The sequence below is a fragment of the Cupressus sempervirens genome, chromosome 9, assembly GCF_028749045.1.
Source record: "Cupressus sempervirens isolate cs-2001-9-10 chromosome 9, ASM2874904v1, whole genome shotgun sequence".
Taxonomy (NCBI): Eukaryota; Viridiplantae; Streptophyta; class Pinopsida; order Cupressales; family Cupressaceae; genus Cupressus; species Cupressus sempervirens.
The window spans coordinates 52,076,347-52,148,435 of NC_143126.1; the positions used below are offsets into that span (position 1 = coordinate 52,076,347).

Sequence of the window (72,089 nt, forward strand, 5' to 3'; positions counted from 1 at the left end):
CAATAACACCCATACCACTTGAAAATATAAATTTTACTTTTTAACTCAACCGGAAGAGGGTTCAATGGACAATTTCAATCATGCATAACACTTATAAGCTCCTAGTTAATCTGATGAAGATTAGTTAGGCCCCAAGGTGGGTCCGACTAAAAAAATTTTGTTTCTAGAACAATGATCCTCAAACTAATCTATTAACCATTTGGCATTGATTAGAAACAAGTTTGATCATCGATTAATCAACTGGGAATCATTTTACCACTGATCTGCAAACTGCCAATTTAATGTCAGGAGGTCTGTTGACTGCCTTTAAAAACTAACCCAAACAACTGATCAAGCTCTGAAACTTAGGATCTTTGTTCTCTCTGACATGTTCAACAGGCCTGCCTGATCTTGTTGCATGACGATGTCAAGGTCTAAAGATATTGACCTCCAAAGTTGCCAACTTAAATCACCTGCAGAAAAACATGTCAAAAAACAACAAACTGGGTTTGGATTTGGCTTGAAAGACTGGGCAAATAAGCACTTGAGGTTCTAAAAACTGGGGCATTGGTTCTCTGTCATGAGGACAATGTACTTCTATGATTTGGTCTCATGACGAATCACAGGGCACAAATGGCGATCAGTCAAAGTGGGCTACTCAGAATTTTGCAGACTGGACATGTTGACAAAAAGCATTTTTTACGAATCGAATTGACTTAGAAAAGTGTGCAGTTGGATTCATCAAGTTCTAAAAATTGGGACACTTGTAGTATTTTTAGTGGAAAATATAGGGGAATGAACCATTCGATCTTATCTATCATGGATCAGGAGATATGACGTCCCAAACAGGGGTTCCAATCAATCTGCAATTACTGACACCAGTTAAAACTTATAAATTGCGTTTGGAATCACACTTGAAAACTGACCAAACAGTTTCGTCATAAGCTGAAACTTGGAACATGAAAAATCTCTGGCTTATATAATGCAACACAAAAGGAATTTTAGCATTAGGATCAATTGATCAAAAGTTACAGCACGTCAAACAGGGCTTCCCAGAATTAGGAATTAATTGCAAAAGTATGAAAACAGTAACTGACCAACTTTGAGGGACCCAAAACCTAGTCAAACGGACTCGAAACAACTCAAAATCTGAAACATAGGTTCTCAAGTATGGATACTAGACATTCCCAAAGTGGCAGGTGATGACACAATTCTAGGTGCGAGATATTTTTCTGCAAACATAGCCTTTTGTCGCTATTTGACACAGGTGAAAATGCAAAAATGACACCAACTCAAAACAAGACTTCGCCAAATGACTCGAAATGATGTTTTAACTTCATTGAATAGGTAGACAGGTTGAATGAAAGGTGTTAGAAACATTGAACACCTCTGGGGCCTTATAGGTACTATCGGGTACATATGCATTTATGAGGCTTTCATAGGCTTGACTTGATTCAAAAAATTTAAATGGTACTCAAAATTGACCTTGTGATTTTTAGTCCCAACAATTGCTACTCAATGGATTTAGGATATAATTCCCTTTGGAGCCTAAAAGAGAAACCTCCATGGGCTAAGGCTTGGTTACCTAGACTAACCTCTAAGATTAATACATTCTTCTAGTTGATGTTACAGGATAAAATTCTCACCTTAGATAATCTGGCAAAGAAAGGTCAGTATATCCCAAACAAATGTATTCTCAGTAAGCATCATTGGGAGTTGGTTAATCAGATTTTTATTCATTGCCCATGCTCCATGGAGGCTTGGGAATTACTTACAAAGAAATATGGGGTTAGTTGGTGCAAGCCAAATAATGTTTTGAAGTTCTTCTATCAATGTGATAGTATGTATAAAGGAACTAATTCGCATACTATAAGCTAGTGTACTTTTCCTCACTTCTACTAGGGAGTTTGGAAGGAGAGAAACAATCACATCTTTAGAGACAGGGAGGAACCTGCTTATGTGCTTGCACACAAAATCAAAAGCACTTTGAAGGAAAAATTCTAGATAAGAAAGGGGGATGATATTGAAGATGGAGATAGGAATAAGGAAAAGGAAAAGGACAGGAGGAAAAAAAGATAGGAGGTGAAGTGGAAATTCCCGCCCGAGGGTTGGCATAAAGCCAACTTTGATGGAGTGGCTAAAGGGAATCTTGGTCTTTCTAGATATGGAGGAATAATTAGAAACTGCCATGGTGGTGGAGTTGTTTCTCTCTCCTACCCCCTAGAAATCAAGCAAAATCATTATGTTGAAGCTAGTGTTTCTCTCCATGCTATTAAATTAGCCCTAGATGTGGGAGTTAAAAAATTATGGTTGAAGGGGGACTCAAATAATACTATTATATGTATTATAGGGAGTCTTCATCCTACTTGGACAATTGCAAATATAATCAAAGAAATCTGTATAACACTTAGAAAATTTGAATACATTTATGTTAGCCATGAGTATAGGGAGGCTAACTTGGTGGCTGATTGGTTTGCCAATAAAGCAATAAAGAAAGAAACAATGATGATAGGGAATATCAACAGGAATATTCCAATACAGGCAAAAAGCCTAATCGATCAAGAGAGGATCTAGAGAGGTACAAGTGTGTTCTAAGTTAATTACAAAAATTAATATAAGTATGGGTGAAAGTAACTAAAATTATGGTAAATATAGATGGAACAACTGGGTGACATTTACTGTGCCAAATCAACATGCTTTGTGGGTTTTCTATTTCCCTTACCACTTTTACGATATCAAAAGATAAAGTGATGAAAAATAAAGAGGTTTTAAGTAAAGTATCCAATGGATTGCAAAAGGGAAATAGAGGATGACATTTATGAGAACTATAAATGTTTAGGCTATAGAGATGGTGGGGAGAAGGAGTAGGAAAGAACCAGTAGGTAAGGCTGATAAATGGAAGCAAAGAATAAAAGTTTGTGAGAAGCTTGAAAAGGGTGGAATTGCAAATTATATCACCAATTTTCATGGATACAACCTAGCAATGACCAATCTTATGGTAAATTTGTGGAAGGATGGTAGGGTCAAAGTGGATGGGGTGTCGTATCAAATTACTATGGAAGTTATTGCTCATGTCACTGAAATTCTAGATGAGGGGTTAAATTTCTAAAGAGACAAAAATGTATATGCGAATGTGGTTAAAGACTTCACAAAGAATATAGAAGAGAAAAAGGAACTGGTGAAGATTGAGACCTACTATGAGATGGATTCAATTAAAAAACTCTGTAGGTATTGTTGGATACAATTGTCTAATTATGTGTTGTCTTTGATGTTACACAAATGTCATATTAGTTGGCAAACAATGCTTATAGAGCTTAGTTAGTCAGCAAAGCAATTTTTTGTGTCTACCAAGCATTCCTTGAAATTACTTTGTGTAAATAGTGTCTGTTGTCACTTAGGTTTGCACCCTTGTCCAAGGCCTAAGCGCGAGAACAACCTAGTGAAACATGGAAACAACCTCCAAGCTGTGGGACTTGAACTACGAGGTTGAGTCTCCGAAGAAGGTCGGCTTCCTCTTACTGTCAGGGCGCACCTATCTATTCTCAGAAGGGAAAGGTAGAAAGAGAGCATTAAAGAAAATCTACCTAGTCTAATCTAAGGCGGTGATGCACCAAAACAGAGTGTTCAAACTCATTCCTGCCCATATATGCACTACAAAACTAGGGTAATATACAAAAGTCATACACGTCCAGACTTATATCGATCAATAGTCACATACAGATCAGAAAACCAATTGAATGACACCAGGAAGAGGAGATTTCACTTGTATATTATCCAATAGGCCAAAGATAGATACAGTATGTGGACCACTAATCTCAATAATGCATCAATGAGAGGCAAAAGAAACACATGCACATTGACCACTGAAGAGAATTACACAGGATACTATGTAGCTCAGAGACATAGGGATTCTACACTGCAAGTTTGCAAGCAGTAGCAGAGAAAACCAGGAAGAGTCGACCCTAAGAATAGATCACAAAATTGCCTTTATAGCTCAGGCATAACTGAAGATTTCTGCATTACATTGACTTCTCACCTACTGGCATTAACTTCCACTCTGAGAATCCAATTGGAGATCTGATTAAATCCTGGCTTGCATACCAAGAAATCTCATATCTTTCTGAGAAAGAGCCTAGAGAAGACAGAAATGGTGCCGCAACATTCCCTGAAAAGGTAGATGGATCGACCGGATGGATGGAGTGTCATTCTGCGCTTAGCATTCATTCCAAGTTGGTGGCAATCAATCATACCATCGGATTTGTGGCAAAACTTCTGATTTTCCATCATTCATGATTCGTGCATCCATCAAATCGATCAGTCAACAAGCTCGACAAGCCAACTGGGCCATGCAGACCAATCAGACCTTCGATCTCACCACCCTGGCAGTCTCTTTACATCTGACTGGGCGTTACAACCCTTTCCATGCGACTGGGCACTATGTCACTATCGAAAAAGTCTTCGAAGGTCTCGATAGCGCCATAGCGCCTAAAGGTTTCAACTTGACTGCACCACCTTGGTGATCATCTAACCGCAACTGCTCGCTAACTGCCACGTCGAAAACTTGACCTGCAAGGACATGTGTCCTCCAAGTGCTAACTCGCCATTGTAAAATCCGCGCAGTTCCTCCATGGTGAGATAGCGCCCGCCGTTGATCTCTTTCCAATCTAACGGTCTCAGAATCTCCTTTCCGTGGCCCTCCTTCTCTAGTGATTCACTAGGCCTGCTGATACATGGCGTCTATTCGTTGGTTTTTCGGTCATCCAACTCTAACTGCATCTGGCGGCATGAAATGCGGCCCTGCTAGGACACGTGGCACACGGGCGCGATGTCGCCATGTTAAAACTCGTGCATCTCCGCCATAGTGAGATGGCACTGACCGTCGATGCAACCAAATCTGACAATTGTGAAGACTCGTCATACCTCGTGTTTCCGTCCTCCATGTCGGCACACCTGGCATCGCCTTGCAACATGACCCCACCTAACACGTGTCACCAGGGCACGATGTCGCTGTCATAACTCTCGCGCAACTCTGCCATAGCGCGATGGCACTTACCGTCGATCTAAGCCGATCTGACGATTGAGATCATAAACCTTGACTTTGTTAGCCATGCTAACAGAGACTCCGACCTAGTTACACGCGGCTACTTCTGATTTATCGCTGTGACGCTGGGCTGACAAACTATACATGTGGAGTACCGTCGGGACCCACCTGTCTGGGCATTCTTCGCCATGATGAACTTTCCATTTGGGTGCTATGTCGCCATCAAAAAATGCATTGGTTTTCCGTTGGTGCCATGACGCCTCGCCAGTCTTTGGAACTTTCGGCTCGTGAAAACTCGTTGCCCGCTGCCGAGAGTATTTTCATCGGGCGCTATGTCGCCATCGGAAATTTTCGGCTGATATGTAATAGCGACATGGTGCCCACTAACCTCAAGGAACTTTCTGACCTGCCGAACGTCGAACCCACCGAACACGCGTCAATTAGGTGCGATGTCGCTGATACTATCTCCCGTGCAACTTTCGATGACGAGATCGCGTCGACTGTCGATCCTTCTGAAATCTGACGGAAGAGAAACTTTGGCGGGTGAATGAATTATAACATTTCTCACGACTCACAGGGGGCATGAGCCTGCTCAATGCATAAGACCAATGCTTGCAGAAAACTCCATTGGGCTACAGGGTCGAGAAAAGGACCTGGAAGGCACGAAACTGAGAGCTACAAGAAACCCTAACCCGCCTGAGAGGAAACCAAAACATTGAAGACCTTGAAACTCTAGCTCTGTTTCTGTGACTAGAAACAAAGAACAGAACCTCCTCCGTGACCTGAGGCTGTCAAAACTTTGGAAATTGGCGATTCAAAAGAGAAACCCTGTGCACGTGCACTTATTGAAAAACAGGAACAGACAGAAGGAAACTAGATTAACTATGTACATAGATTCACAATCCTTTCAGAAACAGGGCTTCAGATGGATCCCATTGACTGGAATGGGTAGAGTTTCACGGTTAGGTCTGCTCAGTTGGAATGCATTTTCCTGTTTACAACTGGAGATCAAATAACGGCCACTCCATAATGGGTCAAATTTGGAGTGCCTTCCTAGTTTTGCTCTGTCTGAGTCCCACTTGAGAACTAAATCTCCCTCTCTGAAGATTCTGGCCCTTGCCTTCTTGTCAAAACTCTTCTTCATCTGTTGTTGGTGAATCTCTAGAGTTTTCATGGCTTTGTTTCTCTTTTCTTCCAACTCAATTAGTTCTGCTATTCTTACTGACATGGCATCATCTTCAACCAGTTCCAGCTGATGAGCCAACTCCAAGGATGGGAACTCCAATGAGATTGGGAGTCTAGCTTCCCTACCATATACTAGCACAAAAGGTGAATTCCCAATAGATCTCTTGGGTGTTATCCTATCAGCCCACAGAGCAGTCCTTAATTTCTTGTGCCAGGCCCTCTAATTGTCTTCTATTGTCCTCTTCATAATTCTAATCAGATTCTTGTTGGAAGATTCAGCCAAACCATTACCTTGAGGATAGTAGTTCGATGATGTGCTCAGGTAGATATTGTGACTCATTGCCCATGCACAAATCTGCGTTCCAACAAAAGATTTGGCATTATCTGAGATGATAGTAGAAGGAGCTCTAAACCTAGATACAATTCCATCAAGGAATTCAACAACTAATGGCTCTATAGCATCCTTCAAGGCAACTGCCCATGTCCACCTAGTGAAATAATCGGTAGCAGCTAAGATCCATTTATGACCTACACTAGATGGAGGATTAATGGGGCCTATGAAATCCAACCCCCACTAGGTGAAGGGCTGATCCACCTGAAAGGGATGAAGAGGAAGAGCTACCAGTCTCTATTTTCCTGAGAAGAAAGTGCACTTCTCACATTTTCTCACATACCTATGACAATCATGAAACAAGGATGGCCAGTAATAACCAGCCCTCATGATCTTCATGGCAGTTGTTCTTGCAGAGAAGTGGCCACCATCAGGGCCATCATGGAGTTCTTTAATCATCCTTTCAGCTTGATCCTCTTCAACACATCTCAACAAGGTCCCATTAAAATCCCTCCTGAATAGGATATCATCAATCACAACATAGGGAATGGATTGTAGTCTATATTGTCTTCTTTTAGCTCTGTCCAATCCCTGAGGGTATCTGTTCCCTGATAAAAATTTCTTCATGTCATCCATCCAGCTCTTTGGGCCATTAACATTTCCTTCCTCCTATTGCTCTGCAATTACCATAGCAACCTCCTCATCCAACTCCTGGTCTGATAACATCTCTTTGCATAATCCTCTCCCTCTTACCAATTTGGTAACCTAAATATCAACCTCATATTCCATTACTCTAGTGATCCATCCGGCCCTTTTTTCACTAATATCCTTGCTCAAAAGGAAGTCATTTACACTAGCATGGGGCACCAACAAATGGATCTTGTTGTGGGATAAAAGGTGTCTAAATTTCTTCAAGGCTCTAATGACTGCAAGGGCTTGTTTCTCAACAAAGTTGTATTTATCTTCATATTCTTTAAACCCTTCACTAAAGAAGGCTATGGGCTGCTCCTCATTCTTGTCATTTGTTTGAGTCAAGACAGCAGAAATACTTGACTCACCACCTAAAGTGTAGAGGATGAAATCTTTCTCAAAATTTGGGTTCATGAGAGTAGGGGACGATGCTATGGCTACCTTGATCTTTTCAAAACTCTCCTTCCCCTCCATGGTCCATGAGAAGACCATATCTTTCTTGAGCATGGCTGTAAGGGGTTTCACCATGGTAGCAAGATTAGGAATAAACCTTCTTACAAAATTTATCCTACCAAGGAAACTTTGCAGCCCTTTCTTGTGTTTAGGGAGAGGAAGGGCAAGTATTGCTTTTGTTCTTTCTGGATCAATGGTTAATCCATCTTTAGATACAATGTGTCCCAATAGTTTTCCTTGGTTTGTAGCAAAGACACATTTGGCTGGGTTGAGAGAAACCCCAAACTCTCTACATCTTAGAAATACCTGTCTCAAATGATCAAGATGATCTTCCACATTCTTGGAATACACAGTTATATCATCAAGGTATACTTAGACAAACTTGTTAATTAATCTTTTGAAAGCTACCTCCATTTCCTTTTGGAATGTGGCACCTGCATTTGTTAATCCAAATGGCATTTTGCAATAAGCATAGGTGCCCCATTTAGTAGTAAATGTTGTCTTGTATCTATCAGACTCTTTAACCAGCACTTGGTTATAACCAAAAAACCCATCAAGAAAAGAGAATCTCCTTGACCCACTGACCTTGGACAGAATTTGCTCCATAGAAGGAAGAGGATGGTGATCCTTAAGGGAAGCCTGATTGAGATCCCTAAAGTCCACACACAATCTGATTTCTCCATTCTTCTTCCTCACAGGGACAAGGTTAGCCACCCATGATGAGTGTTTAATAGTAAAAATTATGTTAGCTTCAATCAACTTGGATAGTTGTTTCCTCATCAAAGGTTTAATCTTTGGATTCACTGGCCTCTGCTTTTGTCTTGCTAGTTTGACCCTATCAACCAAATCTATGGTATGTTGAAACAAACTAGGGTCAAAACCTTTTAAGTCATCATACGTCCAAGAAAATACATCACTAAATTCTTGACATAGATGAATGAAATTTTCTTGCTCATCTTCAGAACATGCCTTCCCCATGTTAAGAGATTTTCCATCAGCAATAGTAACTGGGGCATGGTCATCCTTTTCTGCAGCTAGATTCATCCCTTTATCCCTTGACTGATCATCAGGATTAAAGACACTCTCCAAGGTAATGAGACCCTTGGGCAGCTTGTTGGAACTGAGATGAATTATCTGATCACCATATTGATCTTGTAGTCTTGACTGATTTCTCTCTAAAAATTCTGCTTCATTCTACAAGAAGCTCACAATTTGTTCATCAGACTCAAACACTTGCTAATGAGTATTATTATCAGGAACAGCATGCCTTACCACTATCCTTACTTGTTGTTTCTTTTCTTCCTCAAGATTCCTTGGCACATCATAAGATGCACCCATTGCTGCAAGTCTATCAGCATATTTATTTTCTTTCCTAGGAATACTTTGAATATTAAATTCTTGGAAACCCTCAAGAAAATCCTAGACTCTGTATTTATAAGACTTGAGCAGGCCATTTTTGGTGATATTCTGATTTCTCACTTGGTTCAGTACCAACTCACTATCCCCATATACTTTCAAGGCTTGAATTCCCCTCTTTTGGGCAAGTAGGAGACCTTGAATCAAGGATTCATACTTGGCCACATTATTGGTACAACTAAATTGGAACCTCAAAGAGAAGTAGTATCTTATTTGTGCAGGAGAGATCAACATAACACCAGCCCCTGATCCATGTCTATTCCTTGAGCCATCAAAGTACATACTCCATACTCCATTTATGTCATCATTAGTCCTAACAAGGTTAGGAACTTGAACCTCTTTCTCTATTATGCAATATGTACTAAGGCCTGTCTCAAGGGTTTCCGACATAGGCTCAAACTGACATGTATTTTCCCACTCATCTAAGAAGAAATTAGGAATCTTTGCTATGGAAGTGACATTTACTATGTTATTTTCGTCCATCTCTAGGATAGGGCAATTCATATTGATGAAGTTGGGAGTGTAGGGTTCAGTGTGATGAAGGGCTTGAGGTTCTGCTCTTATTGAAGCATTGGCCCCATATCTGGTCTTAAATGACATGTAAGACCAATCAGAAGATATGAATCCACCAATTTGAGCAGTGAAGTCTCTTGAAAGACAGATGGCAAAATAGGGCTTAACCTCAGTAACAGATATGTCTTGAATCGTAGTACAACCAGGGCCTGCATGTAGGGCCATTTCCACACTTCTAAGGATGCCTATGGTTTTGACAGTACTCCCATCTAGTTGTAACACATCCCTAATAATGGGCTCATATTTCATCCCTAAAGCATCAGCAACACACCTAGGCATTACTAAGCTACTAGCCCCTGAATCTATCATGCAATTATGGACTAATTTGCCCCCTATAATCAGAGAAAAATAAAATGGAGGAGGTCTAACCTTTTTATTTGCCTCCACATCTCCTGCTGGTTGTACTAAACTAGTGGCACTCTCCATGGTAGATGACTGATCCTTGGGTTCAATCCTTTCCAATTCTTGCTGTAGCATCTTCCTCTGCATTGGTATGGTAGCAACAACATCCCACATGGAAATTTTTACATTGGTCTTCTTCATTTTCTCTACCACACACAATGGTGCGTTGGGAATTTTGGTAGAAACTTTGGGAGCTGCACTTATGAGAGGTTGAGATGGAGTAACATAGGGATCACTTGCATTCTCCTCTCTTGGACCTTGCCTTTGCTGTTGTGAAGTGTTTGTTTGCTCATTCGTTGTCTATGTGTTAGGTATAACACTTGAAGTTGAGGCCTGCTTAGGAGAAGGAGGAGCAGCATGTTCCATAGCTCTCTTCTTGCTTCTTGTGTTATGAGCAACGGAATCCTGGTTTACATTACAATGCTCCTCCATCTGGTGATTCATAAAAGAGCAATCACCCTGCCTCTGAACATATGAGGCCTCCTTGGGATGATCTTCCTTGTGTGATTGCTTTACTGTGGACTCCTGGACAGTTAGGGCCAAATAAGATTCTGCTTTCTGACATAGGCAGTAGGTATAAGAATAGTTACATGAAGGAAAAAAATCTTGGTCTTGGGCCAAGTTATTTTGAGGGACTATAGCTTTGTTCTAATTTGAGCTTGAAGTAGAAGCATGACTATTCTGCCTATTCTGATCAAAAGAGCTATTCCACTGATTAGGAGGCCTACCACCACTTGGAGCTTGATATTGCAATTGGGGAGGCTTGCCACCTTGGGCCTGATGCCTTTCTAAGGCCACCACCTTGTTACTCATCTTTAGTATTAGAGAAAAACTATCCTCTAATCTCTTCCCTTGGTCCTTCAACTCCCTCCCCTGCTCTTGTAATTTTTTATCCAGGGTCTTCTCTCTTTTGTCTGTGCTCAGCACTAGACCTTGGAGCATTTCCTTGAGTTCATCTATTCCGTTTGAGGATGTGGAAGCTTGGGGGACTGGAGTAAGGGCTTGTGACGTAGGGGTTGTAGGAAGAGGGGCTATCGCTGGTTGGTGGTTGGGAACATCAGGAAAGAAAGGCATAGGAGGCCTTGGGGCCAACTTTCCACCATGTATTAGGATATTCTCAGCCTTTATAGCTATCTCATAAGAATTTGGTAATGTATCTCCTCCCATAGTTTGGATTGTGGTGGCAATGTCACTGTTGAAAGCTCTAAGGTAATGCAAGAAGGCATTGCCAAGGGTAGGTTTCACTATAGTAGGTATTCTATCCCATGTCTTTTGGAATCTTTAATTAAAATCAGTCATACATTCATGGGGGGCTCTTTTTATTGTAGTCAGCTGCACTAGTAGTGACAAATAGTCACTGTTATCCTCAAAATGTTTGCATAATCTTGCTCCTAGTCCATCCCAATCAGTTATGGAACCATGAGCTAAGCCTCTATACCACTGTAATGCTTTTCCTTTTAAAGATGAGGCTAGAAGTCTGACGGCAACATCATCTTCTGTAATACCATGAATATTGCAGACATTCGCTACCTCTTGGATATGCTCTAGGGGGGGAATAGAAGTTTCACCAGTAAAATCAGGTATGCTTTTTAGTGTAGCTACTGGTATATCATGTCTTTGGGCTAACAACAGAGGACTTCAACCATTAAAGGTGGCAAAAGCATGAACTCGAGGGTGTGCCATATAAGCAAGTGTTCTATTGATGAGTGCTGATGGCAATCTAGGCTGAGTTCGGACAGTAGGAGGAGTAGAGATAGATCTTACAAGTATATTAACTATTATTCCACCTCTAACTGGTGATAATGAAGCTCTAGTCCTCCTTCTTCTAGGACTTGAAAGTGAGAGTTCTTGATATTGAAAATTACCTCTAGAAGATGCCCTTGTTTCAGCTCTGGGCATGAATTTCTACAACTTTGGCCTGAAACCAGATTTGTTGATGTTCAGAGTCACCAAGTACTTGATGAATCAGCCTCTTGAAGGCTTGAATACTGAAGCCAGCACTACTTCTTCAGCATTAATCTCAGAAACTCTTTCTTCTTTTGACACCAGTAGACATGAAATCTTCTGATATGAGTCCCATTGGGCGTGCCAAAAACTGTTGTCACTTAGGTTTGCACCCTTGTCCAAGGCCTAAGCGCGAGAAAAACCTAGTGAAACATGGAAACAACCTCCAAGCTGTGGGACATGAACTACGAGGTTGAGTCTCTGGAGAAGGCTGACTTCCTCTTACTGTCAGGGCGCACCTATCTATTCTCAGAAGGGAAAGGGAGAAAGAGAGCATTAAAGAAAATCTACCTAGTCTAATCTAAGGTGGTGATGCACCAAAACAGAGTGTTCAGACTCATTCCTGCCCATATATGCACTACAAAACTAGGGTAATATACAAAAGTCATACACATCTAGACTTATATCGATCAGTAGTCACATACAGATCAGAAAACCAACTGAATGACACCAGGAAGAGGAGATTCCACTTGTATATTATCCAATAGGCCAAAGATAGATACAGTATGTGGACCACTAATCTCAATAATGCATCAATGAGAGGCAAAAGAAGCACATGCATATTGACCACTGAAGAGAATGACATAGGATACTATGTAGCTCAGAGACACAGGGATTCTACACTGCAAGTCTGCAAGCAGTAGTAGAGAAAATCAGGAAGAGTCGACCCCAAGAATAGATCACAAAATTGCCTTTATAGCTCAGGCATAACTGAAGATTTCTGCATTACATTCACTTCTCACCTACTAGCATTAACTTCCACTCTGAGAATCCAATCGGAGATCTAATTGAATCCTGGATTGCATACCAAGAAATCTCATATCTTTCTGAGAAAGAGCTTGGAGAAGACAGAAACGATGCCGCAACATTCCCTGACATGGTAGATGGATCGACCAGATGGATGGAGTGTCATTCTACGCTTAACATTCATTCCAAGTTGGTGGCAATCAATCATACCATCGGATTTGTGGCAAAACTTTTGATTTTCCATCATTCATGATTCGTGCATCCATCAAATCAATCAGTCAATAGGCTCGACGAGCCAACTGGGCCATGCAGACCAATCAGACCTTCGATCTCACCACCCTGGTAGTCTCTTTACATCTAACTGGGCGTTACCACCCTTTCCATGCGACTGGGCGCTATGTCACTATCGAAAAAGTCTTTGAAGGTCTCGATAGCGCCATAGCGCCTAATGGTTTCAACTTGACTGTGCCACCTTGGCGATCATCTAACCGCAACCGCTCGCTAACCGCCACGTCGAAAATCGGACCCGCGAGGACACGTGTCCTCCAAGCGCTAACTCGCCATTCTAAAATCTGAGCAGTTCCTCCATGGCGAGATAGCGCCCGCTGCTGATCTCTTTCCAATCTGATGGTCGCAGACTCTCCTTTTCGCGGCCCTCCTTCTCTCGTGATTCGTCGGGCTCGCTGATACATGGCATCTGTTTGTTGGTTTGTCGGTCATCCGACTCTAACTGCATCTGGCGACATGAAATGCGGCCCCGCCAGGACACGTGGCGCACGGTCGCTATGTCGCCATGTTAAAACCCGTGCATCTCTGCCATAGCGAGATGGTGCTGACCGTCGATGCAACCAAATCTAACGATCATGAAGACTCGTTGTACCTCATGTTTTTGTCCTCCATGTCAGCACACCTGGCATCGCCTTGCGACACGACCCCACCTAACACGTGTCACCAGGGCGCAATGTCGCTGTCATAACTCTCGCGTAACTCTGCCATAACGCGATGGCGCTTACCGTCGATCTAAGCCGATCCAACGGTGGAGATCATAAACCTTGACTGTGCTAGCCGTGCTAATAGAGACTCCGGCCCAGTTACACATGGCTACTTCTGATTTATCGCCGTGACGCCGGGCTGACAAACTATACATGCGGAGTACCGTCGGGACCCACCTGTCTGGTCATTCTTCGCCGTGATGAACTTTCCATTTGGGCGCTATGTCGCCATCAAAAAATGCATTGGTTTTCCATTGGCGCCATGGCGCCTCGCCGGTCTTTGGAACTTCTGGCCCGTGAAAACCCGTTGCTCATCGCCGAGAGTATTTCTGCCGGGTGCTAAGTCGCCATCGAAAATTTTTGGCCAATATGCAATAGCGACATGGCGCCCACTGACATCAAGGAACTTTCTGACCCATCAAATGCCGAAGCCACCAGACACATGTCAATTAGGCGCGATGTCGCTGATACTATCTCCCATGCAACTTTCGATGACAAGATCGCGCCGAACGTCGATCCTTCTGAAATTTGACGAAAGAGAAACTTTGGCGGGTGAATGAATGATAACAGTGTCTACTAAGCTCAATTAGGCATCGAAGGAAAATGTGACAAGAAGTAGTGTTAACCAAGCTCTCATGGTTAATGAAGGAAAGTTAATGTTCATCGATTTCACTCAATTGCCAAATGATTTTGTAGGGTTCACAGTATTAACCAAGCTTCTGTTGGTTAACACAAGAAATCATTTCAGGATCAGTGTTTACCTAGTAGGGTTGGCCAATGAAGGATTTTGTTAATTTTGGAAATGAAGTTTAATTATTTCAAGTATTGATTCTAGCTAATTGAGGTAATAATTATTGGTAATTGTAAGTTGAAATTGGGCCGGCTTGATAATTTGTAAGGTATAAATAAAAGGTCAAGTTGAGAATTCTAATTGTATGAGCAAGTATGCAAGTGTATTGATTGTTTGGAGAGGAAAGTGTGTACAAATTTGAAGGATGGTTAGATATCCTTGAGGAGTAGCAAAGTTTTATTTGATAAGGAAGGATCTAGTGTAAAGCAAAACATAGATCTGTAATCTACAATTTGGTTGCATCTCATTTAGGTCATTTCATTGTTACTTTCTTATCATTGTAGCAGTGATTTCAAAATCTCTTAGCAGATTTGGTCTAATTTCCATCTGTAAATCCTCTAACAAGGTGATGGTTCCATTGAATTGTTCTAAAGACCTCTTGCAAGGCAACTCAAAATAGGGTGATTAAATCCTCTAACAAGGTCACACCTAATAGTGTGTTTTGTAACCTTTAACTAGGTTGGCTCATAACAAGACTCACTTCAAAAGAGTGAAAATCAATAGCTAGTTACTTGGTGGTTTTTTCCATATTGGGTTTCCATGTTAAATCTAGTCTCTCATGTGTTGATGTTATTTCTTTTATGCCTGCATGTTAATCACTGTGAATGTTTCAGATCTATTAAAGTTAACATACACTGCATTTACTGAGTTATAGTATTTTAAGTATGTTTACCAAGTGATAGCTGTAAATAGTTTTATCATACATCTAAGGGATCTGTGGATTTTTTTTGCTGTAACTGATTCACCCCCTCCTCTTAGTTACTCCATCTGTATTTCCAACAATTGGTACCAGAGCTTTTGGTGCTTGCAGGAAAGGTTTCAAGGACCTAAGCTAAAGATCAGGATGTCTTACAAGAGAGAAATTCCAAGGCTTAATAGAGATAACTTTTTAGCATGGCAGGGTCTCATGAGACTTCATTTGGCTTCCATTGGCGATACAAGATTGAAATACCTTGATGAAGAATATACATATCCTTCTGGTACATTATCTATTAATGACATTGCTGAGAAGAAGACTCATAGCACCATGATGATAGACATTGCATCTGCTCTAAGCTATGAATAATTTGATGATATCAAGGACTGAAAAACTACCTTTGCTATGTGGAACAAGCTGAAGGATATCTATGGTGGTGATGAAAATGTGAGTAGAGCTAAAGCAGAAAGACTAAGAGGAAAATTTGATTAGATGAGAATGAGAGAGGATGAAAACATTGCCAAATATGTTGAAAGGATCAAAGCAAGTGTTAGTGCAATCAAAGCTTGTAGAGGAGAGATCAAGGAAGAAATAGTTGTAAGTAAAGTTCTTAGAACATTGCTTCCCATTTATGCAATTAGAGTATCTAAAATTCAAAAAAGAAGATGTGAGACAAATCATAAGATAACTTTAGATACTTTGGTAGGAAGATTGACAACTGTTGAGCTAGATAACTATGACAATTATGTTCTAGCTTCCAAGAATATTGAATATGCATTTGAAGCCAAGCTTTCACTTAAAGAAAAAGGTGAGAAAATAAAGGACTCTCATTCAGAAAGTGAAGAAGAATCAGAGGAAAGTTTTGACTATGATCTTGAGGTTGTTGAAGCTCTACTTGCAAGGAAATATTCTAAAGGCATAGGAAAATACAAAGGTAAAGTTCCCCTAATTTGTTTTTCATGTGAATAAATTGGTCATATTGCAGCCAGGTGCTCAAAAAAACAAAGCAAGGATGAGAAGAAAGGTCACAAGTGCAATGGGAAGAAAGATTTCAAATCACTCAAGGACAACGGTAAGCAAACATATTTTATGGCTAAGGATTCTGATAATAGTGAAGATGAAATAGTTTGCATTGCTATGAAAGATGATTCTGATGATGATGAAGAAGATAAGATGGCACTTATTTCTCATGTGAGAAAGAATGATACATGGATCATAGATAATGGATGTTCACATCATATGACTAGTGACAAAACAAAGTTTGAACACTTTGAAGACTATGATGGTGGTAGTGTAAGGTTTGGAAACAATGTCCACCTTGTTGCATAAAAGGAAGAGATTGAGTCTCATTAACCAAAGAACCTGTATGTGATAATGCCTATTGTGTTGAAGGACTAAAAAATAATATGTTGAGTGTCACACAACTAATCAATATTGGATTCAAGGTGGAATTTATGCACGGCAAGGCTAGACTATTGGATGACAAAGGAAAGCTGATTGGATTAGGCAAACAAACAAAAGGTAACTTGTTTTGTCTAGATCTTGGTGAGTGCTGATGTTTAATTGCTCATGTTGAAGAAATTTGGTTATGGAATAGAAGGTTATATCATGTAAATTTGGATAATATGGTGAAAATAAGCAAATTTGGGAGAGTAAGAGGCATTTCTAGTTTGAAGAAACCTGATATTGGTGTATGCAAGAATTGTCAATTTGGTAAAATGAGAAAGATTAGCTTCAAAACTAAAAACTATCAATTTGAAGATATTTTGGAAATTGTGCATACTAATTTATGTGGACCTATTGGAATTGAGAGCTATGGTGGAGAAAAGTTCTTCATTCTTTTTGTTGATGACTACTCTAGAATGATGACTGTTATGTATCTAAGAGAGAAGTCAAAAGCATTTGAGAAGTTCAAATGGTATTTGATAAGAGTAGAAAAGGAAATAGGGAAAAGACTAAAATGTTTAAGATCAAATAGAGGTGGTGAATTCATCTCCAATAATTCAATAACTTTTGCATTCAAAGAGAAATCAAAAGATAGGTGTTAGCTCCTAGAACTCCTGAGTAGAATGTAATAGCTAAAAGGAGGAAAAAATCTATCATGAATTGTGCAAGGACTAATGATTGAAAAGAACATTGCTATCAAATACTGGAAGGAAGCTATTAGCAATGCAATTCATACCTTAAACCCAGTACAGCTAAAGAAGGACTCATTCAAAACTCCCTATGAGTTATGGCATGGCTATAAACCCAATGTAAGTTACCTAAAAGTATTTGGAAGTAAATGTTACATCTTGAAAGAATCTAGAAAAGGAAAATTTGATGTGAAAGGGAATGAAGGTATATTTTTGGGATATTCTTGCAAGAGTAAAGAATATAGATGTTTAAATTTGTCTACTCACAAAGTCATAGAAAGTGCACATGTGAAAGTTGATGAGTTTATAGAAAGGACTGAAGAGGAAAGAAGAAATGAACTAGAGGATTATAGGAGATTTGTTTATATTGAAACTGCTACATTACCAAACACATCTATCAATTAGGATACTTCTACTCTCGAGTCTTCATTAGTCACCGAGTTGCAAGAAGTTCAAACTGAGTCACAAGGACTCGAGTCACATCCTAAAGCTACCAAGCCAATGCCTACCGAGTCTAAGCAGCCAAAACTTGAAGTTGAAGTTCAAGAGGATGACAATGCAATTAATTCAAGAGGAAAGGAACCTATATTGGCCAAGTATGTCAGGAGGCATCATGCACCAAATTAGATTATTGGAGACAAATCAGAAGGTACTATGACAGGAAGTAAGATAAAAGGAGAGTTTTTACTTGCTGATTTTGAACCTAGAAATGTCAAATATGCATTGAAAAATGAAAGTTGGATTGAGGATATGAATGAAGAGATAGAGAAAATAGAAAAGAATAAAACCTAGACTCTTGTACCTAGGCCTAAAGACTAAAATATGATTGTAACAAAATGGGTATTCAGGAATAAACTGAATGAAAATGGTAAAGCATCAAGAAATAAAGCTAGATTGATATGTAAATGTGACTCTCAAGAAGAAGGAATTGATTATGGTGAGACTTTTGATCTTGGTGCAAGATTGGAAGGTTTCAAGGCCTTACTTGCATATTCAACACATAAAGGATTTAAGGTATATCAGATGGATGTTAAATTAATGTTTCTCAATTGTATTCTTGATGAAGAAGTCTACATTGAACAACCTAAAGGTTTTATTGATCCAAATAAAAGAGACATGGTCTACAAATTACAAAAAGCATTGTATGGTCTGAAACAAGATCCTAGAGCATGGTATGAGAGATTGCATAACTACCTTATTTAGATTGGTTTCTAGAGAACTAATGATAACAATAGCTTGTACATTAAGGAAGGACCAAATAACAAGATTGTTTTGGCAAAAATATTCGTGGATGAAACTTTGTTTATAGGGAATGATGATCTATGCAAAGAATTTGTGCAGAGAATGAACAAAGAGTTTAAAATGTCTATATTTGGTGAGATTAAGTTCTTTGTTGGTATTTAGATATAGCAGATCAAGAATAGTGTCTACATCACTCAGTCTAAGTATATCAAGGAGATACTCAAGAAGTTTGGTATGGAAGATTCAAAACTAGTTGGAACACCCATGTGTACTAGACTGAAGCTTACCAAAGATGATGATTCAAAAGAGGTAGATCATACCTTATACATATCAATGATTGGGAAATTATAGTATATAGTTCATACAAGGCCTGATATTGCTCTTACATTTGGTATAATGGATAGTTTCTTGGCAAAACTCAGATAAAATCACATGATGGCAATCAAAAGGATCTTGAGATACTTGAAAGGTACTAAATATTATGGATTATGGTATAAACTTGGAGAAAATATGGACTTAAAAGTGTTTACTAATGCTAATTGGGAAGGAAACATTGGTGATAGAAAGAGTACAAGTGGTGGAGCATTCTTTCTTGGAAAAAGGTTGTTATCTTGGACAAGTAAAAAGAGAAATTGCACATCCCAATCTAAAGCAAAAGCAGAGTATGTTGCAACAACAGTGAACTATTCTAATATTGTTTGGTTTAAATAGTTGTTGGAAGGCGTGAAGGTTGTGATCAAAGAACTAGTTGTTATGTTTTGTGATAATACAAGTGCAATTAACATATCAAAGAATGTAGTGATGCATTCCAAAACCAAGCACATTGCTATAAAACATCACTTTTTTAGAGAATTGGTGCAGGACAAGGAAATTAGATTGGAATATGTTCATACAAAAGAACAGATTGTAGAGATATTCACCAAGCCATTACCTAAGGAATCATTCTTGTATCTAAAAGGTAAGTTAGGGGTCATTCCCCTATCTGAAGCTCACTACAAAAAAGTTTTAGTGATGCATCAACATGAACCAAGTTGAAGATCTATCAGTGGATGCAACATAGTCATGGGAATATTGCATATGAATCGGTACTCAAGGTACATTGATACTCATTTGGTATGTGTTGTCTTTGGCATGTGTTGTCAAAGAGGGAGAGTTTACTGTCATATCTTCCTAAAATTTGTTTGAGGGAAGAGTTTGTTGTTTGAAGAAGAAGCTATGTAATTCCTTCATAGAGGGACATTACTACATTAGAGATGTTTGTGGCATAAAATCAAAGAGGGAGAAATTTTCTATCAAAGAAAGTCTTATTTTCAAATTTCATTGTGCTATGACATGTTGTGTTTCCATCAATGCAAAAGTGGGAGATTATTGGATACAATTGTCTAATTGTGTGTTGTCTTTGATGCTACACAAATATCATATCAGTTGGCAGACAATACTTACCAAGCTTAGTTGGTCAGCAAAGTAATTTTTTGTGTCTACCAAGCATTCCTAGAAATTACTCTATGTAGATAGTGTCTACCGAGCTCACTCGGGCATCGAAGGAAAATGTGGCAAGAAGTAGTGTTAATCGAGCTCTCATGGTTAATGAAGGAAAGTTAGTGTTCACTGAGTTCACTCGGATGCCAAATAATTTTGTAGGGTTTATAGTGTTAACCGAGCTTCTATTGGTTAACATAGGAAATCATTTCAGAATTAGTGTTTACGAAGTAGGGTCAGCCAATGAAGGATTTTGTTAATTTTGGAAATGAAGTTTAATTATTTCAAGTATTGATTGCAGCCAACTGAGGTGATAATTATCGGTAATTATAAGTTTTAATTGGGTTGACTTGATAATTTGCAAGGTATAAATAAAAGGTCAAGTTGAGAATTCTAAATGTATGAGCGAGTATGCAAGTGTGTTGATTTTTTGGAGAGGAAAGTGTTTGTGAATTTGAAGGATAGTCAAATATGCTTGAGGAGCAGCAAAGTTTTATTTGATCAGAAAGGATCTAGTGTGAAGCAGAATAGAGATCCATAATCTGCAATTTAGTTGCATCTCATTCAGGTTATTTCATTGTTACTTTCTTACCATTTTAGCAATGATTTCAAAATCTCTTAGCAGAGTTGGTCTAATAGCCATTTATAATCCTCTAACAAGGTTACACCTAATAGTGTGTTTTGTGACCTTTAACTAGGTTGGCTCCTAACAGGGCTCACTTCAGAAGAGTGAAAATCAATAGCTAGTTACTTGGTGGTTTCTCCCATATTGGGTTTCAACGTTAAATCTAGTGTCTCATGTGTTCATGTTATTTCTTGTATGCTTGCATGTTAATCACTGTGAATGTTTAAGATCTGTTAAAGTTAACATACACTACATTTACCGAGTTACAACATTTTAAAAATGTTTACTAAGTGACAGCAGTAAATAGTTTTATCAGACATCTAAGGGATCTATGGATTTTTTTTTGTGGTAACTAATTCACCCCCCCTCTCAATCACTCCATCTATATTTCCAAAAAGTACGTGCTCAGGGCCATTATTGAATATATATCTATGGACACTAGATTCAATAGGGTTAGAACCCATCACTTTGTTTTAACCAATCATTTTTGTTATGGGGTTAAGGTTTTCTTTCCATTTTATTTGTATTCTTCTATGCACAGGAGTGTTTTTGGGCACAAGAAAAAACCTACTTCTAACCTAGCCCTACATGAGGGTTTACTACTCTTGATTTATGAGCATTTTAAGGCTCAATCCAAGAGTAAAACTCTGGCTCATGTTGGGGCTTCCTTTGAGGACACAAGAAGTTCTAACTTCTCCTCGGACTCGGAAGAGGTTTAGAGTATAAGCTCAGAGGAGGAGGAAGCTTTCCATTCATCTGGAAAGAAGGCAAGGGGTAAAGATAAGGATATGCCTACTCCATTAAAGGCACCGAGTAGGAAAAATCCCAGGGGCCTTGGGACCAAAATTGTTTTTCAAGGGGAAGAGGAATATAGTGAAGAAGGTGAAGACATGGATACAGATGAGGAGAACAAGTGCAAGGAAGATGAAGATAGGGAGGAGCTGGTTGAAAACCCTATAAAGAAATAGAGGAGGATGAAAGAGGAGGACATACCTATAGAGGGGAAAACTGTTTCTGGTCTAGAGATTTTGGTGCTTCCACCCTCTCCAAGTATCCCTCAAAAGCATGAAAAGGAGAAAACGGGGGAAGGAAGTGGAGAGGTGGTTCTAAAAGATAGGCATCTAGCTTGGAAAAATTCAATGTCAAAACTTCAAAGATGGGGATTGTGAGAGAAGCCATGAATCGACAAATCCTAGAAGAAAAAGAAAAAAAGGTCCAGATGAAGGAATTTCATTGATCTAGAGTTGGTGGCTATAACTAATAATGCGAGGGAAGTGGGAATGAACCTGCTTAACAATGCAAGAAATAACATTATAGATAATTTCAGATCAATTAAATGGTTCTTTCATGAATTGGAGGAGATAAAAGAAAGAATGAAACAACTAGAAATCCAAAGGAAGAAATTTGAGAGAGGAAATGTGATAGATCAGGGGGATTCTATTAGGTTGGTTAAAAAAAAGATGACAAATTTGGAGACTTATAACCATAATATGGCTAACTAGATGATCTCCATTCGGAACTCTCTCAATGAAAACATTGTTACTCTTCTTGGAAAGATCAAAGCTAGGGGTCTTCTAAAGAATAATGAGAATAAGGATAGAGATGAAGACATAAAGGATGATGAAACCATCATAGACATATCCCCTAGCTAGCTAGATAGGACTTGCTTGAAGAAACATGAGCAAATGGCGAAGGAGTGTCAGAAAGCCTATGAAGCAGTGAAAATAATGCAAGACATTGAAAGGAAAGTGAAGGAGTAAGTCGAGGACTATCAATATCTATCTTTTGGATGTTTGGTTTTTGTAGGCTTTTTTCTTGGCTTTTTGTCTGTCATTCGATCTAGCCTTGTGGCTGCCTGTAGTACTAATTTTGGGCTTTTGTTGTTTTGTTTACAGCTCTATATTATGTAACAACTTTTGGGTTTCAAGATCCCTGTAAAACCATTTTTTTTAATTAAAAACATCTACTCCTTAATTGCTAATTGAAATAAACTAGAAGAATGACAAAGTCCTATGATGGAGAAACACATACTAAACTGCCTGTAACAACCATCAGCGCACATCTAAATGGTGTTATGAAAATTGAGCAAGTTGTGGAATAAATCTTTGTTTTATTGAACTATGTGATCCTACCACTAATCATGCACTAACATGAGACTGTAATTGCACATGATGACCTTGACTTTGAGTTTCCTAAAAAAATTTAAATAAGAAATAGTGGAATTAAAAGTTTCATTCTGAATAGAGCATCAATCTTGAGGAAAAGGTAGTGTTTGTCTAGAATGTCCATGGCCACAAGTCGATTAAATGATGTTTGGGAAACGAGCCATAAACAAACATTTCAATATTAATTGTTGAGTAGATTTTTTTCTACATTTACAAATTCTTTAACATTAATAAAAATAAAAAACATGCCAGTATCTTGACCCTCCATTACTATTTATGCTAGAGATGGAGAGCACACCAAATCAATTTGCTCATTCATGTTATATGGAAACTTTGTACGTATGTGACAATCATGTGACAGTTGTGTGTAGATGGATTTCTTGTGGTTTATATTAAGAAGTTATATTATTTTAAATCAATCTTGTTTGGTAAAGATAAGTTTGTTTAAAAGTAGATGGATTTCTTGTGGTTTATATTAAGAAATATTATTTTAAATTAATCTTGTTTATTATAAATGAGTTTGTTTGAACTATTATATATGAAATATGGATCAATGAATTTGAGTTTACAATTATAGCTGAATACTAATAAAATCAAATACTATAATCATATATATTACAAAAATATATCATTAGAATAAACTAAAGAATTTCTTTAGTGAAAATTTATAAAACATTATAATATTATAAGTTCTACACATAAAAACAAACTAAATGAAAAACTCCATGAGTGAGTATATCTAAAATAGAGCAATATTAGATTACGGAATCCTTCACGAATGCTCAATGTTGAAAATATATTCATTAATAAAGAGAGCCATTTAAAAATTCATTTTTTATGACATTCTAACTTAAGGAAAATTCATAAATAAAGACAACGATCCCATTTGCAATTTCTCTTGTATTTGTCAATCCACGTCATTTGAGTTGCCGCACACATCGTCAGCTTCGTTGTTTTGTCCACCATTAGATTAATTTTCAAAATTGACAAATTCAATGTCAGGGCTAACAATTAACCTGCTCTGCACGCCTACATTTAACTATGAATGGAATATTGTCTTCTTGAAATGATAATAATACTACAGTGGCGGCATGCACATTTCTATAGGCTCATTTGAATTATTTGTAGGCGGTCTTGTTTTTATCAGCAAAATCGTCACTTTATGCTTTTTTAATTAATTTTTTTCATTATAATAGAAAACTTTAAAATATGAATTCTTATGGTTTTGTTTATAGAATTTTTTTAATATATATTATAGATTTTATGTATAGATTTTTACTTTCAAGAATGGTTATGCACGGTTATTTTTATTTGTATTTGTTAATTATTGCTAAAATTTTAAAATAGAAAATAAAAAGTAATGTGGAGTTTAAGATATAGGTAAGTAATGTTTCATCTTAGGAAATAGCTCTTCTTAATGATTATGAGAGATTTTTTTCTTCAAATTTACTTATATTGTGTGCTCTTGGATAAATTGATATTATCTTTTACTGCATTTTATATTAAACTTTAGAACAATTTCTTTTAGTAGTATTGCTTTCTTCCGTATGTAATCAATATGAAAATTGTTACTCTTAGAGCAGCAAGATTCTAAGTACTTCTTAAAAATGGCTCCACCTTTTACTAAATTACATTATTATTACATTATAATTAGACAATTTTTAGGAGTAAAAAGATAATTATAAATTATGGAAAATTAACTCGTATAGATAATTTCTAATACAATTTAATTTTTGGGTGTTTGTGATATGACTTCCTTCTACAATTACTAGTGATTATTTTATAGGCTCTATTGAAAATACATTCTCTATTATATTTTGAGTGATTTACTTAGTTATTTCTAATAATTAATCTGTACAATTTTAGTATTTTAGTATTTTAGCTTAATTGATAAAAAAAAAAACCATTATTGACTTTTAAATCATTTTTGACCAAAGTATCAACTGCATTCAATACCTCTTAAAATGATAAAAATATGTTGAGGTTAGAACATTCACCATGTATTGTACGGTTTAGCTTATCATTAGAATGCGATTTTTATTTGTACGTAAAATGTATTATACGGTTTAGCTTATCAAGATTGCTACTTCATTCATGAAATATGATTGGTGTGCGCTATTCTCAGCTAGAATTCATATTATTTCTTCCTGTGATATACATGCAGTACCTATTTCTCTCAGTAGTCCTAAGTTGTTTAATGTACTTTTAAAAGTTTGGACACTGTACTTTCAATAGACTTTCGAAACTGCAATAAAATATATAAAGACATTCAGAAACTGGTGCCTGGTTTATGTCACGACGAAGCATCGTTTATCAAATTTGAATTGTATTGTAAGTCTTCAAAATCAGGGCCTTATTTCAGCTGACTTAATTTATACATTAACATTGAGAACATTTAAAGAGAACAAATTTCTACACTCCATTATATTGTACTGGTATGTTTCTGGATTTGATTGTGTTAAGACTCTATTATATTGTACTGGTATGTTTCTGGATTCGATTGTGTTAAGATTTATAGTAGGGATTCAATTCTTGTATCCGGAATAATGGGATTCTTGTATGTGGCCGCGGAGAAGGAAAGGAAGAAACAATTAAAGTTAATGGAATGGATCAGAGGGAAATCTGTGGAAGAGGGACTGGGGTTGGAGTTGTGGGAGAGTAGACCAGCGTGCCATCTATGCGTCTCACCACTTCTTTATTTCTCTTCACCCACCACTTGCGAGGGATGTGGAGGCTCTCAATCAATAAATCAGAGTATTTGTTAACTAGAGCTGGATCCCTTCCGGAAGGCTTAAAGGGCAGCTTGTGACTACCTTGAAACCCATCGAGTGCGTGCAAGTAAACCTCCAAGTTGTGGAAGTTTGCAGGGTTGAGCGTGTGCTTCAGGAAAGGCGACCTGGTGCTGTTTAAAGCGATCTCTACTCCAACATGAACATACGCCCATGGAAGCCACCGCAGAAGCGTTGTCAGGCATCCCATTTTTTCATTGAAAACTACCCCAGGAATTTTCGGAACCAGATCCCTGTGGTTTACCACACGCAGCACTTTGACGCCAATCTCTTCCAAATGATGGGCAAACGACAGATTCCCTACGCGAGGAGATGCGAAGGAAAACACCGTGACGGGGATCGAAGTCCAGCCGTATTTATTCACCATGGTTTCCTTGATATCATATGCGCTCAGTGTTGCAAGTGCAGCTCCCAAGCTGTGCCCAGTGAATGTTATGCTGAATTCTTCTTCTCCCCGCTCCTTGTACTTGTTCACTAATCTGCTTATCTCCCCCGTTACAATTTCCCTTGCGCTAAGCGTGCATCTAACAGAGTCTTCGTCGGTGGAAGTATAGCAGCTGAGAAACCCCTTCTCAATCCTCACATCTGGATTTGAGATGGTTTGGATGTTGGAACATGTTGTCGCCTTTGATGTCAGAATGGGAACCAATATGTCTCTCAGATTTTGCATCCACTCGAAGGCAGTTTGGGTGCCTCTCCATGCAACAACGATGTCACGTCTTCCCAGTCTCTTTATCTCAACTGGGTCACTGCAAACCGCAATATAACCCATCCAGGCAACCCCTTCCTTTGATTCCTCGCCAAAAATGGAGTCCAAAAGACTCGTATTGGCGTATATGTATTTGGTGACTTCATATCCACGCCCACACTTTAGCAGTTCCAGTCGCTGGCCGAGATTGCTTTTGCTGCGCGTACAATTCCCATAATATGTGGAAGATGGGGTGTTGTCAAATGAATCGTAGCACTGCTGTGCAAAATCACCATATCTGAGTATCTCTGATTTGAGAAAGGGGTTAATGGGATTGAGCATACCATTCCAGTTATTTGCACCCTGGATATCTCGCCACATATCAGAGACCTTTAATTCATGGTTTGTTTTGTCTTCAACATCTCCATTGATTTTGTTGTGTGGAGATATGATGTTACTATGACCCACAACTAAATGAGATAGCACCATACTTCCGGCTCTCCAGAAAAGAATAAATAAGATCGTCTTCTTTATAGTTAATACAGAGATCTCTTTTTGATGTTCTGATTCACAAATTTCCTTCGTTATAAAAGTTCCAACGCAGTGGATATAAATAGAGAGTGTAAGATGGGATAAGGAAGATGGAAGAATTTGAACAGACTTGGCATTCCGTTGATCTGGTCTCGATTACTTTGTCAAAGTAAAATTGGGAAATTAAAATCGAGAATTTGTTGGTCAAAGCAATTGAAGTGAATTGCCGTACGCGCGTTTACCTCGTGCAGCACAATATCGTGCAAAAGTATAGTCTGAAAATAAGGGCTGAAATATCGTTATCTCGGTCGCCAAGGCGGCAAAAGATTCAAAGATCTATCATATTCTTACCTTAAAATTTTGCGCGTCAAAGTTTTCATTGAGGAAAATTATTTCGACTTCATATTTGGGGAGCTCGGATATTGATGATAGGCTCGAGGATAAATTGTATGTGGAGATGCGAGTGTACATTTCATTCTTTTATTAAAGTACATTTAATATAGTATAGAGTGTCAAATGTTTATACAGCCATACAACTTTGATTACATTTTATTAAATATTTGAAATTATATACAAATGTAACTATTTTGTGTGCGAATATAATGAATTATTGATCATATTTATTAATTATTTTAGAATGCTAAAAAAACACGAAGTTTCTATAGATATCACAAAATGTACTTTTATTCATTTATGTTAGTTAATTTGAAATAATATAAAATACATATTTTCTATGGAGGGAATATTTTACAATTTTGTTTCCATTCATTTATTGCTTTAAAAAATATAAAAATATGAATTTCAATACAAGAATCAGTGTGTCATTATATATATATATGAAATCAAAGTACAATTTATTTTTCTTATTGAATTGAAAATGCATTCAAACATATATTTTGTCCTTAAATAGATGCCCAACTTCTTACTAGTAACTTACCCAAGAGGAGATATCAATAATTTTGGTAAATTAAAAAGAATGTTTGATTTGTAGTATAGAGCTATTATCATATTTTGAAATTATATTTAGCTCATGTAAAAAACTACCAAAAAAAATATTTTATTTTTAATCTCATGTAAAGAATTTGGATATGAGTTTGAACCAAGCTAATCTCATTTATGTATGGAAATTATAGTTCTAAAACTAAGAATGGGCTCACATAGATACATCATGTGTAAAAATAAGATCTAATATCTATTCATTTACTCCCATAATGGAAAATATGGACCCATTGTAAAAAGAATTCTGGTTACCTATTAGACTCTCAAACAATATACATGCTTATTATTTTAGTTTTTACCCCTTCAAAACAAACATTAGTGTGTTATACCCCTACTTCATTTATGAAAGTAAAGATTATAATCTCTATTATCCTAACACGACATAAATGTCATTTCCTTACTAGCATATTATCATTAGTTTTTGTTACATTATTGAAGCATCGAATTATGACATTAACTTTTGAAATTTATCAATGATTTTTTACTTTTATTAATGAGCTTGATCACTTCTTTGCAATGATTATCACTATAAACTTTCTTTACTATTATTATGGAAATATTAATACATCATTTTTATTTTATTCATTGATTTTACTCTTTTTAACAACTCATGTATGATTTTCTCTTATTATGTGTCTTTATTGATGCATTATTTTATAACACACAATTCTTCACTACTCTTATGACAGGAAAAAAAAATTCTAGGCTATTATTCCACTGTCGAAATCATTCATTCCATTTCCCTCCCTTCAACTAGAAATGTTTGGTCTAGATCCTCTTATGGACAATATCTTTTCTATTATCCAACTCACACTTTTCTTTCCACGACAATGACATACTTGTAGGTCTAGAGTTGTGTGTCTTTTTTGTCTTTTTTGTTCTTCATGATAGTTGTATTGATAACTATCCCTACTACTTGAAAATCCTTCATAGAGCTAAGAAAAAAACAGATATTTCTCTTGTTATGGATAGTTGGGTCAATAATGATATTTGTACCCTTAGAAATATGGTAAATAGTCTTTAGATGAAGCTTGAGGAAGAAGTAGAGTTAACATGATTCGGCAATTGTGATAAATTGTTAAATTATTTAGAATAACTAAAGGATGGGGGGTTGAATCAGTTACTCAAGGTCCATAAGTGCCATTTGAACAATCAAACAATTAAGCATATTATGTTCAAGATTATCCTGTTGTAACTCGATTTCTACTATAAACTTATAAACAACATTCAAACACTTAAACATATTATGTTCAACATTATACTATTGTAACTTGGTCTCTACTATAAACTGATAAACAACATTACTAGTAGTTCACTATCCTAATATAAGAAACTTGCTAAATGTAAACATTTGAAATATAAAACACCATAAATCATTCAACACATGTTTGATGCTAGGATTTCACATGGAAACCCAATTTGGGAAAAACCGCTAGCACTTCTCATCACTTTTCTACTCTTTTGAAGTGAGCCCTATTAGGAGTCAACCTTGTGAAATTTTACAATAAACACTGTTAAATGTGATTTGGTTAGAGGATTTTATCATCCTATTAGGAGTGCCTTTTCAAAGGAATTTAGAGCATTCCATTAGAATGCCACCTTGCTAAAGGAATTACATAGATGGTTAAGTCCTTCAATTACTGTTAGGTCAACCTTTGATTAAAAGGACTTCAATACAAACTGTTTACAATGATTAGAAGGAAAATTGTAGGGTTTGACCTATAAGATTAGAACTCACTTTGCAGTTTAGATCATAGTTTAATTCATGTGTTGATTCACTGATAAGCTTTCCTTGTTACCTCTATTTTTGATTTTCTTGATAACTATTCAAAGAATCATCCTTCTCTTCACAACAAACTTAAGCCTTCTATTCAAATTCACTTAATAACATCAAAAACCTTTCTCCATTTCACTAGAAACACACACAACTTCTCTTCTCTATTCTATTCTTTGTATATCTCCTTTTTTCTCATACTAAATTTCCTCTTTGTATCTCCTTAAATAAGTGCTTCGGGTCCTTTGCCATTTTCTATGATCACCATAGATCTTAGAGTTTATGACCTAATTCAATATATTATTTGTATCTGTTCATATCCATCTCTTTTCCAAAAACATCTCATCAAATTCATTCATTAGGTATCTTACCTAATCCTTTCCTTAAATTAAATTATCCAACTCATTAGTCTTATCTTCAACATGCTTTCCATATCCTAATAAATCAACTATGTTAGCTGGAAATAATGATTTCTTATACACATTCAATATACTATCACTCGACCATTACTAATTTTTGATAGTTGCTTGCTACTATGGTAGGGGTAGATAGTACTAGCTATCTGTATAGATTTCTTTTAGATTATTGGCTCCAAGTGTTTTTGCAAAATTTAGAGGGGAAGGAGAAGGATAAATAGAGTTATCTCCAGATATTTCTATTTTATATTTTTTTATATTTTTAGCTTATGCACTTAGCCAGGAGGGCTCTATTTATGGTGCTTATTTGGACTATACATCTTTACTGGTACTTTTTATATGTTTAGAATTATGGTTAGGATTAGGTATAGATTATGTGATACATAGAAAGTGGGTTGTCTAAGTCTGTGTTTTTTCTAACTTCTAGATATTTTACAATATTATTTTCTCTAGGTTAGCCCCGATGTTTTCTACTTTTTAGCATAAAAAATAGTGATAATTGTGAAAAAGGTATAGATTTATTAGCACTTTTAATACTAATAATGTACATGGCTTCTCATATGTAATGATCCTCAACAAGAAGTAAGTTAAGCTCACTTACTTGATAATCCAATTCTTTACAAATTTGTAGGGAAAGCTAAAAACATTTAACCATATTTATGATGTATAGTAAGTTAATAATAATTTGCCCAGATATAGAGACACCATGACTCAAAAACAAGAGAATATCCATAATCTATTCCTTTATGCTTGTTGGTGAAAAATATATAGCTCTAATTATAAATATGTTGGTCTCTAATCCACTCTCAAACAACATAAATTATACTTTATTGTACGTAAGAATTTAAGAATTCAAAACATTGATTTCTAAATTTTTATTTTTTTATTTTTTTATTGGTAAGAGGAAAAAGCCAAGATTAATGATTATGTATTGTTATTAATTATTATTTTATTAAGCATGGGTAGATTTGAACCCGAGACCTCTTCAATAAGAGGCTCACAATTTACCGTTGTATTGTAGGCTCTTACCTAAAGATTTGCAATTTTTATAAAACATATCCCCCTTGTAATTAAGTCAAGAATATGACTAGGCATATTGAGGGCTTCAATTGAAGGTTTAAGCATGTCAAAATACTTGGAGAGTTTAGAGAAATTTATATTTTTAGGTTTTCAATTGAATTTTTTTAGACATTTTATATCTTTGGATGTTTTTACGTAAGTTTTAAAAATAGTTGCTATTGGTTTTAATCAAAGATTATAGGGTTTTAAAATAATTTTTTTAATTTTAAACAAAAGGATATTTTCTATATATATTAAAATAAAATAAGGGTTTACATATAAGCAAAAGGCTAAAGAGAATAAAAAATAACATAACTAGAAAAATGCTAAAGAAAATAATAGAGGAAAAAACTAGGTAATTGTCCTACTCATTGCCAATTAAGCATGAATATTTTGGAGGACCAATGGTAGTTTGATCCATAGTTGGATATGTGTAGCCAAGAGCCAAAGAGCAGAAGGTGACTACGAAGTGAGGTCCAAGTTGAAGGCAATGTAAGCCATTGATCCTATGAGTTATTTTTACATTGTTGTTGATTGCAGAAAGTGGTTGCTAAAGTAGAGACATCATCTAATTGGCATATAGATCACAGACGATTAAGGTATACCATTAGATCTAGACACACTAGATGATCTACAAGAATGACCATGCATCTTTACGTATTGGATAAGTTCCTCATCCTCTTTTGGTGTTCATGGTCCAACCTTCAGCCCAATCTTCCCCCAACATTATTTGCTAAAGTTAAAAAAAAGATGCGGCACTACAAAATAGAAATAGCAAGAGGAACATAACAATCCACACTAACTTATGAGAATTAACATGATCTTTGGCCAATGTGTCTTTGATGATTTGAAATTCCTCCAAGTTTGGTGATGTCTCATTAACTACTAATTTATTTCCATCACATGGAAATTTGGCAAAAATATCAACCAACAAATTGCCCTTACTATATGTATGAATAATAAATGTCATTTCAATTTTTTATAAAATCCTCCATACCTACATCAAAATGTAACAAAGTCTTTTCTTTGGGGATTTCTTGGTCTTTGTTTCTTGAAAGACAACTTTTGAATTCTCTTCAATCACTAACTTCACTATGCCATGTGATAAAACTACCTGAAGACCATATAACAAGGAAAATTATTATACCATATTATTTTTCATGTGGTTAAGAGGAAACAAGGAACCCTGAAATAGGATGCCATTACAATCCTTGCTTGTGAATCTTGCACCTAACACTCCTAGGATACCGCATGATGCTCTACCAAAATTCAATTGTGGTAGGGGGTATGAGATGCACACCAATAGACTTCATTTCTATTGGTTTTCTACTAGGAGGCAAAGGTAAAAGCTCCAAGAGGAGGAAGAATGATATAGTTCCAATTCATAAAAACCTTTGCATCCCACAGTGATAAGGTAGTCATCAATGATTTTTTCTTCAAAATAGGTTTTCTTTTCTATAATTAGGAAATATTCTACAGGCAAAATTATGATATTTTCATCAAGGTGTAACTATTTAGTTTTTGAGTGAAATTATTGATCCATGTTTCATGAGTAGTGCCTTAGTGCAACCCATCTCTCATGAGAATGAATAGAACATTTAGCACAAGCATTGGATTTAGGTGATGCTCACAAAAAGAAGCCTGAAGATTTCTCAAGAAGTTATCTATTGTAGTTGTGAAATTTTAGAATTAACATCATTTTTTTTAACCTAGATTAACTAATATCTTTTGAGGTGACATATTTAGACAAACCACATATAAAAACTTATTGGTTTCACACATAAAAAGAATATATATTTATACAAAATACCAAAACCATTACAACAAGAATAGATACAAATTTTATCTTCGTTGTAATCCAAAATTATAATCAAGAATAAATTTGACAAACTTTATAATCTTCATGCTATTATCACTTCAATAATGTAATGATCATCATTTAGATTAAATTAGAATTTATATATGAAAGATGCAACAATTCTTTTATTCAATTAAAAAAAATGAAAAAAAAAAATCCATATATACTGAATATTCAAATCTACTATATAAATTATTCTAATCGACACCAACACCATACTACACTATTACCATTCCAATCAAACATAAACAATAATACCTTCAACACAAACAAAATGAAAGTTTTAAAAATACCTTTGAACGTGTACCGTTCATTATGAAGCTTCGACAGAGTAACGAAGTCAACTCGTTGGAAAAATATGAGAGAACTTTGAAAGGGAATGTTAGGTTTGAATCCTCACCTGTATTCAACAAATAGTCACATGAATCCTCACCTACATTCAACTAATCGTCACATGAATCCTCCATCTAAAATGTTAGGTTTGAATGTCCACGGTCATGTTTCCTTAGAGTTGCGACTTCTTTAACGAGTGTTTGTTATCAATTGAAAGCATTGTATATTTCAGTAGCCCGAATATTGTTTTTCAATATGTAGATAGTGGAGACAGAAAACAAAACAAAATAATTTGCAAGTTGGTGATGTATGGAAACTTTGTATGGAAACAAAACAATTACTTATCAGAACGTGGAACAAAAAAATTCAATTGCAACTTCTTGTTATATTGCGAGATTAGCCACTTGTCAAGACAAAGATTGTTGGGATATAGATACATTGAACGTATTTGATAATACGTTTTGAACTCTATTTTGCGCGTGAACCAGTTGACAGTTGTGATGGGATGGAATTTAATATGTGACCAGAATTTAGAAGTTCTACTGTCTCACTTATGTGAATATTGTCTAGATATAATAATTATTTTTTATAAAGCAGGTTGGGATGGGTCTTGATTTCGAATAAGAGCACCATACAAACAGTTAATAGCGTCCGGTGCCACCACAACCAAACAGCGAGCTAGCACAGCATGGGCCATAACAGCTAAGTGCAAAGCCTTGAAATAAAACAATTATCGTGTGTCATTTGTGTTTAATTTATTCAAAAATGAGTTTTTTAAACATTATTTATGAAATCTAAGTTCATGAGATTAATTAATAAGTTATACTTGAATGCAAATAAAATATTATAATCTGCAGTGTACAAAAAAATTCATCAGTCATTAAATATACTAAAAGCTCTCTTAAATGAATGGTTCATGAGATACAACTTATGCTGAAGGTTTTGTGAATAACGAAGTTGGTTAACTGTGTTTGAAATAGAATAGAATTGACTTTGGAAATCTTTCAAGAAAACTTAGCATTACACCTTTATCAGCATCACCTAAATGTAATAAATCTCAAGTAAATAATCATGAGTTATGGGTTCATGTAAAACATTACTCCTGAAATATTGATCAATGGCTTTGAAAAATAAAAAGACCAAGTAATTCAATCATATTAGAAAATATCATAATCTCGTATGAGAGAAAATTGTATCCTAGTTAATGGATAAGCTAAATGAGCTCTATAATCATTGGTTGTGTTGGGAGTAAAAATTGTATGGTCAATTTTGAGTACCATTGAGAATTTGAGTCCTATAAATGCTTTTTGATGCCTATGTACCAGGCTATACTTTTGAGCCCCAAGAAGTGTTCAATGTTTCTAACACCTTCCATTTGGTGTGTCTACTTGTTCCATGAAGTTAAATCACCATTTTGAGCCATTCTATGAAGTCTCGTTTTGAGCAAATTTCAAATCTGCATTTTACCCGAAGTGTCAAACAGTAACAAGAGGTTGTGTTTGTGATTGAATATCTCGCATCCAAAAATATTTTGTAATTCTTCACTTTGAGAGTGTATAGTGTCCATACCCGAGAACCTATGTTTCAGATTTCGAGTTGTTTTGAGTCTGTTTGACTAGGTTTTGAACCCCTCAAAGTTGGTCAATTACTATTTTCATGCTAATACACATTGCACATAATTCTGGTAAGCCCCATTTGACATGTTATAACTTTTGACTAGTTCATCCAAATAAGAATTTTTCTTTTGCATTGCATTATAGACGTCAGAGACTTGTTATGTTTCAAGTTTTAGCTTATGACGAATCCATTTGATCAATTTTTGAACGCAATTCCAAATGCAATTTCTACCTTTTTACTGGTGTCACAAAGTGCATATTGATCGGTACTCCTGTTTGTGATGTCATATCTCTCAATCCATTATAGGTCAAGTCAAATGGAATGTACCCCTATGTTGTTCTCTAAAACTGCTCCAAGTGTGTCATTTTTTAAGTCATGACGAATCCATTTGCACATTTTTCTAAGTCAATTCCATTTGCAAAAAATGTTTTCTATCAGTGTTTCTAGTTTGAAAATTTTGAGTAGCCTACTTTGAACACTCGCCATTTGCGCCCAATTATTCATCATGCGCCCAAATCGCAAATTCATACTTTCCTCATGACAAAGAACCAACACCCCAAGTTTCATTTTCCCAAGTGTCCATTTGCCTAGTTTTCAAAGCTAAATCCGAACCCAGTTTATTGCTTTCTGACATGTTTATCTGTAGGTGATTCTGCGAAGGCAACTTTAACAGCGAATATCTTTTGACCCCAAATTCATCATGAGATGAGATTCGACATGGCAAAAGTATGTGGAAAAGAGAGTTAGCGTGCTAGTTTTTAGAGCTCGATCAGGTATTCTAGTATGTTTTTAAGGCGAGTCAAAAGACCTCCTAGCATCAAATTTGACAGTTGGCAAAAAGTGATAAATTGAGCTTTTAACAATCAGTTAGTGATCAAATTTGATTCTAATCAATATCAAATGATCAGTGGGCTAGTTTGATGGTTTAGTTGTTTGAAAATGAAATTTTTTTAGTTGGACTCCTTTGGGGCCCGACTAATCTGCATCAAAATGATAGAGCTCGAGGGCATTAAGGATATTTTTTAAAGGGGAATGTTATAATATTTTAAGTCATTGTAAATCTCAAAATATACATATAAAATTTTCAAGCCTTTCTCTTTATGCAGTAACACAAGCCTAAAAGAATGAAGGCTGCTGTGTTTTTTGTTGATGTAGAACATTCTCTTGAACAATCACTAGTAGAAGCTATAGGTGTTGACACAAAAAACCTACTGCTTGCTCAGCCTAATTATGGTGAGTAGGCTCTCTATTTGGTAGATACTTTTATACAGTGTGGATCAATTGATGCTATTGTGGTTGATAGTGTAGCAACACTTGTACTTAAAACTGAACTGGATGGTGAAGTTGGGGATACACATGTGGCACTGCAGGGAAGATTGATTAGCTAATGCCTATGGAAGTTGACGCATGCTTTAGCTTGCTCATAAACACTTCTCATTTTTATAAGTCAGGTGAGAGTGAAATTAAATGGATTTCATTTTGGAGGCCCAGTAGAAACTACCTCTGGAGGGAATTTCTTTTGAAGCTGAGGTTTTGGATTTAGGTCATAAACATGGATTGATCTCAAAAATAGGGATTTTTTTCTAGTTTGAATGGTGTGAAGTTAAATGATAAAGATAAAGTGAAAGTATATCTTTTAGAGAGTGCGAACATCTGCCAGGAACTTGCTGATAAAGTAAAAGAAATTTTTTTAGAGGAGTCGAAAGATAATCTTGATGACATTGAGAAATCTCTAAATGCTTCCAAGAGGAAGCTAAGGAATAAGCGAAGAAGAATAGAAGCCACTTTCAATGCCGTCAAAGAGGAACAAAGCCCACGCAAGAAAGGAGGCCATGAGCAGGGGAGTTCCATGCTAGAGACAAAGACCATTTCATAGAGGAAGCCTCAAGTTATCGAAACAAGAATTCCACACCATGTAGAAAAGACACGAGAAAACACCATAAATAGAGGATAGAGGCAAGATGAAGGGGCCTCATGTTTTGGCACGTGAGGAAAGAAGGAAGCCATGGCTTATAGATAGGTGCATATGGGCTTTGCTTTAATGAAGGCTCTCATGTGCCATATAAAGATAGTAAATTGATTCGTCTCTTGCTAAATAAACTTGGAGTCAAACAGTTGAATAAAACATACGTCATGGAACTCATGCCTCTGATTCACATGATTATGAGATGTCTGTGTTTTTAAAGTGAGCAGCTAGGAGACATTTTAGAAGCAAAAAGGGGATTGGCTATTAGCACTTGGCTCTCACACTTCTTGGTGCGATTTTCCTTGTAATTGGTATACTCCTGTGGTTGAAGTCAATAGAGATATACAAAACACGTCTTCCCAATTAAGTCCTATAATCTTTTCTCAACTGATCCTATGCCACAATGCCCCTGCTAGTTTAATATCCTATTTCTTAACTTGAAATCCGAAATTGACACAGAGGACACATTGAAATGCTACTACTACTTTTAAAGTAGAGACCACATCAAGAGCAGAGCGGTAAATGAAAAGAACAAGGCATGGTTGTAGGAGAATCATGTGAGGCAAGTGCATTGAGCAGAGTTCCCTATACAAAGGAGAAATATTCATCACTGAAGATGTTGATATGCAATGATAATTTCCAAGTGGTTAAATATGATAGTATTCAAAAAATGCAAGCACCAAAAATGCAGAATATGTGGAGTGCATTTATCCCACATTGGGGGCACTACAAGTTTTATTGTGTTTATATTCAAATGCACCCAGGAGATACTATGTCTAAAACACGTGGGCTTTTGTAAGCCAAGTGATTGCATGGTGGGCCCACCGTGGATGGCTAGTTGGATTGAAGATTGAATTTTGAAAGAACACGCAGCTCAAAGTAAGATGATGTCAGCAAGTTGTAGGTAGCTAAAAAGGTCAAAAAATCTAGCTAGTCGCTACCTCGCTAGCCAAAAAATTCAAGAAATTTTGGCTAGCAACATAGCAAGTCGTCAAAAAAAATTAGAAATCTGGCAAAAGTCAAGTGAGCACATGGGTCCCGCTTCCAATGTAGCCAACCAATTGGGAAGCCCCAAGTGGCAGCCAATAGATGAGTCTGTGATGATCATAGATGATGCAGTGTTTCAAGCCAATCACAAGGTGCCACATGGCATAGATTTTGAGGTAGGATGATGTGGGGAGTAGATCTTGTGATGCGTTAGATCATGCCACATGGCAGATCTGAGGGTTCTTAGTATATTGCTAAAAGAAAGTTGCCTGAAAGATAACATGGTGACATAGCGAGAGGATGACACGTGTCGCTAACATGGTGGCGATGTGGAAAAATCTCATGGTGACATGTGGCAGAGGTTCTTGATGTGGCACCTTGTTGGTAGGGACTGATGATGAAGCAAAAATGAGACAATCATTTGATGACACTTGGCAACTCGATCAAATAGAGTTGACCCGAAATGGAAGATAACAGCAAAAAATATTTTTTTTATTAAAATGATATTTTTGAATATATTCCCTAGAATCACGTGTAGTCAGGTTTTAAATAATAATGTAGATTATAATATAGTAAAAACTTTGGAAAAGATTAAAATTTTATGCAAAAATTGTTTTGAAACCCGCAGACAGAGACCTAAACTTTAGACGACCATAATAGGGGCTATTTTCATGGAAAATGGATACTCCAATATACCATCTAAACTGGGAAAATCTAAATTTTCCAAATATGAAGTCAATTTGTGCACAGGTATTCTCTAGTTCGGGTTATAGGTCAATTTGTGTTTCCTAGGTTATTGGCAGTCAAACAGGTAGATTTGATCATTCAAAACCAGAATTTGTTAGAGGGCAGATTTGAAGACCTTTTGGGATATGAATGTGGAGAAAATCAACTATAAGCAGATTTCTTGCATTTTGGAGGTTATTTTCAACTGATTTTTTTTTATACCCTGTGTTCATTTTAACATCAAAAATCAATTGCATTCTCTCATCATCAAATTTCTGAGATATTTGATGCACTTGAGAGGTAAAATAAAAGGGTTTGATCCTAGTAGTTAAGGAGAGAGGGTAGAAGGATTCTTTTTAGCTTCTTGGGAAGGAATTTTGAAGGGAAACATGTTAGTTGCATAATGAATTTGGGAATTGCTTCCTTTCTATTTATGCTTTTTTCTTCTCTTTTGTAAGGGATGGAAAATATTGGAAAGTTTCTCTAGTATAAAGATAGTTAGTAGAATTGGCCCTAGAATTGATGAATTATGAATGGAAGACCTGAGATGTGCTGGTTCTAGACCATGAAGTTTTTCTTTGGCTATGATACCCCCTTCCCATCCCATCAACTTCATATTCCCACCATTTTCTCTCTTGTATGACAACATTTGTTCATTGAATAGTCTGGTTTATTAGGTTCTTTGTGAGTTAATGTCATGCATGTTTATGTATTATTTCAATGAAATCAATACAAGGAAAAACAAGTGTTTAGTTTTAGTAATAATCTTGTCTCCTTTCTCAGTTGAGCTGTGATGTTTTATGGTCTTTGATAGAGACCCTAGATCGTAGTTGTAGGCCCTTAAGGCTATATGCTGCTTCATTGTTGCTTGTAATTCAATGAATTATGTAAATGCTTTAGATATTCAACAAGGTTGTAGGTTTATTGAGGAGGATATTAGGTAAGAATGAGATTTAAATTGAACATTGATATCCAATTTACAAGGTAAATGGATAGATTTGGAGTCTTGGCATGCGAATTGTTTACTAGATATCCAAAGTGCATGAGGGAGATTCATGAATTGCCCAATGGATGAGGCACTGATCTATCATAGGATCGTAAGTTTTTTGTTCAAACTTGGTTTTTATCCTCTTTCCCCACCCACATAAAATCAAATCAAATTCAAATCATCTTTACAATTTTATGTTGAAGAGCTAGAACAGTTTAACCCTCACTCAGCTTATAAGATTCATAGATTTGCATTCAACTACTATAGATCTGTGTCATTTCATGAGTTATTAGGAGATATAAGGGGTTTTCATCTATAGTAAATAGATTCAGGGATATGTTTTGCACTAGTACGATATCAATTGAATCTGAGGTCTACCTGCCTAGGTCTTGCAGAACCTGAAGTAGAAGAAGGGTCAAGCCTTATAGTTGGCCCGATGTCTAAAATGGCATGTTGAAAATGGGAGTAAGCTACCCCTAGATATGTCATGTTCTCATTGGGATAGTTGAAGACACTCCAACATTTTCAAACACCAAAAAAATGGCGACTCTGCTAGGGAATCTGTGAAGTAATTCATTATTAAAAGGACACGAATCTTTAGTGTAAGTTGAATATTTCAGTCCTATTTTTAGTTGGGTTTTTCCCATCTGAGTTACAAACAAAGTGGTGACTCTACTAGGGAGTTGTGTTGACATTAATGATAGACAAACATTGAGAATTTAAAAATATTCAACACAATAGAAGGAACAACATGGAGAAGCTTCATACAGTAGTAAGTTGATGTGTTATGTCCATTTCCTTACTATATTTTCATGTTCCCTAATGAGCTTTATTCTCTTACAATAGTAGTTCCTAAATTGGATGCAAATCGTGTTGAGAAATGAGTATGTCTTCAGTCAGTTCAATTTGGTGTGAGTTACTATTGTAAGTTCAGAGTCAAAATTGTCTCATGGTGGTTTCTCTCTTCTAAGTGTTTTGAAGTTTTGAAAATTCTACAAAGTGATAATTTAGTTCAGATCTATAGTGTTATGAATTATGTTTTAAATCTTTCTCACAGTTGTGAGTGGCGACTGTCTAAAGGATCTCTGAACTAGTGTAGATCGGTTATGTATAAATGTTTTCAAGAGTTTTCAATTGAAATAGGTAGATGTAAAAGTTGTGTCAAAATTTTGAACAAGAAGAAAGATATATATACGTTCTTGACTAATAAGTTTTAAAGTGTTGTTTGATCTATTGTCGTAATTTTTGAAATGATAAAAAATGAACCATAGTTGTGATTTCATTTAATTTCTCCTCACGGAGATGGCGACTCTACAAATGATATGTTCAGTGGTGTGAGGAATTCAGATCAACACCAGGCCAATCATCAGATCAGTGGTTTCATGCAACAACACTTGAGGTATTTCATTTTCATGATGTTTTTCTTGTCATGAAAGAAAGAAAGTTTTACATATGTGTTCTCCATCAAGTGAAGTATCAACACTAAGAAGAGGAGAATAGTTTTAAGATTTTATACACTTCATTAGATCAAGTTTCAGTTAGTTGTATTTAAGTTTGTGAAGTGTGTTTGAAGTTGAGATTGGTAGAAGGGTATAGATCTGCTACAATTAATGAATACTAAAAATAATCTTGGTGATTGAGCTTTAAGTTTAAAGGATGTCAAGATTCATTTCACCTAAGATGCAACCAATTAGTGAAGTTTCTAGATCCATTTCTACCAAGCAGTATATGCCATTAGGTTTTAATGGTATTCATGGTTTTCCAAATGTCATTCCTAAAGATGTTAGAAAAGGTTTGCCTAAGTTTAGTGGGAACCATCTTGTTTCAGTCGGTCATCATGTTGAGTTGTTTATTGATTTAATGGGTGACTATGAGATTGCTCATGAGGATGTGCATATGAAGCTATTTGTTTAGACCTTAGAACGTGATGCTAGAGACTGGTTTTTTTTTCTACTAGTGTGTTTCATTTCATCTTGGAGTGAGTTGCATTCCGCCTTCATGGAGAAATTTGGAGAACAGGTACACATGTCTGATTCTTATGATAAGTTTTTCAGGCTTCACATTGAGGATGGTGAACTTTTGCCTCAATTCAATATCAGATTTGCTAGATTTTTGAATGATATCCCTGAAAGTTATAGAGCTGATGATCAAATGTGTTTAGCTATTTACTTTGATGCATTTGACAATAAAATGAATTATCTACTAAGGTATAAAGAACCACAGACTTAATATAAGGCTTTTGTGACCACTAGGGATGTTGAAAATAATTTGAAATATGGACTAATTAGAGGTCATTTTTCCTTGAATGAATGCCAATATAACGGTCATGAAAGAAAAGTGGAACATAGTGTTGATGTTTCAATTTCAAAGCAGAATGTCAATACCCCTGCTGTAGGTTTTAATCAGATTAAGAATTTACATTAGAATGTGTGTATAGGGAAGGTTAGTCCAGTTGAAAATAGAAACACACATGTTCATGATGCTATATTAGTGAATAGTATTTTAGACTTTGATAAGGTTCAGCATTGTGTTGATTTTACGGATCAAATATTAGTTACAATAGCAAGTTCTTCTCATGATAATTACATGTATGATGATGTAACTGGCATTTCAAATTTTGAAGTTGCTCCACCTAGATCTCAATCTTGTGCAAGTGAAGAGGCTGAAAGTTATCTCTCTAATCATGAGTTTAATGTTGCTGATCTGACATGTCATGGAGAGATAACACAAGAAGAATAATGTAAGTCACATTCAGCTCCACCACAATTAGAAGAACAAAGTGCATATATTTCTAATGTTGCAGCAATAGATGGCGAGCTTTATTTTCTTTATCAGGAAGATAGGCAAGAAATGAATTGTCTTATTGAGAGATTTAATTATGTTGAGAATAATATAAAGGTTGAAGAGGAAAGATATGCATCTCAATGTGGGTACCAAAAAGCTGAAAGTCATCTTCCAAGTGATGACAATGAAGTTTTTGATCTGATGTATAATCAAGAAGCATCATATGAAGGAGATGATGAGAGTGGTTACTCGAATTATAGTGAGGAAAATGATGCAATATGTTCACCTTCATATGAGTTTGATGTTGATTGGGATGAAGAAAGCAATTATGGCAGTAAACATTCATCTAAAGGTGAAGGTATGACTTTTTTTTCTGAATCTAAAAAGGAAAGTGCATCTGAGTTTTTGGGTTATACAAATCAGTTATCCAATGAAGAATTTAAGAGTGATATGTCCTCAAGGTATGAAGATAAAGAAATGTTGAATCTAGTTAATGTTAATGATTTTGAAGACTTTAGTAAAGGGTTGTCAAGTGATTTTACATTACATAGTCAAATTCCAGCATGTAGTGAGGGGTTTAGGAATGATTTAAGGTCTATTCGTAATAGTTATCCTAAACAAGCTGATGAAGATGATGTAATTATGCACACTATATGTTTGGTAGAAGAAATAGAAAGGGAGTCTTCAAATAGTTCTAACTTTTCTTCATATGCTGAAATTTTCCATGACAGTAAAATGGGTAGTGAATTTAAAGTATATTATAACGCTTTATATGATGATGCTTGTGAGGATGAGCAATCCATGTTTTGTCCTAGTGTTTAAAAAGGATAACTGCATGGATTCATTAACCCATTGTTTGAAGAAGACATCGAAGTTTCAGGTTCAGTTGAGCTAGATGCAAATGGTGATACACCATCATACCACTATAATAGATCAGAATATTGTTCTTTCATTTGTGACATTGAATCTTCTAATGATGCTACATTTTGTGAGTGTGAAGATGAAGTGTTCAATGGAATTGTCTTTGAAGAGAAACCAACAGTTCATAGTAAATTTCATGATGATTCAAATGAGGTAACAACTAATCAACACTTAAATTTTGAAGATACATTAGAAGGTTATGAAATGATGTTAGATTTTGATGATGATGTTGTGAATATGAATCTAATTGCTCATTTGAGATTCAACTAGCAACAATTGAGGAAATGCAAAGTCAAGGTGAGTTGAAAATTCATGATATATATAACTCTTTCCATGAATTTGAATATGAGAACTTTGTGTTTTTGGTAGACAACATGCATGAATCAGTTGGTAAAGATCAGTTTCAGTTTGATGTCGAGATTCATGAGCATGTTGATGTTCTTTTTCATAGTGAGCAAGAGGTTAAAATTATGCCAATTTTTTGCATGCACTATGGAGGTAAGGGTGATGATTTTGTTTTGTCAAGTGTTTTGTTTCATGATGTGTATCTAATTGGTGAAATTGATATAAGTGGTAATTCTAGTTTACCTCTTGAGGAAAGGAATGGAAATAAAGTATATGACAGAGGTAAACAATTTTGCTAAAGTTTGGTGGCCCGAGGTCATTGCCTGCACATAGTAGTTGTAGTTGTTTCCTATTTTCAATAAAGCTATTCGAGATAAGTTTTTGGGAATGGTCTGTTTCTACTAGAGATTTTAAATCTTTCCATGCCCACAAGGGGATTGCATCTCTAGATAGAGCCATTGTTGGGACTAAAAATTGCATGGTCAATTTTGAGTACCACTGATAATTTGAGCCCTATAAATTCTTTTTGATGCCTATGTACCCAGCTATACTTTTGAACCCCAAGAGGTGTTCGATGCTTCTAACACCTTTCATTTAGTGCATCTACCTATTCCATGAAGTTAAATCACCATTCTAAGCCATTCTATGAAGTCTCATTTTGAGAAAATTTCAAATCTCCATTTTACCCAAGTGTCAAACAGCAATAGGAGGTTGTGTTTGTGATTTAATATCTCGCACCTAGAAAATTTTTGTTATTCATCACTTTGGGAGTGTATAGTATCCATACTAGAGAACCTATGTTTCAAATTTTGAGTTGTCAAGTCTGTTTGACTAGGTTTTGAACCCCCCAAAGTTGGTTAGTTATTGTTTTCATGTTGATACACATTGCACATAATACTAGGAAGCCCTGTTTGATGTGTTATAACTTTTGACTAGTTGACCCAAATAAGAATTTTTCTTTTGCATTTCATTATAGACATTGGAGACTTGTTATGTTTCAAGTTTTGGCTTATGAAAAATCCGTTTGATCAGTTTTCAAACACAATTCCAAATGCAATTTCTATCCTTTTACTAGTTTCATAAAGTGCAGATTGATCAGTACTCCTATTCATGATATCATATCTCTTGATCCATGATAGGTCAAGTCAAATGGAATGTACCCATATGTTGTCCTCTAAAAATGTTCCAAGTGTTTCATTTTTTAAGTCATGATTAATCTATTTGCACATTTTTCCAAGTCAATTCCATTTGCAAAAAATGTTTTCTGTTAGTGTTTCTAGTTTGCAAAATTTGAGTAGCCTACTTTGACAGCTTGCCATTTGTGCCCAATTGTTTTTCATGAGCCCAAATCATAGATTCATACTCTCCTCATGACAAAGAACCAATGCCCCAAGTTTCATTTCCCCAAGTGTCCATTTCCCCAGTTTGCAAAGCTAAATCTGAACCGAGTTTATTGCTTTCTGACATGTTTATCTACAGGTGATTCTGAGAAGGAAACTTTAACAGTGAATATATTTTGACCCCGAATTTTTCATAGATTAGATTCGACATGGTAAAAGTATGTGGAACAAAGAGTTAGGGTGCTAGTTTTTAGAGCTTGATCAGGTTTTCTAGTCAATTTTTAAGGCCAGTCAAAAGACCACCTGACACCAAATTTGACAGTTGGAAAAAAGTGATAAATTAAGATTTTAACGACCAGTCAGTGATCAAATTTGATTCTAATTAATATCAAATGATTAGTTGGTTAGTTTGATGGTTCAGTTATTTGGAAACAAAATTTTTTTAGTCGGCCCCCTTTGGGGCCCAACTAATTTGCATCAAATGGATAGAGCTCGAGGGCATTAAGGATATTTTTAGAAGGGGAATGTTATAATATTTTAAGTCATTGTAAATCTCAAAATATAAATATAACATTGTCAACCCTTTCTCTTCATGTAGTAACACAAGCCCAAAATAATGGAGACTACTATGTTTTTTGTTGATTCAGAATATTTTGTTAACCCATCACTGGCAGAAGGTATAGGTGTTGACACAAAAAACCTCTTCCTTGCTCAGCATGATTGTGCTGAGTAGGCTCTTTTTGTGGTAGATACTTTTATACAGAGTGGATCAGTTGATGCTATTGTGGTTGATAGTGTAGCAACACTTGTACCTAAAACTGAACTGGATGGTGAAGTTGGGGATACACATGTGGCACTGCAGGCAAGATTGATGAGCCAGTGGCTATGGAAGTTGACACATTCTTTAGCTTGCTCATAAACACTTCTAATTTTTATAACTCAGGTGAGAGTGAAATTAAATGGTTTTGGTTTTGGAGGCCTAGTAGACATTACCTCTGGAGGGAATTTGTTTTGAAGCTGAGGTTTTGGATTTAGGTCATAAACATGGATTGATCTCAAAAATAAGGAATTTTTTATAGTTTGAATGGTGTGAAGTTAAATGGTAAAGATAAAGCCAAAGTATATCTTTTAGAGAGTGCAGACATCTACCAGGAACTTGCCGATAAAGTAAAAGCAAAGCTTTTAAAGGATTCAAAAGATAATCTTGATGACATTGAGAAATCTCTAAATGCTTCCAAGTGGAAGCTAAGGAACAATCAAAGAAGAACAAAAGAAACTTTCAATGCAATCAAAGAGGAACAAAGCCCATGCAGGCAAGGAGGCCATGAGCAGGGGAGTTCCATGCTAAAGACAAAGACCATTTCATAGAGGAAGCCTCGAGTTATCAAAAAAAGAATTTCATGCCATGCAAAAAAGACACGAGCAAACAACATAAATAGAGGATAGTGGCAAGCATGTGAGGAGAGAAGGAAGTCATGGCTTATAGATTGGTGTAGATGGGCTTTGCTTTAATGAAGGCTCTCATGTGCCATATAGAGATAGTAAACTGATTTGTCGCTTGCAGAATAAACTTGGAGTCAAATAGCTAAATAAAACATACATCATGGAACTCATGCGTCTGATTTGCATGCTTGTGAGATGTCTTTATTTTTAACATAAGCAGCTAGGAGACATTTTAGAAGCAAAAGGGGGATTGGTTGTTAGTTCTTGGCTCTTACACTCCCTATTGTGATTTACTTTGTAATTGGTATACTCTTATGGCACGTCTTCCCTATGAAGTCCTATAATCTTTTCTCAACTGATCCTATGCCACGATGTCCCTGCTAGTTTAATATCCTATTTCTCAACTTGAAATCCCAAATTGACATGGAGGAAACATTGAAATGTTGCTGTTGCTTTTAGAGTAGAGACCACGTCGAGATCAAAGTGGTAAATGAAAAGAGCAAGGTACGGTGGTAGGAGAATCGCGTGAGGCAAGTGCATTGAGCAGAGTTCCCTATATAAAGGAGAAATATTCATCACTGAAGATGTTGATATGTAGTGATAATGTAAAGTTCTTAAATATGATTGTATTCAAAAAATGCAAGCACCAAAAATATAGAATATGTGGAGCGCATTTATCCCACATTGGGGGTACTGTAGGTTTTAATGTGTTTATATTCAAATGCACCCAGGAGGTACTATGTCTAAACCATGTGGGCTTTTGTAAGCCAAGTTACTGGATGGTGGGCCCACCATAGATGGCTAGTTGGACTAAAGACTAAATTTTTAAAGAACATGCAACTCAAAGGAAGATGACATCAGCAAGTTGCAGGTAGCCAAAAAAGTTAGAAAATTCTGCTAGTCACTACATTGCTAGCTAGAAAATGCAAGGATTTCTAGCTAGCGACATAGTGAGTTGTCAGAAAAAATAAAAAATTTGGCAAAAGTCAAGTGAGCATGTGGGTCCCGCTTCCAATGTATCTAGTGAATTAGGTAGCGCTAAGTGGTAGCTGATAGATGAGTCAATGATGATCACAGATGATGTAGTGTTTTAGACCAATCAGAAGGTGCCATGTGGCATAAATTTTGAGGCAGGATGATGTGGTGAGCATATCTTGCGATGCACTAGATCATGCCACGTGGCAGATTCAAGGGTTCTTGCTATATCGCCAAAGGAAAGTTGTAGGGAAGATAACATGGTGACATAGCGAGAAGATGACACGTGTTGCTAACATGGTGGCAATGTGGACAAATGTCATGGTGACACATGATGGAGGTTCCTTATGTGGCACCTAGTTGGTAGGGGCTGATGATGAAGCAGAAATGAGCCAATCATGTGATGACACGTGGCAACTCGGTCAAATAGAGTTGACCCAAAATGGAAGATAAGGGCAAAAAATAAAATGTTTAATAAAATGATATCTTTGAATATATTCCCTAGAATCACATGTAGTCAAGTTTTAAATAATAATGGAGATTATAATATAGTCAAAACTTTGGAAAAGATTTAATTTTTGTGTAAAAATTGTTTTTAAACCTATAGATAGAGACCTAAACTTCAAACGGCAATAATAGGGGTTATTTTCATCGAAAATAGGCACTCCAATATACCACTAGAACCAGGAAGATCTAAATTTTCCAAATATGAAGTCAGTTTGTGCACAGGTATTCTCTTGTTCATGTTATAGGTCAATTTTTGTTTCCTAGGGTATTGGTAATAAAACAAGTAGATTTGATCATTGAGCATCATAATTTGTTAGATGGTAGATTTGAAGAGCTTTTGCGATCTGAATGTGGAGAAAATCAACTCTAAGAAATTTTCTTGCATTCTAGAGGTTATTTTCAACTAATTTGTTACTTTTACCTTGTGTTCATTTTAATATCAAAAATCAATTGCATTCTTTCATCATCAAATTATTGAGATATTCGATGCACTTGAGAGGTAAAATAAAAGGATTTGATCCTAGCAGTTAAGGAGAGAGGGTAGAGAGATTCTTTTCAGGTTCCTGGGAAGGAATTTTAAAGGGACGCATGTCAATTGCATAATGAATCCGGGAATTGCTTCCTTTCTATTTATTCTTTTTTCTTCTCTTTTGTAAGGGTTGGAAAATATTGGAAAGTTTTTCTGGTATAAAGATAGTTAGTAGAACTAGCCCTGGAATTGATGAATTTTGAATGGAAGACCTAGGTTGTGCTAGTTCTAGACCATTAAACTTTTCTTTGGTTGTGATACCCCCTTCCCATCCCATCAGCTTCTCATTTGCACCATTTTCTCTCTTGTATGAAAACATGTGTTCATTGAATAGTCTGGTTTATTAGGTTCTTTGTGAGTTAATGTCATACATTTTAATGTATTATTTCAATTAAATCAATATAAGGAACAACAAGTGTTTAGTTTCAGTTTAAATCTTGTCTCCTTATTTGGTTGAGCTGTGATGTTTTATGGTCTTTGACAGAGAGCCTAGATCATAGTTGCAGTCCCTGAAGATTGCATGTTGCTTCATTGTTGCTTGTAATTCAATGAATTATGTAAATGCTTCAGAGATTCAATAGGGTTGCAGGTTTATTAAGGAGGATATCAGCTAAGAATGAGATTTAAATTGAACATTGGCATCCAATTTACAAGGTAAATGGATAGATCTGGAGTCTTGGCATGAGAATTGTGTTCTAGATATCCAAAGTGCATGAGGGAGCTACATGAATTGCCCAATGGATGAGGCACCAATCTATTATTGGATCATAAGTTTGTTGTTCATACTTGGTTTTCGTCCACTTTCCCTACCCACATAAAATCAAATCAAATTCTAATCATCTTTACAATTTTATGTTGAAGAGCTAGAACAGTTTAACCCTCACTTAGCTTATGAGATTCATAGATTTGCATTTAGCTACTATAGATCTGTGTCATTTCATGAGTTATTAGGAGATATAAGGGGTTTTCATCTATAGTAAATAGATTTAAGGATTTTTTTGCACTGGTACGACATCAATTGAATTTGAGGTCTGCTTGCTTAGGTCTTGCAGAGCCTGAAGTAGAAGAAGGGTTAAGCCTTATAGTTGGCCCGATGTCTGAAATGGCATGTTGAAAATGTGAGTTAGCTGCCCCTAGATATGTCATATTCTCATTGGGATAATTGAAGACCCTCCAACATTTTTAAACACCAACAGGTTGATAACAGACTAAACTTGTCAAAGGTTGAACAAATGGCATAACAAGATCTAGGATTAATTTTAGAGCAAGCTTCATTGTTAAGAGGAGTGGTTTTATGATGAGTGACCTTTGAGGATATTTTGACACTCCACACCTATGAGATCACTTAAATATAATGAGTTTTAAGTGAGCCATTGCTAACCAAGTGGTTTGAGTTTGGTTGAACCACTATATGAGAATATTGATTAATAAATTTTATTTAGGCAACACCAATTGAATCATAATCAAAATATCATAATTTCATACACTATAAAATATCCCCTACTTATCAATGAATGAGTTGAAGAGTCTTTATAATGTATAATTAATATGCAAAAGACTTGTTGGATCTCATTGCAATTCATCAAAATATGGGTCAAATAATTTGACAAAAAAATTTAATTAAATATTTGATTAGTTATAAAAGTTTGACATATTGAAAGGATTATTTAATAATTGTGAATGGATGAGAACTTTAAAAATTGTCTCATATCATACAATTATAGCTAAGGGTAAAATATCAAGCTTGGTAAACAAGATCTTGGTTGAAGTCTATGTTTATTATACTTGTTCGATATTGTAGTACTAGAATTTTAACCTATTATGAACTAGATATGTTTTATCCCAATGAGCATTAGTTAATTTTAATGAATGCTTAGTTGAAGACCCATGATTTAAGGAGATGAATTTATATGAACCAATATTTAAGAAATAATGGTTAGTGAGTTTTAGTAAATAAATTAAACAAGTAAATGATGTCATAATTTAATATACTATTAAAAAATACTTCATACTTATTAATGAGTGATCTAGGGAGATCTGCAAATGTTTATAGGGTAAACACTTCCTAAATGCTTCGTTGAAAATATAATAACATAACTAGACTTGATCTCTAGTGAAATTGTATTAGGGATATTTGAATTTATCAAGTGCTATAAAGGATAACCTCTCAAAAATTTTATTTCTTCCAAACAATATAAGGATTGCTTAGGTGTTATACATACTATGCTAAAAATTTTTATATATAAATCAATCAATTTAACATAGAATTTATAATTGAATCCTACTAAGTCATATTAACATTATTTTTCCTTTATTTTATGTAATAAATAATATCATGTAGATTTATACAAGTTAAAACCATGAACTTAATCTAGTTTAAAGATGGTAACAATTAAAAGCCTAAATGAAGGTGCATACTAAATTACAAATAAAATAAAATCATAATTTAAATATCACAATAAAATATGGGTCACTTAGGAGTAGAAAGGAAAACTAAATTTTGATAAAGAAAAAAGAAAGTATCTCTACATCGCTTGCTCTTTCATCAAGATTATTTTTTTCCTTCAATTTTTTTCTCCCTTTATTTACCTTTCATTCTTTGTATCTTTATGATTTTTTAATTGGTTCCCTTTGTGCTAATTAGAGTAGGGGAAAAACCCTTAACAACAAAGTAACAACACATCCACCAGACAAAAAAATTAGGTTCATAAGGACTAGGAACAAATAATTAAAACCAAACTAGAAATAGAAAGATACTAACCGACAAATAAAACTAAAAGCAATGAAAAAAAAACACCCAACACTGAACACCTAGAAACTAGCAACCACCCATTAGCAACAAGGATCCAAACATGATCATGAACTAGGACTTCTACTCATTCACTTCCTTAATATTTTCTAAAAAAAGAGGCCTAGTTGAGCAGCCTAGACAAAGCCATATTCCTAGAAGCCACATCATTTTTAGTCACCAACTAGAGAATCTCATCCTTGTTGGAACATTCCTATTTATATTTTATTCTCATCTTCCTCTCTTTTAGTTTAGCCTAGATACTACTGATAACCTTCTCCATTTTATCCTTGTCCTTTTTGCATTGAATAACTGATTCTAGAACCTTCTCACAAAAATATTTTTGTGATTCTTTTAAAGAAGCCATGTCCTATAGGATTTCATTTTATCTCTCTCACAAGAACCTAAGCCTTGAGCTATATGATCTTCTATTTTAGAATTTACCCATCATGAACTATTTCTCTAAAATCCTTCCCAACATGCCATAAAGATTTGTCTCTATTTCCATTCATCAAGTCTTCTACCTTACACTCTACATCGACCACAACTTCTAGGTTGTTTATTGGTTGTCTTGGAATTTCAAGCTAGTTAAGAAATATTTAGAAATAGTTTTAATATTTTTATGGAAGGTGAAGAGATCATCCAACTTTTAGCAAGGTCCTTCACATTTATCCTCTAGATGACTTAGGAAGGAGGGAAAAATAGGAATAGCTAGGGATATTAAGATCTTTAGAGTAGTTGATTTAGGTTTTAATGGAGATCAAGAAGAAGAAAGTTGAGGGCATATTGGGAACTAAGTTGGGGTTGGAATTCTCAAGGGTATAGGGAAATTGTATAGACTAGGAAGAGGTAGAAGTTGATTCATCTAAATATTCCACTACTTCCTCCTATTAGGGAGTATTTTTAAATTTGGACTTACAAGAGGGGCTGACTCTTGTAGTACTAACAATAGACAAATTTTTAGGAGCCATCTAACTTTTTTTAAGTATATGAACTAGGGTTGAATATCATGTTGTGATTTGGAGCCTAATTAGACTTAAAGTTTTATTCGGTGCAGTTTCCCTTTAAATTATTTGTACCAAATAAAACATGGGGAAATTGTATAGACTAGGAAGAGGTAGAAGTTGGTTCATCTAAATATTCCACAACTTCCTCCTATTAGAGAGTATTTTAAAATTTGGACTTAAAAGAGGGGCTAACTCTTGTAGCACTAACAATAGACAAATTTTTAGGAGCCATCTAACTTTTTTAAGTATATGAACTAGGGTTGAATATCACGTTGTGATGTGGAGCCTAATTAGACTTAAAGTTTTATTTGGTGCAGTTTCCCTCTAAATTGTTTGTACCAAATAAAACTTGGGGAAATTATATAGGCTAGGAAGAGGTAGAAGTTGATTCATCTAAATATTCCACTACTTCCTCCTATTAGGGAGTATTTTAAAATTTGGACTTACAAGAGGGGTTGACTCTTGTAGCACAAACAATAGACAAATTTTTAGGAGCCATCTAACTTTTTTAAATATATGATATAGGATTGAATATCATGCTGTCATGTGGAGACTAATTAAACTTAATGTTTGATTCGGTGCAGTTTCCCTCTAAATTATTTGTAGAGGGATTTTGGGGGTAGTGCCCCCAAGATAGGGTCAAGGGGTAGTGCCCCTATGGGGTCTTGGTGTAGCATCTTAGGTGCACTCCTTGTTGTAGTACAGATGGTGTTGAGAGGCAACACCCCTGTAGGGGTTTTTGGGGACAATGCCCCAAAGCCAAAAATGACATTATGTTGTAAAAGGCATCAGCGACTATTTTTTGTGTTATTCTAGCCCTAATTTTGGAAGTGGCAAAAAGCTTCTATATAGAGGCTTAGGGTTAGGGATTTTCACAATGTGATGGAAAATTGGTTCTTGTAGTGATATTGATCTATAATGGATTAAAAATTGTAATTAGGTTGTAATCACTAGATCATAATAATATTGGACTTGTTGTTGGTGGATGTAGCCTAGGGATTGGGTGAGCCATGTTAAATCTTGGTTTCTTGTGTTCTCTTATGCGAGATCTATTATTTTCTAATATTGGTTATATTTGCACGTAACTATTATTTTTGTCTAAGGTTAATCCTAAGATATCATATTATTAAGCTCAATAGAAGGGGTGGGAGATGGCTAATCCTAAATATCAAGTTATGATGAAACTCATAGGCTCTAAAGCTCAAGCCTTGGTGAAGTGGAGGTGCACCTTTAACTTTATCCTTATCCATAGAGAGTAAAATGTATAAAAAGACTATAGAATGAAAAATATAAAATTTGATGTTTGTCCTAAAGTGATTTATTAAAAGAAGCATGTGGGATTTTAAATTCATATAAGTAACCTTTAGGGTCACTAAATGATTGATAATTTCATCCACCATCTTTCAATCACCCAACTACTTCTCATAGTTGAACATGCTTTCAAGTTTGGGTATTCTTTAGCTAGGGTCCAGGAAGAGATTAAATTCATCATTGAAAGATGATTTAGACTTCTAAGGGATCTTGATGCCCTCCATGCTTGTATTTTGTGAAAATAAATCATGGTTTCTACCATGAAAATAAAAGAAACTCCACCAATTAAAAGTTTTCCATCCTCCCACACGTCCAAAAATCGATGATACAATTGTACATGAAATACTTGCATGCCCTCAACATATTATTTAAGATGCCTACTTGAGATTATTTTCAAAAATTTTGCATTTTCCTTGAATTCATCACATTTATTAGGCTCTATCTAGTTCAACTCTTCTGCCATTGTAGTAGAAGGAAAAATTAATCCTAGTACCAAAGGAGAGAATGCATAATAATATTCATAATAGAAAAAAAGAGAAAACAAAAAAAAATGTTTTAAACAAGAGTGAAACCACTTGTAATTACTCAAATAAGAAGCTACTAGAAAAAAAATAAAAAATGGAATGATGATTTGAATTCCAACCAAAGTGCCTATAATTATTACCATTAAAACTTTTGAAAGCCATACTATGATTGTAAATTGTAGCAAAACCCTAAGAAATGGCTTCATGAGCCTACCTAGCAATCAACTCAAGATCATATCAAACTTTTGGATTTACTTGGTGTACTTTCCTTTGGTTCCAAACTTGTTAGCAACTATATTTATTTCTCATGAGGCATGTTACCATGACTTATTTGACCATGTGAAGGAGGTCCAATGTTTTATTGCTGACATGAATTTCTTACCAAGCTAGTTCAACCTTCCCATTGATAATATTCATGACATTGAGCATATCCTCTTTCACAAAAAAAAATTGGTAACCCCTTTACTAGGCTATGCTAACCCCATATAAAGAGCCAAAATTTTGGTCATGCAAGAAATTTGGAGTCCCAAATTGGTTCACTATGTGACGAAAATCCTACTTCTCATATCTATGATGAGGCCGCAACATCCGATCCAATCAAGGTTACCAATAGATGACACATCAAATTTTAGTTTTACCCATCCTATGTTGGTGAGGGAGCAAGCATATTGTTCTTTTGATTCCCATAGTTGGAAATTTATATTGTTTGAGTAGTTAACAAGGTTCTAGTTTCATGAAATCTCCCAATCAATCAATCTTGGAGGACACTTATGAGAGGAATGGTGAAGGAGTTGCATATTTTCCTTGATATTATTGATCAAAGAAATGGAGCACCATATTAACATCCTTGATTTTTTTCCTTGAAGATGTGGTTATTTCTCCCTATCCATAAAGACCAACTTCCATATGAGAGTGCTTTCCACCAAAGCTCTTTAGTAAAGGGATGATTGGATGACGGAGTCTAAAAATAGGTCATGAACCTAGGTGAGGCTTGCTAGCACCATTTGAGTTTGAAAGAGTCAAAATATATTGTCTAAGATCCCAAGAAAAGAGATTGGAGAAAAGAATGTGAAAATTATATCATTCATCGTCATGTTAACATAGAGGACACTTCTTAACCAACTCAATCCCTCTATTTCAAAAATTATCTAGAGTGAGAATCTTTAGATATGGAAAATCATCTACTAGAAAAAAATGATTTTGGAAAGGCCATTGAAATACCATATCCTAGTTCAATTAAAATCTTCATATATTTAGGGGTTAATAGCTCATGTATTGACTTAACTAATTAAGCACCCAAGGAAGTATTATTCCAAATTAAAGAATGTAATTGATAATTTCTATAGAAATTGGGAGACTAATAGTTTTGAATCAACTAGGAAACAATCTCTTTTAGGCCTTTTTAAATTTAATTATTCTTAATTTTCTACTTTTGGGGAGTTACAAAGAGGTTCAATTAGTGATTAGTGTTTCTACCTAGATGTTTTGCCAACACTTATTTGAGAGGAGGAAAACATGTATGATATTCTAATGGAAGTTGAATTACCCAAGGATCCTTCTCAAAATCAACATCATGTCCACTTCCCACATTCCATAAACTACCTTGTAGTAATAGATGGGCCATTTTTTGAAGAAATTTTCAAATATTCGAACCCATTAGGAAAGGAGTTCTAGGAGGAAGCTATATTTGTTATGCAAATATTTATTCCTCATAACACCAGCCCAATGAGCTTTAAAATCCATACTATTCTAGTTCACCTTAGATAGAAGATAAATGTTACAAAGGTGGTCATCCCTCAAATATAGACCCTCCTAATTTTTGGGAAAGAAAACTATATTACAATTAACATGAGAAAAAATATCTCTTCTCCTCAACTCCATCACATAAGAACCTAATTTCAATATAATCCATCTTCTTGGTTCAAGAAATAGGTATATGAAATAAGGATATAATATATAAGGATGTGTTTGTTTATAACAATAATAAGGATTTGAAGTTTTTTAGCATTACTTAATAGAGTTCCTTTCTAGGTTGTTAGCTTCAATTGAACTCTTTCCAATAAGTAGGACTCAATAAGGAAAGTATTATGTTACAAAGATTTCTAAAAGTGTGGATGATTTGTAGAGAAATTCTTTTGAGATTATTAAGCCAAAGAAAAATCACCAAGAAGGTATTTCCAACAATTGTCTACAATAGTAGTTTCTTTCCCATAAGATAGAGTATCATCTATGAACTATTGGTGGAATATCATAGTAGGAGTAGTGGAGACTTGAAACCACTTAACCAAACTAGCATAAACTAATCTATAATTATTTCTACCATGAACATTGGATAAAATCATGAAGAGATACAATGAAAGTTGGCCAAATTGCCTTAAACCACATGATACCAAGAAGAAACCTTTCGTGGATCTATTGATAAGAACCTAGAACTTTAGAGTTTTGAAGTACACTTTCATAAGCTTTAGAAACTTCCCTTAAAACCCCACTTACTTCAATACAACTATGAGGAGATCCCATGAGACCATATCATAATCTTTGGATATGTTTAATTTAAGAATCATGCACTATGAGGGTTTTATATGTCATTTGTCTTTTAGATTCAAAACCTTTGTTATGCAAGTAAATAAGATGATCCAAGAAATGTTTTAATCTATTGATCAATAAATTATAAAATATTTTATAAATGGTATTATAAAAACTAATTGACCAAAAGTCTCTCATTCTATTCTCCCCAACAAATTTGGGATTAAAAAAAGGGAAATTTAATTCAAATCCTTTAGGATAGATCCAAAAAAGAGGAAAAATCCCTAGCCACCAACACCACATCAGTGCAAACAATATCCCAATATTTATGAAAGAAAATAGCAGAAAAAACATCATGCCTAGGAAATTTATAGAGACTGAGAGTGAAATTAACACACATCTCCTCCTCCATAGTTATGGGCCTTTCCATTTTAGTAGCATCCTATAGAGAAATAAATTAATTAACATAATCCAAAATGGAATTACCTAATCCCTCCAAATTAGGGTCCAGGGAAGGAGGTTGGTTCAAGTTATCAAAAATGTTTTAGACTACATCATTTTCAATAACAACTAGGGAGGATAAATGGACTCCCATAATGGAGATGAGCTAACTGATTTGGTTTCTTTCCTTACATGATTCAAAGTAGTCTAGTGAAAGAAATTTGTTTTCCAATTACCCTCAATGATCAATTGGAATTTGAATCATTGTTTCCAAAAATATTCCTCTTTTTTGATAATATTATTCAAAGTTTAACTGAAAGAAGCTTTTGTATGAGTTGATGAAATCCAACTCCACAGTTGCCAAGATCACCTACATGCAAATAGCTTGCTGAAGAGAAACCAAAGGAGTAAGAGCTTGAAGTAAAGAATGCAAGAGAACATATTTCACAATAGGAAAATGAAATTGCTATGTGAATGGATGGATTTAAAATGAGAGAGAGATCGCTTATAAAGGCCTTGAAGAAGCTTGTAGAACAAGCTGGAATGAGGTAGAAGATAAGGTTGACAACTAAGCACTCTTCCACAAAAAGGTGGAATATGATAGAAGGGAACAAATTTCCATGTTATCAACAACTCATCACTACAACTATGAACTACTAAATATTAAGTAAATGCATTGACCTAAGTAAGCTTAAGTAAATAGAATGAATAATTAATAAATAAATAATTATTTATTCTAACACCCCCCCCCCCCCCCCCCCTTAAGTGCAACTTAGGGGAATTCCTTAAGCTCACAAAAAACTAAACAAAAATGTAGAATGGGTCTTGGCAACAAGGCCATGTTAGGTACCTGTTGTCACTTAGGTTTGCACCCTTGTCCAAGGCCTAAGCGCGAGAACAACCTAGTGAAACATGGAAACAACCTCCAAGCTGTGGGACTTGAACTACGAGGTTGAGTCTCCGGAGAAGGCCGGCTTCCTCTTACTGTCAGGGCGCACCTATCTATTCTCAGAAGGGAAAGGGAGAAAGAGAGCGTTAAAGCAAATCTACCTAGTCTAATCTAAGGCGATGATGCACCAAAACAGAGTGTTCAGACTCATTCCTGCCAATATATGCACTACAGAACTAGGGTAATATACAAAAGTCATACACATCCAAACTTATATCGATCAATAGTCACATACAGATCAGAAAACCAACTGAATGACACTAGGAAAAGGAGATTTCACTTGTATATTATCCAATAGGCCAAAGATAGATACAGTATGCAGATCATTGATCTCAACAATACACCAATGGGAGGCAAAGTGATGCACATGCACAATGACTAGTGAAGAGCATGACACAGGATACTATGTAGCTTAGAGACACAGGGATTTTACACTGCAAGTCTGCAAGCAGTAGCAGAGAAAATCAGGAAGAGTCAACCCCCAGAATAGATCACAAAATTGCCTTTATAGCTCAGGCATAACTGAAGATTTCTGCATTACATTCACTTCTCACCTACTGGCATTAACTCCATACTGAAAATCCAATCGAAGATCTGATTGAATCCTGACTTGCATACCAAGAAATATCGTATCCTTCTGAGAAGGAGCCCAGAGGAGATGGAATGGCACCACAACATTCCCTGACAGGGTAGATGAGCCAATTGAATGGGTGGAGTGTCCTTATATCTTGCATTTACTCCTGGCAGGTCAAAAATGATCGCGAAGATCAGATCGCAAGATAACGTCGATCATCTCTACTTCTTGGTTCATGAATCGACCTAGCCTATCAGTCGACCAAGATTCTTATATGTCGACTAGGCCACGTGGGCCAATCGTATTTCTTTGTTTTGCCACCTGGAGAGTCCTTCTGCGGTTGGCCGCCTTCATTGGACTAATCGTGCCACCTTTACCATCTAATTGCTGGCCGTTAGCTAACCGCCACATCGAAAACCAAACCCACGAGGACACGTGTCCTCCGAGCGCTAACTCCCCATTGTAAAATCCACGTAGTTCCTCCATGGCGAGATAGCGCCGACCCTAGATCTCTGCAGATCTGATGGTGGAGAACCCACCCCTTAATGCGCTGGTCATATCAAGAAATTTTGCCTCTCAACATATCTGTGTTCTGACTCGGCACACGTGGTTGTTTCTGATTCACTATGGACCCTCTTTCCTGCGACTGGGCCCATCCGAATCGGTGCCACCTCAGTGATGCATCCGGCAAGATCTGACCCCACCGACACGCATCAATTGGGTGCAATGTCGCCATGGTAAAAATCTTGCAACTTCACTAAGGCGACATGGCGCCTACCGTTGTTCTTTTCTCATCTGACGGTCACAGATCTGACCTCTCGCGACCTTCCTTTCCTCGTGATTCATCGGGCCCGTAGATACGTAGATTCTATCCATTGGTTTGTCGGTCATCCAACCCTAACTGCTTCTGGCAGCATGAAATGCAACCCCGCCAGGACACGTGGCACACAGGCGCTATGTCGCTGATGCTAAAGTCCGAGCAGTTCCCGATGGCGAGATAGTGCCAGCCGTAGATTTTTGTAGATTTGACAATCAGAGCGACGTCGTACTTCACTTGTCATCCCTTCTGAAAACTACTGGTCCTGCGGTACACTGTGTTCTGACACATACACATGGCATCATCTGATTGGTTCGATGAACACCAACTGGCGAACTTGAGACTTGATCCACAGAACAGCCACATGGCGGATGGATGCTATCTCGCCATGATAAAATCTGTGCATCTTCGCCATAGAGAGATGGCGCCATCCGTTGATGCAATCCTATCTGACGGTGGAGATCATAAACCTTGACTGTGCTAACCATACTGACAGAGACTCCAGCCTAGTTACACGCAGCTACTTCTGATTTGTCACCGCGACGCTGGGCTAACAAACTATACATGCAGAGTACTATCGGGACCCACCTGTTTGGTCATTCTTCACCGCGATGAACTTTTCTGTTAGGGTGCTATGTTGCCATCAGAAAATGCATTGGTTTTCTGTTGGTGCCATGGCACCTCGCCGATCTTTGGAACTTTCAGCCCGTAAAAATTTGTTGCCCACCGACATGAGCATCTCCGCCGGGCGCTATGTCGCCATGGACATTTTCCGGTCGACGTGCGATAGCACCATAGTGCCTGCGGCGCCGAAAAACTTTCTCGACCTTCCCTCCATTGTAGCCCGCTCGCAGGGTCCACCAGACACATGTCAAATGGGCGCGATGTCGCTGATACTATCTCCCATGCAACTTTTGATGACGAGATCATGCCGACCGTCGATCCTTCTGAAATCTGACGGAAGAGAAACTTTGGCAGGTGAATGAATGATAATAGTACCCATGTACAATGCAAAGAAATGCAACCTCTGAAAATGGGGAAAGAGGGAAAACCTCATGAGAAAAACCCTCCCCCAAAAAGAGGTAAAACCCATGCTGAAAAAAAATGAAGTGAAGGAAGGAAGGCCTCAACCAATCCCCCCAAGGACAACTTTCATCGAAAAGGAGTCAAGAGACCCACTCAAAACCATAAGTACAACTAGCCCCACCATGAGAGATACTAAAGCCTCCCCAAAATAAAGGAGCCCCTAAAGGAGGTGTTGAACCAATGCAACTCCAATGTGGAAGAAAGAAGGGTACATAACAAGGGAATCCCTGAATGAGAGGCAAAATTGGAAAGCCTAGCTGATGCCTAGAGGAGAATGTATGTGGAATTGGAATGGGAATCCCCAAGGAAGGTGTGATGACACTGTCATGAATGTCCACTATAGTATCTACAACAAGTGCACCTAGAGTCTCAATGAATGAAGCTAGAGTATTAGGCAGAGTAGAAGAAGAATCCCATGGAAGGGAAAATCCCTCAATTGGATGTGGTGTGGAAGTCAAAATAGGGATCTCAAGAACAATACAAAGGTTCAAGTATCCTGATTGTGCCACATGATGTTCCTGCAAAAGAGAAGAAGTGTGCTCCAACAATATAGATGGTGGACCAAAGTGTGAGAAGGTGTAGAGATGAGTGGAAGGATCAATGACCCCTGTAGCAATAAGACCTCCTATTGCATGATCTCAAATGAAAACTGAATTGGTAGTGAACTCAACTGTCTTCCCTGATGCACTACATGTAATTTGAGAAATTGAGAGAAGGTTGGCAGACAAAGATGGAACATACAATACATCATTGAATATACCATCCTGGATGTGAACTGAACCTTTCCCATAGACTAGTAGTGTAGTGTTATTCCCCATGAGAATATGAGGAATAAGAGAAGCCTCAAGAGTAGAGAAGACACCTTGAGAAGATGTCATATGGTAAGAAGCACTTGAATCTAGTATCCAAGGAACCTGTGAAGGAGATGTAATGGTAGCCTATAATGCATGCCCCTTTCTAAGATCTGATGTAGATGGTGAAGATGTGGAATAAGACTGAAAGGAAGACCCCTATGAGGTAGAAGAGGATGGAGAAGAAACGATGTTCTTATCAAGAAGAGCTTGCAGATCAGCAATTTATTTCTCATAGCCATCAAATCTCTTCTTAAAATAATGTGCCTCATCATGAGATCATTTTCCACAATTGGAATAGCTAGGAGTCTTGGTCTTCTTAGAAGATGATGAACCAGTAGAAGAGGGATCTAATATTTTCTTTGACTTCTACTCATGTGTATCCTTGGCAAGCAATGCCTATGACTGTGAATCTAAAAGTGAATCCATTTGAGTAATCTTTGATTGTTCACAAGTTAACAGATCACAAAATATCTCAAATGAAAGCATCCTATGTCTACCACCCAAGGCATCCATAGTGGAGTAGAAAGTGGAATACTGTCCCCTCAACTTTGAGAGTATAAAAAAGATACACTCATCATTTGTCTTGGTTTTCCCACATCCCTGCAAAAGTGTACACAGAGATTTGAAATTCATCAAGAAGTCCTCAATGGTGGGAAAGTTGTTAAGTGTCAAAGAAGTCAACTCTACATCTAGTTGAAGTGCCTAGAACTCATTTACTTGGCCAAAAAAAGTTTGAAATTTGAGCCAATAAGCTCGTGGAGTAGTCAAACCATCTAAGTGAAATAGTAGATTGTCTGAAATGTTCAGTGCAATCAATCCCATGGCCTCATCCATTTTGTTCCTATCCTAAAGAACCTCAAAAGCTTGTTTAAGAACAGGTTGATTCTCATCCAGACATGACCATAAGCCCCTTGACATGAGAAGCCATGTCATTTGTACCTTCCAGGTGTGATAGTTGTGTGGTGTGAGATAGGTCACAGATGGATCCGCCATTGAGAGAAAGAAGAAGATAGAAGTAGAAGGGTCTTATTCTGAAGTAAATTATAGAAAAGAAAATCCCCCCCACCCCACAATGTACAAATTGTGCACTCTTTACATAGTGCGATTATATAATAGCCAATTTAGGGCCTATTTCTAAAAGTAATATTTCTATCCATAGAACCTATAATCTAATTGTAGATCTGGAAAATAAACAAAAAAATATACACTTTAAAAAAAAATAGAACCTAATTATGTGTCCAGATAAGCCTGTACTAAGCATTTGAAGTGGCAAAAATTGAGAATTGTGAGTTGTAGAAAAATTTAGGAGTAGAGATCTCAAACCACCTACACTAATGTGTAGATCATGAAATCTTACCCCAAAACAAAAAAATTGCTCGAAAAAATGAGTCCGTATGAGGGAGATATCATTGTTTGAAAATCACCACTGCAGTTTTTTTTTTTGAATCGCCACCGTCGCACCTCCAAAAAATAAAGAAAAAAGCCCCAAAAAATATTAGATCTTTTATGTCAAATCCTCTTTCTCCTTTTTCTCCAAATATTGAAAAAAATGCTCTTCCTCCTGATTCAAGAAAAAATCACAAACAAACTAGGGTTTGTGTCTCTGAATCGTGGCTTCAAAAAAATCCTTCGAATAAGAAGTAGCTGGGAGGCTCTAATACCATATAGGAGTTGATTAGATCCAACTCTACAATTGCCAAGATCACCTACATGTAAATAGCTTGCTGAAGAGAAACCAAAGGAGCAAGAGCTTGAAGTAAACAATGCAAGAGAAAATATTTCACAATAGGAAAATGAAATTGCTATGTGAATGGATGGATTTACAATGAGAGAGAGACTGTTTATAAATGCCTCAAAGAAGCTTGCAGCACAAGTTGGAAGGAGGTAGAATATAAGGTTGACAACTAAGCACTCTTCCATAAAAAGGTGGAATATGCTAGAATGGAACAAACTCCCATGTTGTCAACAACTCATCACTACAACTATTAACTACTAAATATTAAAAAAATAAATGAATTAACCTAAGTAAGCTTAAGTGAATAGAATAAATATTTAATTATTTACTCTAATAGCTTCTCTTCTTTATTTGTATTCTTCTTTCACCCATAACCACCCATAAAGCTTTGTATCAATCTAGATTGTTTGGAGATCATTTTTTTACTTTTTCTTTATGTTCAAAGGGATTCCCAAATGTATATTTATTCTAGTATCTAAGGTTTATGAAACCTTTTAGATTGTTGGGAAAGGTGAACATATCACATCCCTTAATATAAATCTACCACAATCCACTTAACAAAGACTAGAATAAGGTCTTTAATTGAGATCTTGATGAGTAATTGCTTGTGGGGATCATTAGTACCCCTAATATTAGGGGAAAGAATAAAATTTGGGAACAATATTTTGAGAAAAATTTCTTGAGAGTACTTTGGCTCTCACTTGAAACATCCTTACTTATAGACCTTTGTCTCAAATCCATTCCAGGATGCCTTCCATCCTTGATGAAACTCCAACATCCACTATTTTATGCACTTTTATAGGGGAAGATAAGGGTGGGGGGAGCTCTTAGGATGGGTAATAGATGAGGATAGGACTAGTGAATAGGGACTGATGAAGGGGATTGAAAGGAAAGGGATAGTAGGGGAGGGAGAAGATTACATGGAAAGGGGATCAAATTGAGAAAAGGGAATGAGGGGAAGAGGTTGGAAAAGAGAAGCCATCTGGGGGATTAGATTGGGGAAAGGAATTAGCTCAAAAGTAGTTGAAAATTCTTGCAAGACTAAAGGAGAGAAGATAAAGAACTCATCAAATAGAGCCAAACCTTGGCCAAAGGTAGGCTTTTTTGGAACCATTAAAAGAGATTGTGAAGCATAAGAAACTATGAAAAACCTAAAATACCATTTTCTTCTCATCTAGAATCACACCAAAAGAATAAGGATTGAGAATTATAAGGAAATATATGATCAAGTATCCTATAGAAGAACAATTATGGAAAAATAGTATAGCATTTTCATACTCTAGATGCGATATAATAGAACCTAGTCTAGATTTAAGAACCACCTTAAGAACCACTAAGACTAGGAGAATAGTACTCAGAGACATACAAACACATAAATCAGCATAGAAAAATCTTTCTAAAATTTGAGTGACCACATCCACCCCTAGGAATTCACAAAAATAGTTGGGTATTCCTTCCAAAACTTTTTCATCCAAGAATTTGAGAGGGAAACCCATGAGGCAAAATCAAAGTTGTAACCATGCTAAAAGGATGAGCTATTGGGTCAAAGATAAGTCACCATTTTCAGAACTAGAGAGGTATTTTACTAAGTAACCATGGTTTGCATACTAGAATCCTCAAAAAATCCCCCTTTACTACAAAAAAAAGAAAAAAAAGGCTTATGTTAGAGAGTAAAAAACCATTAATCCCTTGAGAGCTAGAAGGAAAGAATATTTTTTTGAACAAAAATAATATTATTTCTCCTTTCTCCAAGATTGAACACAAGAGAGTTGGCTATTTTAGCCAATTTATAGTTTAGTGAACAATTCTCCATCATAACCACTTAGACAACACCTTCCTTACTCGGTGTCTCCTTCCTAAATAAATCCTTCAACCAAACCAAGGATCCATCAACTAACCTAAAGTGAGCTAAGAAAGGCCTTTCTTAGCCAATATGAACAAGATCTATGGAATCATTGGGGCCAAAAATGGTGCAAGAGCACCCCTAGGATGAACTCAATTCCTAGTGAAAATTTTGGTTTGAGGACTCAAGAGTGAGTCAAGGATGTAATAAGGGTTAATAGAGCCTAAATGTGTGTTTTGAGTGATTTGATGTTCCTTCAATATTTTCCTAGTCATCTAGTGCTTGGATACTAGTGGTGCCCAAAGTTGTCATGCAAGTGCAAAAGTTGCCAAGTGAGTCAAACTTGGTCAGCAAGTCAAAACATGAGTTAAGGGTCCTAAAGGGCCTACAATATGGGTAAATAGATTTAAAATTCTATTGGGCATCATCTTATTTTACACGAAGGGAAGGAAGCTAAAAATTTCTTAAAATTGTAGAATGTTGCAAAAGTTGTCAACTTCGCAACTTCATGAAACTATTTTGCAAGTGGATGCAAATCATGCCATGGAAGTTGTAAACAACTAAGCATCAATTGGTCCAATTGGAGAATCTCTATTTAACTATATTTCAAGCCTTTGGTGTAGTGCCTACCCTCGTTCACATCTTCTCTGGACATATTATTGCTATTGTTATCAGACTTTGATGGACTAGTTTCATGTAGATGGATTAGTGGTATTATTTTGAAACTATCAAACATTATATTATGGATTTATTTATCATGTGATGAGATCATTTAGACTTCACATTTCATGTATGTATGATGATCACTATATTGTTTTCAGTTACTGCTGATGGTTAGTTAGATGGTTGATTATCTTATGTGCTTTATTATGGATACTTACCCCATACTTGCATGTGTATGGTGTGCGTGTTTTCTTATTGTATGGCGTTTCTGATGTGGTTAAGGAAGGGAGTCATAGTCACCTGCTTAGTCAGGATCTACACGATGCACCACTTCCTGCCATTGCCTATTTAGCTTAGCACTATATATTTTGTATGTACATGCATGGCTTTTCTGCAGGTTGCAAGTACCAGGTATCGACTTCCCTGAATTGCCAGGATGAGCGTACCCTATTATACTATCTAATGATAAGAGAGGGGAGATAAATTCTCAAGTCCAAATCCCAAACCCTAAAACCATTTGTCCTAGTGAGTTATGACAAGTATCTGAGTTGAGTACCCACTGAATGTGTCGGATGACATATTTTGTGATTTTTAATCTTTTAGACTGATTTGGTATGAATTGTCCTATGATGAGTTTTCATATTTTATCATGAAGGTCCATGGTGAATTTTCTATTAACTAAGTTTTAATAAATAGATTTAATTAACAAATTAATTATTTGAGAGATTAAATATCATGATTTTGATATTTTGATTATAATTAATTAAAGGAGAATTAATTGAGAGAAAAGAATTAAATTAAAAGAAAATTAGAAATTAAAATAAATAATAATTATAAAATATTAATAATAAAAGTTATAAAAAATTAAAATAAAAGTTATGAAGATTAAAGTGGGAGTTATAAATATTTAAATGGAAATTAATTTAAAAGTTATTGGAGTTATAAGTTTGCATAGGAAATAATGCAGTTCCCTATTTTTTCATGTGTCAACAACACGGGGGTTAGTGCATCAATTAAGCACATGGTGTCTACAACCCTAGGGCTTATCTAAAAGGTTGGAAATAGGTCCATGCTTAGTTGGTGATATCTTCCAACTGATTCTAGAAGCATTCTAGGGTTATCCGAAAGCTCTTTATATTCGGGCATTCCTTAATACGGATTAGGGTTGCAATTTCATGGACAAACCCATTAGAATTAGTCATCAGATAATTTTAAAAGAACAAGTTTCATAGAGAGGTTCTGAAAATGAAAGCTTGTATTTTTATAAACATACTGTGATTCTGTATATTATATATATACATACATACATACACACACACACACACACACATATATATATATATATATATATATATACACATACATACATACATACATACATGCATACATATATATATATAATATATATATATTTATATATATTCATAACCTTACTGCGGCAGAAATGTTTTAATAAATGAATTCCGCAACTTATGAAATCGCGTTACGATTTTATGTTAAAATATATTAATGCGTGCTTGGGTGGGGGCGGAATCGCACCCCGTACCCTTGCTTTAAAGGGGCGCGCGGTACCTGCTGTGCAGTGTACCCACGACTGTATTGGTCATAGGGTACCTGCGACAGCAGGGTACCCGTGGCAATAGTCACCACAACATAATTGATTCGGCTTTGTTCTAAGGAAACTTTGTTATTCGATTTCCTTTATGAATTGAAATTAATAAAATTTGGTTCCTTTTTTTATAAAATGAAAAAAAATAATAAATATTATATTATATATGTACATATGTATATGTTTAAATATAAATATATATATATATGTATATATGTAATATATATATATTAAAAGATTTAGGGTTGTCAATAAAAGATTTGTAAATTCATCTCTTTTTAATGATGAATAGTTTTGTAATTTTATAGTTTTAACTATTATGAATTAATAGTTTAAGATTATAAGATATATGAAGCATATGAAAATTAAGTTAGTGGAAACGTCTTTTAAATGTTATAATTGGAAACTGAAGTTTAGAGGGAATTTTTAATCCATCCAAAAAAATTAATACATGGAAAAACGTAGGAAAATGTTCTTTCTCTAAACTTGGGATACAAAAACTGAGATTTTGCATATGAATTCAAATTTGAAATCTTCACAAAACCAAAACATGTGTTTACATTGTGTATTCATTATGCTAATGTTTTGGGTTGACTAGTGTTGACCAGTATAGGACGTCTACCAGAGGCTTGGGGGTTATGTGAATGTGATGTCTTGATGATGTTTTAATCTCGATCTTTATAATCCCAACCATGATTATGTGATAGAATGCTCTATGAATTGGTTGTGAATACTGATTGTTATAGTTAAGATTCTTATGTCTGGAACCCTTGACTTAACCATTATTTTGGTCATCGATCAGTTATCCTTGGATATATTCTAGTTGCCATGATGGGACTAATATGTGGATTTATTATTGATGATGTCATGATGTGACATGTTTTGACTCAACCATTTTGGAGTCTTCGATCAATATGATTTTGAGATATATTTTGGTTATTGAGAACCAATGGATATTTTGATTATCAGTGATACTTCAGTTGCCAATAGAGAGTTGTTGTGTTCATGATTTTCTATGGATGTTGCTCATGGTGATTTGATGCTTTTATGCATATTTAATGATTTTTAATCATGGATAGTTGTTGATCCTTATTATGGTGATTTTGTGGACTTTCTTTATGTTTATGATACCATGAGCATTAGGGTAGGATATCTGCATGTAGTGACGAGAAGTGGCTTGCAATGGGGGTCGGGGCCCTAAGAGGCTGCCAGGGTAACTCATTGTAAGTTGGTTAATAAGTGATAACATTCACACACTTAATACTAACTGAATGAACCTAAAAAGATAAGAGTTTTTGGTTCTCGCCCATGCCTTGAGTGCTTGTATAGGCTAGGATGGGAGTAGAGAGAACGCATGGTTGCGACCTTGCATTCCATAGTATGCCTTGTCAGTATGAAAGGATACTAGTGGCTGCATGAGATCTGTATGGACCCGTGAAGTTTAGCTAACTGCCAGGGTAACTTGTACGAGATAAATGCGATGACACTTTCCCGCTTGCATAGTAGGTTCCTACATGTCATTGTGTGCCTCTGGGAAGTAGATGTTTTTTTTGTGATTGGAACCTTTGAGTTAGTATACTTTTAGGATTCCTGGACTTAAAGAGATTTATGCTTTGTGGTTTTGATATCCTGTTTGGGACTTGAGACTATCTCCTCAGCACGGTGGGAGTGGACCACTTAGGTACCACGCGGTCGGGTGGTAGTGTATTTTCCACTCTTATCATTTGAGATTCATTGAGACTTTGTGGTTAATGCATCCTTCGTGATGGTGGATATGTATCCTTTCATTGATGATTAGCATATGTTAGATGATGATATCTTATGCTTTACTTTTTATGTTAGTAGGATGTTTAGGAGTGTCATTCCTACTATGATAATACCGATGATCTCTTCGGTGCTTGGAATGTTACGCACGGAGGGATGGCTAGGATCCACGATGGTCTAATGATGCTATTAACGGTTGGGAGGAACCGTGCACTTAGTTTATTTATTTGATCTTTTTGATAGATGTAAATGGCTTTTATGATGATGTATCATGAGTATCATGTGATTATCTTTACTTTGATGTATCATGGATTAGAATAGGATGATGTACCTTATTCTACATATGTATATTCTTTTAAGCCTTCATACCCTGTGACATGTACAGTGGATGAATGGGCAGTTGGATATGTAATAATTGAACATTGGACTTATCATATTATTTCATGTGGATGTTGTACTAGATGGATTCATGTAAGTAATTCATGTTAAGATGATCTTAAAGAATGTAATCTGTTGTATATGTTAAGTTTACTCTTTAGATGGACATTGCTATTGCTTCCGTTATTGTGCATAAGTTGTAAGTGGTAATTAATTTTTAAAAAAAAAATGCTACCAAACTTAGTGAAATACTAGGTTAATTCTTTGGATCCCTTGACGGGGCATTACATTTGGTATGGTTGGATATCAATCTTACAAAAGGTATATGCCACTATCTTGGAGAACTAATCATAGAGTTGTGAAATTTTCAATATCGTGTGTGTTTTTGATTGAATAGGAATTGTTTCTAGTTTGATTAGGTAGATAGAGTAATTTTACCTTCTTGTACATAGGTTGGGGGTTTCTTGATACTTTTGGAGTTCTCTAATAAAATTCTTTCAATCACTGCCAGTTTCTAACCATAACTGAGCAGCGCCTTGAAAATGGAATCTAGTTTCCATTGCCACCATTGAAAATTCTTGAAAATCAAAGTAATGGAACTAGAATCAATACACTACAGTGATAAAAATGTTGGAGGACAAAACATATTGTTTTTTATTTTTTCTAGCAAGTCCTAGGTGAGCTTGAATAAAGCTTGACTACATTATAGAGTTGGAAAGTTGATCAAACTAGCGAAGGATAAAGAATGAGTTCAATTTTTGAGTTGACGAAGGAATGATGAAGAGTATATAATCTCTAATAATGAGCTTGTAGAACTACCAATCTATTTGGTGAATATTTGAAGGAAAACACCAATGACATGGTTGTGAACCCTTAAAACTCTAACAAACCCTAGGTATTGGGTCCAACATTTTATGAAAGTGATATGAGGGGAAGACATAGAAATTCCTTTGAGTCTTCCAAAAGGGTATTCAAAAGTCAAATTTTTTGGTGGGTCACTAAGAGAAATTGGAGAAAAATCACAAAAACTATATTAGGAGGCCTAATTGAGGGCTAATAGGGCTACTAGGTGTTCTAGGACAAATATTGAAATTGATAAGGAAGAAGAGTTTTAGGGTGGATCCAAGGTATCACCCAAAGACAAGATTTCCTCAATTTTGATCACCCTACATGCTCACAAGGCCTCCAAGATTAATAGTGAAGCCTAATGAAGGTCAAGTGCCAAGGAGAGGAAGAATAGGGTGCAAAGAACACTTTGGATTGTTTTTCCTAGTAGATGGACACATAATGTTGGGGAATAAACCTAAATGGGTAGGAATGACCTTAGGGATCATTCTAAGGTTCATTCTAGGATGGATGTACATTACCAAACTTAGGGCTTTTCCCATCAAGAAATTGCTAGAAACAAAAAAGGGGCATTAACTTCATTGAAGAAGTAGAAAACTTGTTGGTTTAAAGAATAATTTTGATAGCTAAGTGTCAATAGACTTAACCATTTTTCACTACACATGCCAGGTGATAAATGTGCAACTTTCTCTGCATAGCTTGGAGGAAGCTGGAGATAAATTGAGAAATTCTTTGAAAAGAAGGAAGAATTTAGCCATAACTAAAAATGAGATAAACTACAAGGAGATTGATACCACAAATATATTTGCCAATGGAGATACTAAAGAGTTTGATGCAACAATTGTAGAACTGATGGAGAAAAACAAAGTTCAAGTAGATGAGATAAGATCTCTCAAGATGGAACATGAATCATAGGCCATAATGTTATGTGAAATCACTAAACAAAAGAAAAGAGCAGTTGAAGATAAAGTCATGATGGAAAATGACAAAATAAATATTGCAAACTTGAAGAAAAATGTACTAAATTAACAAGGATCTCAAACATGCAGATGGATACACTTGCCCAAATGATGAACCTTCATCATGAAATCACTGTGAAAGACATTAAGATCTCTACGCTAAAGATGTAGAATGAACAAATGCAGAATGACTTAAGAAGAGAAGAGGAAATTTCAGAAAGCTTCAACAAATCCAATGAAGCCATCAAGTATTTTGAGCAATTACTGAAATCCCCAAGGTCTAGCAATGACACTTTAGGACTAGGATATTCTAGCACTGAAGAAGGAGAGACATCCAAGACATCAGAAGAGAGGAACATCAAAGGTAAAAATGTCAAACCTACATGTCATTTTTGTGGCAAGAAAGGACATACATCTAATGTATGTAGAAGCAAGAATGCCCATCAGCATGATAAGCCTAAGAGTACAAACTATTGTCATAAGTGCAAGAAGCAAGGTTGTCAAGCACATGAATGTAGAACCAAGACTATTAAGACATCAAGATTTGAGGGTCACTGTCATAGTTGCAAGAAATATGGGCATAAAACTTTTGAATGCAAATCAAAGCCTATATGGACATCAAACCATGAAAATCACTACTATTGGGATTACAACACCAAGTACAGTTGTCACTATTGTCAAGAATATGGACATATACCCCAAAATTGCATAAGAACACATTTCAGGGAGAACTATAAAAGATGGTTGAGTCAAATCACATGTTTCAGTTGCTTAAAAACTAGTCATTTCAGCAAGAATTTCCCAATAAGGTCAAAGGCACCAAGTTCTAAGTTC

At 35.9% G+C, this 72,089-nt stretch overlaps 2 pseudogenes; one reads left to right on the forward strand and one right to left on the reverse strand.

Annotated features, from left to right (window-relative positions):
* Positions 1-25,293: 25,293 nt before the first annotated feature.
* Positions 25,294-27,060, reverse strand: LOC149537575 (phospholipase A1-Igamma2, chloroplastic pseudogene; annotated as a pseudogene).
* A 15,527-nt stretch (positions 27,061-42,587) lies between these two features.
* LOC149537576 (DNA repair protein recA homolog 3, mitochondrial-like) lies at positions 42,588-46,495 on the forward strand (annotated as a pseudogene).
* Positions 46,496-72,089: the final 25,594 nt, after the last annotated feature.